Source organism: Alnus glutinosa, chromosome 3, assembly GCF_958979055.1.
Source record: "Alnus glutinosa chromosome 3, dhAlnGlut1.1, whole genome shotgun sequence".
NCBI classification, from domain to species: Eukaryota; Viridiplantae; Streptophyta; class Magnoliopsida; order Fagales; family Betulaceae; genus Alnus; species Alnus glutinosa.
The window spans coordinates 35,731,804-35,797,114 of record NC_084888.1 but is presented as its reverse complement, the minus strand read 5'-3'; the positions used below and the strand labels follow the sequence as shown (position 1 = coordinate 35,797,114).

At 34.5% G+C, this 65,311-nt stretch overlaps 2 protein-coding genes and 1 pseudogene across 3 annotated transcripts; all 3 read right to left on the bottom strand.

The window, feature by feature from the left end:
• Positions 1 to 7,705: 7,705 nt before the first annotated feature.
• On the bottom strand, positions 7,706 to 13,466 carry LOC133863906 (cucumisin-like). 2 transcript variants are annotated; one of them, XM_062300046.1, is made up of 10 exons: positions 13,268 to 13,466; positions 13,030 to 13,118; positions 10,624 to 10,718; positions 10,260 to 10,503; positions 9,614 to 10,127; positions 9,408 to 9,511; positions 9,021 to 9,239; positions 8,830 to 8,941; positions 8,541 to 8,754; positions 7,706 to 8,438 (listed from the first exon to the last, which is right to left on the bottom strand). In XM_062300046.1, the coding sequence occupies exons 1-10, from the start codon at positions 13,361 to 13,363 to the stop codon at positions 7,912 to 7,914; spliced, it is 2,214 nt and encodes a 737-aa protein (XP_062156030.1). In that variant the 5' UTR covers positions 13,364 to 13,466; the 3' UTR covers positions 7,706 to 7,911. The 2 variants fall into 2 exon arrangements, with proteins under 2 accessions (XP_062156030.1, XP_062156031.1); XM_062300047.1 differs by lacking the exon at positions 10,624 to 10,718 and having other exon boundaries at positions 13,268 to 13,402.
• Positions 13,467 to 34,120: 20,654 nt separating this feature from the next.
• On the bottom strand, positions 34,121 to 38,259 carry LOC133862351 (cucumisin-like). Its single transcript, XM_062298134.1, has 10 exons — positions 38,060 to 38,259; positions 37,759 to 37,847; positions 37,309 to 37,403; positions 36,960 to 37,203; positions 36,363 to 36,873; positions 35,947 to 36,050; positions 35,432 to 35,647; positions 35,230 to 35,341; positions 34,926 to 35,139; positions 34,121 to 34,842 (listed from the first exon to the last, which is right to left on the bottom strand). Exons 1-10 carry the CDS (start codon positions 38,150 to 38,152, stop codon positions 34,322 to 34,324), a joined length of 2,199 nt encoding a protein of 732 aa, XP_062154118.1. The 5' UTR covers positions 38,153 to 38,259; the 3' UTR covers positions 34,121 to 34,321.
• Positions 38,260 to 53,192: 14,933 nt separating this feature from the next.
• Positions 53,193 to 56,208, bottom strand: LOC133863415 (cucumisin-like; annotated as a pseudogene).
• Positions 56,209 to 65,311: the final 9,103 nt, after the last annotated feature.

Genomic DNA, 65,311 nt, shown 5'->3' with positions numbered 1-65,311 from the left:
TTGGCGAATTTTTGGTAAGTTTTTCATAGACCCTAACTTTTGGATATTTGTTTGAAGTGTTATTTTTGTGTGATTAACCCTAAGTAATGCTTATGGGTTAACAATATTGTGTTTAAGAAGTGATTAGGAATTATGGAAAAATATTTAGGAATTTTAGCATTTAATGGATAAATTAATAATGTAGCTTTTGAGTGATTCAAAATGCTACCTAGATTGGTTATTGGTTAGAGTACTAAATAATACAATGTATTGCATTTTTTGCAGAACTTTGCGGTTGATCTTAGAGTCGTTTGGAATTGGGAGTACAAGCGATCTGAGGTGAGTATTCTACTCACTGAGAAAATTATATTTTTATATATTATGGATTTGTAAAATATATATTGTTTTATGATTCCGAACTGACCATATGATGAAATATATGTTTTGGATAATTTGAATAGTTTTGTTTATGTTCAAATTATATCAATGATGTTTAAGAATTGATGTATGAGTGAAGAGTGTTGAATTGATTTAAAGTGTTTGAGTGTGCGTTGTGGTTGGGATTTAAATTATGCAAATTGTTTGAGAACATGTCATGTTGAACTGTTTATGTTTTATGAAGAAACCATTATTTGAATGATTTCAAAGTGTTTTGATGAAATGTTGGATTGTTTAGTTTTAAGAGAACATTGTTTAACAAAGGATGATTTAACAACATGATACAGTAGTGAAACATATACTGATCAAGCACAGAGCATTGAGCATGTAGTATAGAGCATACATACAACAACAGCAAAACGCAGTAAACACAGTAAAACAGCAACAAACGCAGTAAACAATAAAACGGCAGTTATCAACAACAAGGGGGACCCAAGCCCTAGTAAACCAGTTTCATGCATAGCATATACAACATTGTTTTATGAGTGTGATGTTTTTATGCTATGAGTAGTTTTACTAGACGTGTTGGTATGCATAAGAGTCCTAAATGTAAATAGCTTATTTATATTTCTATCGGATGGTTGCATGTGTTTAAGAAGCATTGAACTTGAATGTACAAGGATTCATGATTGCCCAGATGCGAGTAATGACATGTCTATGAGTAAGAAGGTTGACTGTTATTGTTCATCAGGAAAGACGTACTAGCATAATAGAGTTTCACTCTAGTGCTCATATGATCTACTGACGTTCAAGGCATGAAGCTGAAATACGATTAGAGATAGTGTTACGAGTATTTTGTTGAAGGATGATATCCTAGTATGGAAGAGTCAGATGCCATGTTTTCCTGCTTAAGACCTAAGTGTAGGTGTGATATCTGTAATGGAGTGATCATGTGCACATATGTCTGAGCCACCGTTCAAAAGTATTATTGTAGAGGGGTCTATATGTAGAAACTTTCAAGCAGTAGACTGTAACTTCTACATATGTTCACAGCTATATAGTATGTCTTAAATGTTTTCTGAATAGTCGATGTTTACTGTATTAGCTATTGGTAAATTGTGGCTGATATAGTACTCGCATGACTAAAAATAAAGGAAATGTTGGTTCTTTGTGAAAACTCAGTTAGTTTAATATCACTAAGGTCATAGTATGTTTTATATAGAGACGGTGGACTTATTCTTTCACCTATGCGGATGTGGATACTATCACAACCGTGTAGATGATGCTCTTATGATGGCAGGTACTCCTGAGGCAGATGATGATCTGGTAGCGTTTTATTTGGGTTACTACGATTGAAGCCTGTAGCGATAGTCGTAGTGGGATGGACTATGGTGTCCTTATTTTGAGTACTTTTGTTTATGGCTTGTGACATATGTGTCACATATTCTTTTGTAATAGTTATATGTTATTAAGCCTTAAACAGTTAGACTTGTGTTATGGCTCACTTATGTTTAGACAATAGGTTTATTTATCGTTATGCTTTTCCACTATGATTGAGATGGTACCATGATGAATTCCGCTGTAGATATAACTATGTTTATCAGGTGCATATTATGGGGCATGTGTCATATGTTGGCTGAGCGACACGTAGTCTTGCCACTGTGATGACTCATTTTATGTTTGTATAAAAAACATAAATAAATGGGTCGTCACATAAATAATAAAGAAATCTGAAAAAAGTATTATTTAAATGGAAAAATGATAGTGAATAGTTAAAATAGTGAGGCTGCTTGGGGAACTTTTAAAAAGTGACTCACCAGAATAGAGAAAAGTGATTTTTAGCTACTTCCTTCATTTAAATAAATAAATACAAAAAAAAAAAAAAAAAAAAAAAGTTCATGATTGAGATTCATTAGGGTGGGCCGACAGTTTTTTACGACGTTTGCAAAGTTGAGATAAATCGAAAGCAAAATGAGTGGGTTAAGATTAGGTGGCGGAACCGCCCCTAGTCAGGTCATTCTAAAATTTTAATTTCACATCTTGTTAGGGTTAAGAGGTCTAAGATATTTAATTAAATTAGTTGTTAACCCTTGAGTTTCCCACATGAAAGGCCGATTTAAGTGCCTTTTCGTCTGTTATTTTTTTCCTTGAACACTCATTTGCAAAATTTCCAAGAATTGGAAGTGTCCTAGTCCTATAAGAGTAATATTAGACCATTTCAATAGCAAGCATTTCAATAATTGGCAGGTGATTCAATAGCAGCGTTCAATAACTAGCAGGTATTTTTTTATTAATATAAATTATGCATTTAATTTTGCTGAGCACTCTAACAACTTAGTAAATCCTTAACTATTTTGACTAGCCGGATGGAGTAATGCAAAGTCCCTCTTGTATATTACTCTTGTGTTCCTCCAAAAATTATGTAACTTTTAAAATTACTATTCAATTTGTCATTTATCACTATTGAATTTTGATCAAATGATGATTTTAAAATCCACCTCTTTTTTAGAGAGACACAAAAGTGATACATGAAGGACTTCTAGAATTACTCAGTCAGATGTAAAGCCTTTTCGAGATTTTTTTTTTGCTACAAGACTAACCATAAAAGCTTCTTTTTATATTTATTTATTTATTTTAGATTGTCCAATATGAGTGAGCTGGTATTGCACTAGGGCGAGGAGCCGTTGGTTATTCCACAGCTTGTTCCCTTGCGTGGTGCTGTGCGTTAACATTAGAAGCATTGTGTTAACAAAGTGATGAATGACGTGGCTTAAAATGTATTTTTTCACATAGGTTCTGAATGACGTGGCAATCGCATGAGAGCTTGTCTCATTTATTTAAACACGTGATACACACATATATTGTAATGTTCGAGGCATTATTTAATAATTAAAGTATAAAAATTAAGTAAATAATTAGTGAAGTTAATTTAAAGTTATTAAAAATACAAGAGAATATTTTTATAGTCTAAAGAAAAAAAAAATATAAAAAAAAATTAGAAAAGGAAAAATAGAAAAGAAATAAGAAAAGCAATTTTTTTTTTTTTTTAAAAAAAAAAGAGAAAAAAAAATAAAAAAGTGTGGGGCGCACACCGGCGCCCCACATTTAGTAAAATGAAGGGCCAAGCGGCCCTTCACAAATAAAAAAAAATTTAAAAAAAAATGAAAAAAAATAAAAAGAAAGAAAGGGCGTATAGCGTCCTTTCCTTATAAGAGCACTAGCAGTAGATTCTCAACTATTTTTCTTAATTTAGGAAAAATTTAGGGAATCAAGCCACTTTTTTTTTTCCCTATACAAAAATGCCTCACAACAGCTTCCTTTTATATTTTCCTATAGATTAAAATATTATTTTTGTTACCTTTTATTTATTTATTTTTGCTTTATTCCAGAAGGATCTTTTATCTTTTATTCTCTCAATTTCTCTCTCAACGTCCCTGTTTTTGTCCCTTCAACACCCCCTTTTTCATCTTCCCGGTGCTGATAATCACGGCGATGATGAGACCATATATACCCAACACTCCTACCATGACAACCGGCACAATCGATTTCATCACCAGCTCCGGCCTCATCACGCCCATTGACGCCACTCCCACCCCGCTCTTTGCCGTCGCGTATGCAACCCCCATACCTGAACCCCAAAAAAAAAGGCAACCCGAGTTCAAAACCCCTAGATCCATTACCGCAACTCAATTATGTATTTATCTATGTACGAATTTGATTACAGGAGAAAACAAGAACAGCGGCAGCTCTGAGGAAGCCGAATAAAGGGGTTGTTTTATCGCCGCTGAATGATGAAGACATTATTTCTTCGCGAAATTGACTTTTCAGAGAAAAACAATCCGATCTAAGAAGAGAATTTCCTTCCTTTCTTCAGAGCTAGTCCACTAAAAATTCAGAGAGAGAGAAAAGAGTGAGGTGAAGAGGGAGACAGAATGTTTGAGGTTGGAGAAGAAGAACATTGGGAGACGTGACTTGTGAGCAAGAGAGAGAGCATTTTTTTTAAGATTAAACAATTCATTGGGTAGCACTGTAGCTACCCAAGGAGGTCCATGAATAATAGGGCAACTGCTGTGGTACCATTTTTTGTATTTTTTTTTTTAAAAAAATTTCATATTTTAGGGAAAGGAATTACTTATAGGGCATTTGCTACTAATGTTCTAAGGGCTCTCGAGAGCCCCCCTCTTCCCATTTTATTTCAGAAGGGGGGGGGGGGGGGGAGTTTTTCAAATCCCTTTGATTTTTCACTTTAAAACACCGATCTACGAAGATCCAACGGTCCAATCTTCAATCTGTCTTCGGAAACTTGATTCTAGCACTCGGATCTACGTTTTTACCGATCATTTTGAGGTAAATAGTTAAATTCATATTTTGAGATTTATGGTTAAATCTAGCAAAACATGAGTTTGATCTGGTGTTTTCTTTAGGTATTGTGCTACTTGAAGCTTGCTTGTAGTTCCCCAAACTTCATATATTATTTGGGTGAATTTTGGTAAGTTCCCTAAACCCTAACTTTTGGGTATTTAATTTTAATTGAATTTTTATGTAATTGACCCTTAGTAAATGCTATTGGGTTAATAATATTGTGTTTGGGGTAATGTTTTATAAATTATGGTTTAAAGTTTAGAAACCCTAATTTGATGGGTTAAATTAATTTGGGATTTTTAAGTGATTAAAAATCTAAATCGTTAAATTATGTTAATAAGTTGGTAATTATTGTAAAAAGAATAGTGAACAGAATTTTTGGGTTAATTTTATTTTAAGGGGTAATTACCTTTTCCTCCCATCAACTACCTGCCATTATCAACATGCCCCCATGAACTGACACCTCAACCAAAAGAGAGTATCCAACTATCAACTTTACATACTTTGCCCACTTCCGTCAGGGAATCCCGTTAACTTGGATGGAATATGCCATTTTTTGGCGTTAATTTTGGTTTAAAGACCAAAATGCCCTCTAACAATAATTAATAAAAAAATATTAAAATTAATATATTTAAAAAAGTTGAGGGCATTTATGTTATTTTTGAATTTGAGTTAGGGTATTTAAGTCTTTTCACGAATTAGGCTGACGGAAGGGGGCAAAATATGTAAAGTTGGTAGTTGGATACTCTCTTTTGATCGATGTATCAGTTCATGGGGGCATGTTAACAATGGCTGGTAGTTGATGGGGGGAAAATGTAATTACCCCTTATTTTAAATATGGTAGTGTTTTATGTGACTAGGTTAATGAAAATAATTTTAGGGTTAATGATACTGATAAAATGTTAATGAAAATAATTTATGGGTTAGTAGAAAATAATTATGGGTTAGTAATTAATATTATGAGTAAGTATTTAAATGGTGATTTTAATATCTAACCCTTAGTAAATACTTTAGGTTAATGTTAATTGAGTTTAGTTTGTGTCTACGATTATAGAAAATATATAGGAACCCTAGAAATTCTATGGGTTTTCAACGGTTAGCTCTTGAGCAATTTAAGAGCTAAATATCAGCCTAATGTTAGAAATGTCAAATAATGTGTAATGTGTATTATCTTTCAGTGACGCATTGCAATGTGGTATCTAGGAAACCTAGTGCTTAATATCTGCGCAGCCAAGTGAGTATTCTACTCACTAAAGAACTATTATTTTCATATATTAATAAATTGCAAAATAAATATGTTGTTTTATAAATTTGAACCAACTGTATATTGAATATATATGTTTTGGATGATTTGAGTACTTTGAGTATATTGAAATTATAATGCTGTTTTGAAGTATGAATATAATATGTGGAGTTGGAATGAATTATGTGACTATATGTATGGTTGTGAACTTTTGTAAACTGTGATTGTATTGTAAATGAATGTGACTTTTAGAGTGAGTTGTGATAATGGGAACATGATGCATTGAGTGCTTAACGGCACAAATTGGTTACTTGCGTGCTTAACGGCACAACCTCGAGTTACAGCTCCATGATATGTGAGTTTCGACTCTATGTTAATGTGAGTTACGACTCTATGTTAATGTGAGCTCCGGCTCTATGTTAATGGGAGTTTCGACTCTATGTTAAAGTGGGTTACGACTCTATGTTACTCGAGCCTCGGCTCATGATTCAGGCATGTGCATACATATATTGTGATGTGATGGAATGTGTTGTATGTCTTATATATTGTAGTTTTGCTAAACATATTATTTGCATGATTTAAATGCATTGAGTTTGAAAGTGCGTAAATGATTGCATTGCCTGGAGTTAGAGATGTCATTGTCTATGTAATACCGCACGAGTTGTCTAGCAAATGCAATAAGTGTACGGGATTAGGCATGGTGTTATGGGGTGCTAATGTCTATGTAATACCGCGCAAGTTGTCCAGCAAAGGCAATAAGTGTACGGGAGTAAGCTTAATGTTGCCTAATTCAAGGAATGTGGATGTCTTAGTACAGCTAAACTAGATGTCATGTTTTCCTGCTTGGACATACTTGTATGCTTGAGACTACTCGCGTACATGTATGACTAAGCCACCGATCAAAAGTATTATATTGTAGATGAGTCGATATGTAGAAACTTCTAAGGTGGGATGACTAGAACTCCTATATATGTTCACAACTACATAGTATACTTTAAATGTTTTCTATTAGTCGGTGTTTGCTATATTAGCTATTGGGGTTTTCCAAACAAAAGTTTATAAAATTGGTATCAGTTATAATACTCGCGAGACTAGAAAAGAAAAGTTGGTTCCTTGGGAAAACTCAGTGAATAGTATACATCTGAGGTCTTAGTGTAATTATTTATGCTAAGACGGTGGGCTCATAATTACACCTGTGTGGATGCGGAAACCCCCGCAACCGTGCAAACATTGATGCTTTGGTTGCAGGTTCTGCGGATATAGATATTGACTCGTCCACCTAATGTATGGGATGCTATGATTGGAGCACATCGCGATAGTCATAAGTCACAGACTCATGGGTAGTCTGCATTTTGGGTATTTTATTTATGGCTCGTGTCTTACGTGGCATATGTATTTATTGAGTCAATATTTTAGTATGTAGTTAGTGTAATGTGTTTATGAGCCTTAAATAGATAGACTTGTAAATGACTTTTGTTGTTGTAATTAACTGTTATGTGTTAGATGTATTTCCGCTTATGATATGTGTTCCACAACACATTGACATTTATATTTCGTTGTGTTAAATGTAACTCTGAATATCAGGTACATGTTATAGAACGTGTACAAGTAATCGTGCCATTGTGAAGATCTATTTGTGTATGTTTTCAAAAAAAAAAAAAAATGGGTCGTCACATATATTTTCATATATACATACGTATACAATACATACACATGCATATAAACGCAAACAGAACAATAAAATTAGAAGGAAAACTAAGTAGAATAGAGCATTAAATTAGAAAGGTTCAAATTACACTGTATTGCAGAACTAGAGCAAAAGCTCAAACTACAAACATTTTTAGTCCTTCGTCTTCCACCACTGCTTTTATTCCAATCTTCCATGCATATTCCTTCGAAGCTTTTGCTTCAATTATTATTTATGTAATACATATATGTTCCAGAGATTGTTATACATCAATAACAGCCACTGCAATGGGGCTCCTAACTTGGAACGTTCCATCATCCCACACTAAAGAAGCAGAGTTAATGAATTTATCTATTATTCCTTCAATCGTGAGCGCAAACGATAGCTTTTGTCCAAGAGTTGTGAATGATAGAACGCTAGGGTTCACTTTGATTTTAAGTCCAAGCGGGGATGTCAAAATAGCTTTATACGTAGATGTTGGTGATCCAACATTTGTGACTGTCCGATTATAAGCTTGACTAACAGATTTGGAGGACGAAGTGACTAGAGCAAAAGAAGGATAGTTGAGATCAAAGACTGTTCCATTAATGTCTTTAGAACAACTACTATTGTCTCCAGTAACAAGCTGTAATAACTTGGTACTATATCCTTGGCCGCACAAAAATTTGATGTAGTCAAGTGTATCAATATCATATACTAAACCAGGATTTTGAGCCTTAAGAGGATTTATATTGCCTACACCATATGCATATTCAGCCTCTGGATTCTTTGTAGCACTCATGGGGACAGCTGCAAGTAATATACCAAATGGGAGTGAGTTCGTCATGGTTTTGGCCTGCGTGCATGCAATAAATTATCAAGACTATGAACTATACATCACGTAGATATTACCAGTAGTCATAAGAGCCGACTTGATAGCAGCAGGTGACCATGTGGGGTGGAAGGATTTTATATAGGCAACTGCCCCAGTAGCATGTGGGCAAGCCATTGATGTCCCTGAGATTATATTGTATTGCAACAATCTGTTATCGCCTTTAAATCCTGAAGTTGGGGAAACTGGAGACCATGCGGCTAGAATGTGAACTCCGGGAGCAGCTAAATCCGGCTAACCAAAAAAAAAAAAAAAAAAGGTTAAATGAGATAAATAATACAAGAGCGCAAATCTAAATAAGATTATTACCTTGAGAATGTTTGGTGTAACGGGACTTGGACCCCTTGATGAGAATGAGGCTATGTAAGGGGCAAATGCATCTTTACCCTCATTACTCTTATGAATAGTCGTCGTTGCGCCCCTGTAAATTGTGTGTTCTTTAGGTTGTTATATTTTGCGAACTTCTTTCAATTAATGTCTAAAATATTTTAGATTAATACCTTGTTGAATTTATGTATGAGTACACCTTGCTACCATCTTCCAAGTGAAGGTAAGATGCAGGCAAGGGAAAAGATTTAGCAACATCTTGGCGTGCTCGGCCTTGCATCACAGTACCCACAGCACCAGCTAAGAATTCCCCTTCCCCTGTAGTCCGGACATCGCAAAGTACAATTTTACCCTTCACCAAATCTTGGTCTAGTGAATTTTTTTTGCAATACCTGCATTTTAACAATAATTAAGTTCCATTTTAATTATCACGTTGGAATGTGTCTACAATTGGTACTGCTATTCTAAAACACAAGAAATGTTTCATCTGCCAGTTTCATAGATTTATGCAAACAAAAGCAAAAGTAATAATTATTGGATACATTTCATTTTGTAGTTACCTGGAATCGGACCTATTGAAACCTCTTCTAGTGTTTGGTACATCTCCACCATAGATTATTGGATACATTTCATTCTTGAGGTCAAAAGTATTAATTGAAATTCCCTACACATGGAGTAGAAGTAAAATGAAAAAGATAGTAGTATATATCTACTGATCGATAATATAGATATTTAAAGCAGCTGATATAACGTTTTAGTTATATACCTCATAAATATTGTTGTTACCCAATTGGACCTTAGTGAAGAACTTTCTATCTATAGTGCTTGCAGCCATAGAGAGAGACCAGGGCGAATCATTTGTAATGGTTGCTAGATCTGGACCGTAGTTACCGGCAGATTTTGATGTCAATATTCCATTTCTCATAGCATGAAAGGCACCAATGGAACTTGCATCTTCAAAATACTTATGAGGAATGCGTCCACCAACGGAAAGAGTTATGATGTCAACGCCATCAGCAATGGCATCGTCAAATGCAGCAAGAATGTCAGCATCAGAACAGCCACCGAACCAACATATTTTGTAGACAGCAATACGTGCTGATGGAACTCCTCCTCGTGCTGTTCCCAAGCCATAGCCTAGTAGGCTTGCCCCGCTAACTAGGTTCCCAGCTGCTGTTGATGCAGTATGTGTTCCATGGCCATTTGTATCTCTAGGAGATTTGACTTCATTTTCGCCAAAAACTCCACTGCTACGGTAATATTGTGCTCCAATGATTTTACTGCACGAGTGTATCCAGATTTAATTTGTTAATTAGTTGTGCTTTTTGACTCTATGTATGTCTTTGTGTGTGTCTCCGCATATGTGTGGTCGTGCAGATAGGCAAAACATAGGGTTGTAAAGATGTATATACTTGTTGCAAGTGAAATTGGTCAAGGCTTGGCAGGTGCCCTTCCATTTGGTAGGTGGTGGACCAAATCCTTCGTCACTAAAGCTATCTAACTCCGGCCAAATTCCAGTGTCAAGCACTCCTATAATGATGTCGCTTTCAATAGGTCTTCGAGGAACTTGCTGCGGAAAGCCAAGAAAGTCCCATGACCTTGTTGTTTGAAGCTTTTTTTGTTCGCTAGGGAACACAGACACTACGCCATCCATTCCTACATATTCATTGTCACAACATTTTGTGATGGACATAGAAAACATGAGTTAATTTCAAGAATACCTTCCACCCATGGGTACTGGTTGGGGGGACGAGAGAATTAATTTGGTTCACCGACCAGTCATTTTTTGAGCTTCTTGCTCGGTTAGCTCCACTGCAAATCCACTGAAACTCCTCTTGTAGCTATAAAGCAGAGACTTTGGTCCAATATTGCTGAATGCAGGCATATAAATTTCACAAATTAGAGCTCTAGGCACATTTCAATCCCTTAACACATACATAACTTTGACGGGATTTATTATCGCCGTTAACAGAAATTGTTAACACAAAAAGCCTGTAAAATTACTATTTATCCTAAAAGTTAATAGGAAAAGATGAATTTAATCATTTATATTCTAACAGAGCCCATTGCAACCCCAATGGTACTGATTGGAAGATTGGGAGAGACGTTGCAAATTTTTGGGTAGATTAAGGGAATTAAATATAATTTCTCCCCTTTTTTTGTTTTTTTGTTTTTCATCTATTTTGCTTTTCAAGAGGTGCAAAAAAAAAATGAATTACTATAATAGTGTAATTTAAGGAAAAAATGGAATTAAATGAATATAAAGAGAAAATTAAAAGAGGCACGTATAATTAATAGAGTAATGATTTTTTCACAACTCTTACACAATTCTAACACAACTATAACTAATTTTTTTTATTATCAACTATTAAATTTGTTTTCCTACATGTAAGCCCTAAATATTTAATGGTTGATCTTAAAAAAAAGTTGTTAGAGTTATGTAAAAAACATTACTCTAATTGATAAACATATGATATTAAATGAACATCAACATAGTGACATCATTGCCATTTGAAAGGTATCTCTTTTAAAATAAAAAAGAAATAAAATAAAAAATAAAAACCCAAAAGAATGTGAAATATGTCTTTTCCCTTAAAAGAGAATGTTAAAAATAAGAGTAATGTTATATACCACATGAATATTCTACAAAGTTGACGTGGTTGGATCTAGTAACCCTTAGATCAGGCATTATTAACTACAAATCTAGGTTATCAAAATGTTTTCCAAGTTTCAATCACTTCCAGTCAAGTGTCATGTGCTATTGATTTAATATAAAACTTTTCAATATTTTTATATTTAACTTAACAATTTATTATATTATTATATTACAATTATAAACACCTTATTTTAATTTTTTTACCTTAGGACCCAAATTTTATTCAACCGCCCCCTGTATAAGATCCTATTCGGAATTGTATTGGGAAAAAAAAAAGATTTTATATCCAAAATAAGCTTTTAATAACAAGATTTACTTTTAAGCTTTTTTTCAAAAGTGGGTTTTAACCCCCGTTCTTTTTTTATTTTTTTTGAAAAAAAAAAAAAGCAAAATTTTAAAAAAGTATTTTTTTTGAATTTTTTACAAAGCAAACCATATTTTTGTTTGGCACAACTTTATATATGTTAGAAGTACTTTTTAAACTCATTAACACAATCTCTAATAGGCTATAAGACCATTGATATAAAACTAAAACAGGGCAATGTAGCTGGTTCAACACAAGCTTTAAATTTTGTAAAGTTCCATAAATTATGATTAGACAAAATAAGAAATTCGAGGCATATTCCAACACAAGTCAAACACTGTGATCACAATATCTATCTATAATCTATGTAAGCCTAGACTTTTTTATAATGTTTGTAAAAATTAATATATTTCCTACTGTAATTTCCAAAGGAAGGTGATAATAACAACATTATCATATATTTTTAGGAAATAGATTCGAGAGGAGGAGGGTACAGATCTGCTCTCTCCACCTCTCCCTTTCTTTTTCTACTCCCCACTCCTACCATCCCCCTTCCATCCTGATTTTTTCTTTTATTTTTAGGTGTTTTTCGACCAGATCAAAATTTTTGGCATCTCCTCTATACATCCTTCCATCTACTTCCGTGTTGTGCCGTTTATCTCCTCCTTGGCCGCTTTTGTTGTTTGCTGGTTGTGTTTTTGCTTTGAATAAGAGTTTTCTTCTCTGTAGATCTATTCTTATGGGCAATCTATGGGATGCAGGTTAATCAAGTGTGAAGGATTATCTCTCACGGCCTAGATAGTTCAGTGTGAGGAGTTATCTCTCACGGCTAGTTTAAATAAATTTTTAAGATATTTTGCTACAATTGGCTTAGATCTAGTATGCTCGGAGCAGATCTGCTCTTTAACTATTTGTGTACGTACATGAGTTAGCGGGTGATGAAAGTTATAGATAACACTTTATTGTAAAAAATTTGTTTGTATCTATAACTTTGTAACTTCATAGCATATGGCTATGATTTTGCAGAACTTCATGATTTGTGGTGTAAAAGCTTTATGCTCGTGATTTTTTATTAATGAAATGCTCAGATCTTTTGTTAAAAAATAAATAAAAAATTTATCATCATGACCAATTCGAAAAGCAAGTTGTAACAAGAAATTCAAAGATCAGATAGCAAGTTTATAATTAATGGTTCCATATTTGTGCTGCTTAATTTTATAACCTGCCAATGACTTCTTGTAGCATGCTTGTGTGAAGGGATGATGTGGAAATCTCGTCCATCTGCTTGTTGCCCATATACACAATGTAAGCCTGCGTGCACAATTATCATTGGTATTTGGTAGAAAATGGAACCTGTTAATTATCTTCTAAACACGAAAAAGATGGCCAATTTTAGAGATATTTGGCCATAAAAAATATAATTAAGAGATGATCGATCAGCCATGTATAGAGATATTTACCTTTCTGTCATTCTGAGAAGTTGAGTGACCAACAAGGAGAGTGAAGGCTAGACTGAGGAGGAGAAGCCATGAAAGACTAGAGCTTTTTCTGGCCATTGCAGGTTCAGCGATAAACTTGGTTCAGCGATAATCTTGTCATATATAAGTACTAGAAAATGTCCTTATATAAAGTTGTAAAAAAAAAAAAAATCTTATAGAAGAAAAAGCTCGTACACGAAAAATCACTAAATAGTTCCACATTCTTATCCTTTTCTCCTAGAAAAGGTTCTTACATAAAGTTGCCAAATACAAAAAATCAAAAATCAAAAAAAGGTTCTTACTTGAGAAAGCCCTAACAATTTCACATTTTCACCCTTATCTATTTATTTATGGTTCAGTTTGTGCTCGAGTTTTGAAGTTTGTTATATATTGTTAGTGGTGGTGGTTCAATCGCCTCAAGCTAGCTAAGTAATTTTTATGTGGTTAGATGGGTAAGTACTAGAAAACAATGAGAATCTTCAAGCGTGATTAGTATTAAGTACCATTTTAGATCCCACTAATGTCTTGATCGCATCTAATTAATTAAAGTAAAAATTCTGGTCGTCTGATCCCCCTCCTACGTACCTTTTTTAATAGAAAAAAAAAAAAAAAAAAGTTTTAAAGTTCATTTTCTCTTAGAAATCAAATTCCCCATAAATTATAACTCCAACAGCTAAGAGACGACCTGAGGTCAACCAAATTGAGATAAGCTTTGGAGACTTATCTCCAAGACAAGGTTGGAAAATTGGTTTTAAAGGCCGATTCCCTATGCACTTTAATAATGACACATACTGATCCTATTGCAATTATTAATTTGTTAACACATATTAGCAAATTATATAAGCCAATTATAGGTCTATCACTCCTAATGTCAGGAATTTTTTATTTTTTATTTTTCTTCTAATCACATGGACCTATTGTGTCTTTTTTTTTTTTGCTTATCCACAAAATTTTTAATCTTCTTTTTTTAAAAAAAAAATAAATAAATAAATTCAAAGAGCTATTGTTAAACGCGCGTCATTTCTTTTATTTTGAAGTCTTGCTCTGTTTTCCACATAGTATCATAATTAACTTCCTCTTCTTTTCCTTCTTTAAACAGCTAGACAACGAATGTGACGACAAAGTTTACTACAAATTAAAGGAGACCAAAGGACAAAGCTCGTGACCCTATTCGATAAAGTATGAAACCAATTGGTACCAACACTGATTCAAGTTCATGATTGTCTCGCGTGGGCCACTCAATCATGCATGTTTTTGAAATCATTTAGAAGATTCTCCATTCTCTCTTCTATTGGATCAAGAGTGAAAAATATCATTCCTTGTAATCTATTCTTTCGATCACTTACGGTCAAGTTTCAAGTTTCATTGTTCAAATATAAAACTTTTCAATGTTTTTATATTTAACTTAATAATTTATTATATTATTATACTACAATTATAAACACCTTATTTTAATTTTTTAACTTAGGACCCAAATGTTATTCAACCGCCCTCGTATAAGAGCCTGTTTGGAATCGTATTGGAAAAAAGTGCTTTTATATCCAAAATGAGCTTTTTAGAACAAAATTTATTTTTAAGCTTTTTTCAAAAGTTTATTTAAACCTTTTTTTTAAAGCAAAAATTCAAAGAAGTATTTTTTGAGATTTTTACCAAACATACCATGTTTTTGTTTGGCACAACTTTATGAGTAATTAATTCTAGTAGTACATTAAGTGTACATCAAAAAATGAGGTACTTGATCAAAATCATCATTTGATCAATTACATGCCTAATAGTGATTTTAAATGTCACCTCATTTTTTATGGACACTTGATGAATACTTAATGTAATGTAGGATTACTCCAACTTTATATGTACTAAAAGTAGTTTTTAAGTTCATTAACACAATCTCTAATAGGCTATCAGACCATTGATATAAAACTAAAGCAGAGCTTTCAAGGTATATAGCTAGTGATCAACATAAGCATTAATTTTGTTAAGTTCCATAAAATATGATTAGACAAAATAAGAAATTCGAGGCATATTCAAACACAAGTCAAACACTGTGATCACAATATCTAAATATAATCCATGTAATCCTAGACTTTTTTATAATGTTTGTAAAAATTAATATATTCCTACTGTAATTTCAAAGGAAGGTGATAATAACAACGTTATCATATATTTTTAGAAAACAGATCTGAGAAGAATAGCGAGTAGTTCTGCTCCCTCATTCTCTTCTTTTCTCTTTCTACTATCCGTTCCTACACGTACTCTCCCTCCCATTCTGGTTTTTTCTTTTGTTTGTACGTATTCTCTGACCAAATCAGTAATTTTGGCCTCTTTGCTATGCATCCATCCATCTACTTTCATGTTGTACCGTTCATCACCTCCCTCACCGCTTCTGCTTTTTGACTCTTATGTTTGTCTTTGTGCGTGACTTTGCATATGTGTGGTCGTGCAGTTAGGCAAAACATAGGGTACGCTGTAAAGATGTATATACTTGTTGCAAGTGAAATGGGCTGAGGCTTGGCAGGTGCCCTTCCATTTGGTAGGTGGTGGACCAAATCCTTCGTCACTAAAGCTATCCGACTCTGACCAAATTCCAGAGTCAAGGACTCCTATAATGATGTCGCCTTTGATGGGTCTTCTATGAACTTGCTGCGGAAAGCCAAGGAAGTCCCACGACCTTGTTGTATGAAGCTTTTTTATGTTCGCTAGGGAACACAGATACCACGCCATCCATTCCTGCATTCATTAATGTTACAACTTACAACTTTTATTGTAGATGGTGGGGAGAGAATAGGTTCACCGACCAGCTATTTTTTGAGCTTCTTGCTCGGTTAATTCTGCTGCAAATCAACTGAAACTCCTTGTGTAGCTATGGAGTAGAGATTCCGGTCCAGTATTGCTAAATGAAGGCATATACATTTGACAAGTTAAACGGCTGGGAGCATTTCGATCCCTAATAACTACGATGGGCCTTATTACTATTAAGGCACTTTTGAGAGTTTCTTTCGGGACAAATAGGCCCCTCTGCTCAATTTTTTTAATTGTGATATTGTCTATATCATACCAATTAAAACACGAAATGCATATCCAAATTTACATCAATCTGTCTCAATATATCGTGTGCAATTATATATACAATGTTTTTTTTTAAAAAGAAAAAAGAAAAAGGAATGGAAATTAATCTAGCCTATTGCCATCGCCACCACTACCTCCACCCCATAGAAAATAAAAACTGAGGCTCCGCTTGTTTTGATGTAAAATATTTTCCAGCGGATGACGGTGGATTCCAACAAACTTTGGTAACCATTGACAGATTCTTGCAAACTCCGGCACTCGGCAGCCTTTTAATTTTAATTTTAATTTTTTTTATTTCAGGTTTGAAATTTTAAAAAAATAAAAATAAAAAAATAAAATACTATGGGTCTCTTTTTTAGAAAATATAGTCTCTTTCTATAGGAATAGTCATTCCCATAAGAATTGCTATTTCAATGACGAAAAACTTACCAAACTATTTTATGGATTTAATCATTGGGCCAAACGTACCCTAAGTCTCTATGCAGGGAAGAAAAAAAATAAAATAAAGAAGGCCACAGGCCCACAAGGGATCAAGATCGAGGGTGGACTCGATCTTACGTACCGTGCGTTTGACTTGTTAGAATTTCAATGATTAGTTTATTAGACAGAGTCACTACGTTAGGTTGGATTGGCTGAGTGGTGAATGGTAGGTGTTGGAGAAATAATTAGCTCTAAAGACATGTGGGCCGAGCCCATCGGGTCGGCCCAGCAAGATTAGACCCAATTTATAAGACCATTCGTTATCTCCAAAAAGACGTATATCCCGAGTATATCAAGATAGACTTCTATCCCATCAAATATGGGATAAGATACCTAATAGAATGACATTAGCTAAAGAGAGTGTCATGTCCAGTTTGGACTCTACTACCCAATTTGAATTCTATGTGATCTAGGACTCAGACTCCTAATTAGAAAGATAAGATTCAAGACTATGTGATCTAGGACTCAGACTCCTAATTAGATTATACTCCAAGCACTCTAGTGGTTTTATAACTGTGAACTGTGAGTCTATAAATAAGACTACGGCGTCAGGTATTTAAAAGACAAGTAGATTCTCTGAGCTTTTGAGATTACAGATATTTTCCAAAAAATTAGTTTGAACTGACTTAGGCATCGGAGTGGGGGTCCGGTCGGCACCCCCATAGTCCGACGAGCCGTTTATTATTTTGCAGATTACGAGGAGAACGAAGATTAAGGAAGGCAACGAATCACAAGGCAACACGTCACCATACCGGAAACTGTACCAACAGTTTGGCGCCGTCTGTGAGAACGACGAATCGTTCTTGCGAAAAAAAAAATCCGCAACGGTGACTACGCGATCAGATCACGAGAAATGACAATTCTCGTCTTCAAAAATCACGGGTGAAACTGGCATGTGGTTTCTTCCTTCAAAGATCATCAATAGTCCAAGACAGATCTATATAGATCTACAGTCGTACACAGTAGACCACGTTCAACTATGAAGTATCAGTATTCAATTAGCACCGAATCAGTGCTCACCTCCGTCAGAAAAACGAGATAAGTTATCCTAATGCATTTTCAATCTATTTGTTGATTTGTAGCATTCGGCAATTGACTCAGCAACCTCATGTTTGACTAATATTCAAGAGATGTCATATCTGATCTCAAGAATAATAAAAATATTATGATAATTCTTAAAGCACTTCTCTCTTTCTTTGTTTTCTAACAGCAAAAGTCAATAGGAAGAGCTGTTTTTAATTTTTTTGGTAGTTGTGCACCTTTTACAAAGGCATAAAAGAGGCAGCATATGATTTTTGAAATTGATAATTGTGTTTGACAAATAACCATTTACGTTTCATAATGGGAAGCGACATGTTCGGCACCGACCCATCTTTCATTCGCAGGCAATTGAAATACGAAGTCTGCATATGCTCACTTTCCTTCGTGAGCCCTACCCGGAGATCTCCGACTTCATGGATGTACAATTACAGAATGATATTTGCACAATCTGCACGTTTCTCATCAACAAAACCGGAACCTTTCCAACATAGATCTGGGTTTCGAATGGTTAAAGGCCTCGGATTCTATTTTCAGAATCCTTGCCGCTTTGCTTAGAGGACTACGCTCAGAGTTACAAGTTCAATGATTTGCTCGGTGATGATGGATCCGGCTTATTTCTGAAACAAAAAAAAAAAAAAAAAGCCCAAAGTTACAGCTCCAGGTATAAAAATCCTAGCTGCCTTCACGGAAGCAAAATACCAAACAGAAGAACCTGCAGCTTCTTTTGCCATCATGTACGAAAAAAAAAAAAAAAAAAAAAAAAAGAAAGAAAGAAAGAAAGAAGAAGAAGAAGAAGAAGAAGAAGAAAGAAAGAAAAAAAAGTTAGATCCGAGGTGTTTTACCAAGGCAGAAAGTTAGATCCGAGGAGTTTTACCGAGACGAAAAGTTACATCCGAGGTGATATACCGAGAAGAAAGTATAATCCGAGAAGATTGATCCGAGGGTATTCTACCGAGGCGAAAAGTATGTACCGAGATGACACATACCGAGAGTATTATTCCGAGGGTACTATCCCGAGGAGACTATGCCCGAGCTCCTAGTTCCAAATGGCACACTTTGAGGACCCCTCTAGATTTGCCATCCTCCTAAGTGCACAGTCACGTGCCGAGGGACAAATCCGAGCCGAGGGTCCAGTTTGAGGAACTCTCCCAAAGAGCACCATATCGAGTGGCGTGCAGGATAAGGAGCTCCAAGTAAGACGGTCCATCTTCATTGAATTCACCAGATAAGTTCGTACTCTTCTTTTACAACTATGATTTATGTTAAAGTAAGGATAAATGTTGGTTTTTATCAACCAGGAAAAAAAAAATATATATATATATATATATATTTTGATAAAATAGACTCGTGTGTTGAGGCCTCACTCCTGCCGTGAGTGAAAGGATCACAAAATCATCCCGACGGATGAAAAGGATATATAGTGCTACTGTGCATTCTGCTATTTTGTTTTAGTATATGCAGTGCTTTGTTAACCCTTTTTGCAGAAAAGATACGAGGAGACAACCCCTACAACAAATTAAACAAGGAAAGTCTCTCGGTCAGTCCAACACCGAGAGCCAAGGAGACAACCTTGCAGAGAAAACAAGGAAAGTCTCTCGGTCAGTCCAACACCGAAAGCCAAGGAGACAACCTTGCAGAGAAAACAAGGAAAGTCTCTCGGTTAGTCCAACACCGAGAGCCGGGGAGACAACCCTGCAGAAAAAACAAGGAAAGTCTCTCAGTTAGTCCAACACCGAGAGCAAGGAAGAACAGACAGTCCCCAGGTATCAATTGATCTCTGCTAAGAATAAAGCAGCAGTCCGAGACAGAATGGAAGCACTTCTTCATCAAACTTCTCCAAAGATGATCAAGCTACATCAGCGTCCATCTGACTCCCCACCTCGAACGACTCGAAAGAGTTATGGTGGGGATGTTCGGGAAAGAAATCCGCCCGAATCCTTTTCTCAAACAACCCAAAAGGGTCAGGGAAAGGATACAAAGGGTTGAAACCTCCCGGTTGGAGGTTTCCGAAGGATGAGGACTAGAATCCGCCCGAATCCTTTCCTCGAACAGCCCGAAAGGGCCAGGGAAAGGATACAAAGGGTTGAAACCCCTCGGTTGGGGGTTTCCGAAGGATAAGGCTAAGGATATCCAAAGAAGAATCCACCCGAATCCTTTCCTCGAACAGCCCGAAAAGGCCAGGGAAAGGATACAAAGGGTTGAAACCTCCCGGTTGGAGGTTTCCGAAGGATAAGGTGATGGATATCCCGATTAGAATCCGCCCGAGTCATTTCCTCGAACAACCCGAAAGGGTCATGGAAATGATACAAAGGGTTGAAACCTCCCGGTTGGAGGTTTCCGAAGGATAAGGTTAAAGATATCCCGAATCCTTTCCTCGAACGACCCGAAAGGGTTATGGAAAGGATACGACGGCGGGATTGCAGGTTTTCGGAAGGACAAGAACATCCAAGATAGAATCAGGCCGAGTCCTTTCCTCGGACGACTCGAAATGGTTATGGAAAGGACACCAAGACAAGAAAACCTCTCGGTTGGAGGTCTCCAGACGTTAAAAGATTGGAGCATTCAGAGATAAAGAAATTAAAAGGTAAAGATTTCAAGTTATGATTTCATTTCAGTAATATATAAAGTCTTTTACAGGTCACAAAGATTTCAGAAAGGAAGGTAAAGCTCAGCGACTTGACTACCCACCTCGAACGACTTAACCTGCGGTAGCAGACTAAAGTTATGGGGGGTAGCTCATTAAGGTAAACAGGAAGGTAAAACTTCAGAATGATAAAGATTCAGGGAGAAAAAGCTCCAGTATTACAGAGCTTCAGGAAAGATTCAGTATGACAGAGCTTTAGGAAGGATCCAGGGAGATAAAGATTCAGGAAGATAAAGCTTCAGAAAGGTAAACAGGATGAAAAAGCTTCAGGATGATAGAACTTCAGGAAAGATTCAGAAAGATAAAGATTCAGAAAGATAAAGCATAAAAAAGATAAAGCTTCAGAAAGAGTTTCAGTAAAGATTCAGGAAGATAAAGCTTCAAGGATGACAAAGCTTCAGGATGACAAAGGTTCAGGATGGTAAAGGTTTAAGGAGATAAGGCTTCAGGATGATAAAGCTTCAGGAAAACAAACAGCAAGGTAAAGGTTTAGAAAGACAGATCTTCAGGAAGGAAAAGGTTCAGGGAGATAAAGTTTCAAAACGACAAAGCTTTAGGACGACAAAGCTTTAGGATGACAAAGCTGCAGAATGATAAAGTTTCAGGAAGGAAAAGCTTCAGGAAGGTATGAGGATAAAACCTCTTTAAAAAATCATCAAGTAAGACTCAACACTTTGATGCAAATAGTTTTTTTATTCTCCTCTGTAAAATTTTTCAACAAACCGATTGTTTGTTCAAAATATTTGGGATAGCTTAAATTTCAAAAAATTAGACCAGTTCTTCCCTCGGAAAAAACTGACACAAACCGATTGTTTGTTCGAGTTTTGGAGGTAACTCTAGCATAAAAAGTAAGATTTATAAGAAACCGAGATATGTCTCGGAAGAACTTTTTGAGTGAGAAACTTTAAACTTTTTTCCAGGTAAAGATGTTCAATTCAGTTTGAAAAATTATGAGGTTCTACGGCTAATAAGATAAGGAAAGTGAAAGTCAAAAAGTTCAAGACTTTCATTCATTAACATTGAAATTTTGTTCATTACAAAAAAAATTTTACATGAAAAAGAAAAGATACATTTGAAAAGGAAAGTTTAAGTATTTACAGGTTGAAGCCCTGAGACTCACTCCGAACTCCGAGATCTCTTTTACACCATCGTCCAAGATACCAAGAGGACTTGACTATCCGCCTCGAACGACTTAGCCTGCGATCGCGGACTAAAGCTATGGGGGGTAGCTCAACAAAGTTAAAGCTTCTACAAAGGGAAAATCACCGAAGCTACACCAAACTCTCAAATTAAGATCTCTCAGGAGCAACTCGAACAAAGATACGGGGAGACAACCCCTATAACAAACCATACGAGGATATTACCTCTTCAAAAAATAACCAAGTAAGTTCATCGCTTCCAAAAGATTTTTTCATATCCTCCTCGGTCATAACTTACACAAACCGATTGTTTGTTTAAGTTAAGGAGGATAACTCAAAGTAAGATTTTTCTCTCCTAGTCACGGAGTTCAAAACAAAAGATTTTTCCCTCTTCAGCTCGGAGGTTTAAACAAAAGATTTTTTCTCTCCTAGTCACGGAGTTCAAAACAAAAAGATTTTTGAAACAAAAGATTTTTCTTACCCTCCTCGGAGTTAACTTACGCAAACCGATTGTTTGTTCAAGTTATTAGAGGATAAGTGAGAATTGATTTGTTATGGAAAGTTTTTCCATAACAAAGAATAGAAAGATTACAAAGTTCGAAAATAAAGATATTCACAGGTGAGACCAAGCTAGATGGTGTTCAAATTAGAAGATTCGGTACGCCAAGCACAAAACCTCGGGCCAGCAGAAGCCCCTAGTCGTTATAAGTCTCGGACAACCAAAGCCTCAGCGCTAGTCTGGGCCTCCGAAGCCCCCAAGAGAGATTTTTGTGGAAGCGGTCTACGAAGCACTACCGATGAAGAAGCTTCGGGTATGTTAAGCCTTTTCTTCAACGGTTTACCATTTTTTGTCAGACAGAACTTTGATCTCAGGAAAGGTGTACGCAAAGTGTTCTCTCAGAGTGGCATTTCACCACAATCTTGGTGAAATCAACTACATCAGTCCGATCCATCTCCTACCGAGAGTAGGAGATCATTTTTACAACTTTGGCCCTACCGACAATATTATGTAGAGGCATTTATGAAGAAGATATCTATGAGAAGTTGCTATTAGTACTATGACAGATCACAAGTTGGATCCACTCAACCCGATCCAAGGAGGAGATAAACATTTAGCAACTATTTCAGGGAAATTAGGTATCAGTTATCCCTGGTAGAATTGGGATAGGACTTATGGTCCAATCAAATAAAAAGAATGATCAGATCAAAAGTCTAAGAAGATATCAGATTAGAAGTTTAATAAAGGATCAGAGTCCAATTAGAACTCTGACAGCAGTTCTAGATTGACAAGGAGCAGGAATTCCAATACTTCCAGAGATTCGAGGCATTATTCGTCATAATTACTTTGAAAGAGGCGGCAATTGTCAGATACAGATTATGGAAGATCCAGATTCAGAAATTGAGGTATTTAATTCTCTTACATTCTAAATTCAAATAAGAGAATTATGGGAGTAACTGTTGGAGAAATAATTAGCTCCAAAGACATGTGGGCCGAGCCCATCGGGTCGGCCCAGCAAGATTAGACCCAATTTATAAGACCATTCGTTATCTCCAAAAAGACGTATATCCCGAGTATATCAAGATAGACTTCTATCCCATCAAATATGAGATAAGGTACCTAATAGAATGACATTAGCTAAAGAGAGTGTCATGTCCAGTTTGGACTCTACTACCCAATTTGAATTCTATGTGATCTAGGACTCAGACTCCTAATTAGAAAGATAAGATTCAAGACTATGTGATCTAGGACTCAGACTCCTAATTAGATTATGCTCCAAGCACTCTAGCGGTTTTATAACTGTGAACTGTGAGTCTATAAATAAGACTACGGCGTCAGGTATTTAAAAGACAAGTAGATTCTCTGAGCTTTTGAGATTACAGATATTTTCCAAAAAATTAGTTTGAACTGACTTAGGCATCGGAGTGGGGGTCCGGTCGGCACCCCCATAGTCCGACAAGCCGTTTATTATTTTGCAGATTACAAGGAGAACAAAGATTAAGGAAGGCAACGAATCACAAGGCAACACGTCACCGTACAGAAAACTGTACCAACAGTAGGTAAGAAAAAAAAATTAGAGAAATGTTACAGTTTATCCTAATATTTTTTTTTGGGTATTTTTTTGGATGGCATGAATTTGGTTTTTTTTGCTTAAAAAATTTCATTTCGTAGGTCACCTTTTGAGGCAATGTGTGTGTATATATATATATTATTAAATTCATGTCATCTAGAAGGAAGATAGAAAAGAGCTCAAGCATTTCTAAAAAAACTAAGCTTTTAGATGTTTTTTTGCCGCATATTTCTAAAATTAAGAGGAAATTTGTACTCTTTAAATGAAAGGAATATCTACTAATATAAACAACCTACTCGATCTCTTTCTAATATTTTTGAAAATATAGCTCGTTAATGTAATTTTCAATGGCATGTGACAAGAAATTATCAGGTTAATAATTTCAAAATTGCGTTATAAAAAGAAATTCAAGAATGCCTTTATAATTAACCTGCCAATATATGATTCATAAAAATAAAAATAAAAACCTGCCAATGACTTCTTGCACTACAAAAATACAAGCATTTTGACGCGTGTCTACAGTACCCGTTACTGTAGACACGCGTCCAATTTGACACGTGTCTTTAGAGACACGTGTCTAATTGTATAGCCGTCACAAATTGACACGTGTATTTAATACACGTGTCCAATTGGACACGTGTATTAAATACACGCGTCCAATTTGACACGTGTATTTAATACACGTGTCCAATTTAATACACGTGTCAAATTGGACGGGTGTATTTAATACGCGTGTCCAATTGGACACGTGTATTAAATACACGTGTCAAACTGTTATTTTTTTTAAATATAATTTTTTTTAATTAAATAGAATTTCAACAATTGGACACGCGTATTAAATACACGTGTCAAACTGTTATTTTTTTTCAAATATAATTTTTTTTTAATTAAATAGAATTTCAACAATTGGACACGCGTATTTAATACGCGTGTCCAATTGGACACGTGTATTAAATACACGTGTCAAACTGTTATTTTTTTTCCAAATATAATTTTTTTTTAATTAAATAGAATTTCAACAATTGGACACGTGTATTTAATACGCGTGTCCAATTGCAAATATCAAATATATATTAATAAAAACATTTTTTATTAAGGTTTTGATTAAAAAAAAATATATGTATATGTACCAGAAAATTGGCCACGTGGCTTTAGGCCACGTGGCCAGATTTGGTGTAGGTAGGCGCGCGGGAATTATCCCGCGCCCACCTGATGACATTCGTAATTTAAGTTTAAAAAAGGAAAAAAAAAATCGTTATATACGTATACTCAGAGACTCTCGCCTTCTCTCTCTCTCTACGCGCTCTCACTGGTCTTTCTCTCTCTCTCACTGTATCGCTCTCTCTCACTCTCTCTGTATCAGTCTCTCTCTCCGTCAGTACTGCTTCGCCGGCCAGCTCTCTCCGTCAGCACTGCATCTCGCTCGCTCTCACTCACTCTCTCTCTCTCTCTCTCTCTCTCTCTCTCTCTCTCTCTCTCTCTCTCTCCGTCAATACTGGACCACCGGCCAGCTTCCCGACCACCGCGTGGTCGGCCTTCCCTCCGGCCTTCCCGACGTCTCTTGGTCGCTGTCTCTGTCTCTCGCTCTCTCTGTCTCTGTCTCTCGCTCTCTCTCACTCTCTCTCTCTCTCTCTCTCGCTCTCTCTCTCTCTCTCTCTCTCCGTCAATACTGGACCACCGGCCAGCTTCCCGACCACCGCGTGGTCGGCCTTCCCTCCGGCCTTCCCGACGTCTCTTGGTCGCTGTCTCTCTCTCTCTCGCTCTCTCTGTCTCGCTCTCTCTCTGTCTCGCTCTCTCTCTCTCTCTCTCTCTCTCTGCGTCAATACTGGACCACCGGCCAGTTCTAAGTGGACGACGAGTTGGTACGTTCTGCATGTGTTTCGTGTAGGTATATCGTATACGTATTAGAAAAAAAAAAAAAAAAAAAAAAAAAAAAAAAAAGAAAAAAAGAAGAAGAAAAGAACAGATCTGTTCTTTTCTTCTTCTTTTTTAAAAGCAATATTTTTGGCAACGTGTATTCTTAACCCGTATCAAGAAAAATATATAATTTTTCTTTTTTTTTTTTATACACACACATTTAGCCACGTGTATTTAAATACACGTGGCTAACAATTTGGAATTATTTTTTTAAAAACACATTTTGACACGTGTATTGAGATACACGTGTCAAAATGTGCAGTTAGTGACTTCCACATCTAACACGCGTCTCACGCGTGTCAAAATGCACGTGTCAAACTGCACGTGGCTAAATGAAGTGATTTTTGTAGTGTTGTAGCATGCTTGTGTGAAGGGGTGATGTGGAATTAAACCTCGTTCAAGTGCCTGTTGCCCGTATACACAATATAAGCCTGCATGCACAACGCACATCATATAGGTAGAAAATGAAACCTGTTAAATCATCGCACATGAAAAACAAGACCAACTTTAGAGAGATTTGGCCGTGAATAAAGTAGATAATTATAAGATCGATCTGTTCCATAGAGATATTTACCTTTCGGTCATGCTGAGAAGCTGAGTGACCAACAAGGAGAGTGCAGGCGAGAGTGATCAGGAGAAGCCATGAAAGACTGGAGGTTTTGCTTGCCATTGCCATTGGAGCGTCAGCTATAAACTTAATTGGCAAGAATGTGTGTTGTATATATAATGGAACTGGTGGGCTTTCACGAAGTTGGGGTTGGGAGTGCGGGGCCGGTGAAACCTTTCAAAGAGATGCTTCTATTGGTACAATGGAGTACGTACTCGATCTACCACTGACGGTAAATGCACAACTAGCTAGGTGACCAAGTCCAATTTGACGACAGTTCTGAATATTTCTAACCGTTTTTAAAGATGTCAAGGGAACGGTTAGAAATATTCAGAACTGTCGTCAAATTGGACTTGGTTACCTTGCAGACAATTGAGCCTGCCGGAGAGTGTTAAGATAAATATCCGATGCTGACTATGCACAATCTTCTTCTGGCACGAAAGCTTCCATGTCAGCCACTCTTGCATATAACTCTGCATCAGCAGGACTCTCATCTGTAAAGCTATCTATTGATACAGGCAAGGTGGTCTCCTACTAGGACCACCTTGTCACATAAATAAAGTAGTAAAAAATTGTATATTTAAGTGATTAAAAATCATTTTTCATTGATACATGCACAACTACTGCCAGCATGCATACATGGTCGGCCAGCTCAGCAGTCAGCCAACATCAATTCACGCGCTGATTATGGTGTATTACTTACCACTAACCTCCAAAACTATATTAACATTTTTTGTTTTGAAAACTGAAAGCCACAAACTTGAAAATGGCCTAAATAAGATACAAACAACTTGATACTAGCAATTATTTGGGTTTGATGATGAATGATGATTAGTCTTGTCAATTGCAAATTTGAATCCTGAGATTTCAATCTCATTCCTGTCTAGTCTGTTCTTTGTTTGAGGATGGTCAAGAACATGTTCTTACTCGAGTTTGACTTGCCTCTTATAATTTGAGTACAACATTTAAGAGAGTCTATATGAACATATATGCTCAAGTAAATGGTTGGATAACTCAAAATTTATTTGGGTAGATAAATTTTATATAGACTCTTTAACACTGTACTAACAAAGTTATTGGTATCAAATAGAGTTTAAAAAAAATAAATAAATTAAAATTAAAAATTAAAATTTAAAAAAATTACCCAATTTAAGTATAATCTTGAAAGAAATAGTTTAGTTACGATGAACTGATGAACAATTCGAAACAAAATTATCATGAACTGATCGATGAACAATTCGAAAAGCACGTTAAATTAAAACAAGAAATTCAAGCATCAGATATATAGTAAGTTTCTAATGGTTTCATTGTTCTGCTTTTATAACCTGCCAACGACTTCTTGTAGCATGCTTGTGTTCTGTGAAGGGAGGGATGAGGTGTAAACCTCGTCCATCTGCCCGTTGCCCATATATATACATAATATAAGCCTTCATGCGGAGTAAATCTTTTTTTTTTTTTTCTCTCTCTCTCTAAATTTTAACAATTTTATTTTTTTTTACATCAATTTTACTTCGATCAAAGGTAATATATACTTCGTTTATGGTTATATACCAAAATAGTATATGATTTGAAGGGGTAGCTCGTACCCAAAAGGTGGCCAGCCACGTCATTTTTATATTCAGTAGTAAAGTTTTGATGTTAATTTCTCATAGAAATTAAATTCCACAATCGTGACTCCAACAAACACAACGAGGACCTGAAGTCAACTAAAGATCGCCAAGTCAAGGTGCATGGGTTTATTTTTTATTTTTATAATAACGTGGTAACATCAACGTAAACCTAATGTATTGTTAATGTTAGCCCATATAGCTTTCGGTAATTCCCGCTCTCAACCTTTATTTAACTTTTCTTTTAAAGCTTTGTCGTTTTGCTTCCTGTCTCTATATATCATTCCACATATTTGCGTATATTTTGGTGCATGAACCATTCAACCTATTTTTTTTTAACCTTTCTATCTCCACTGGGCACTGACGCCAAGTCCTGATTTCTCTCTCTCTAATCAATTAAGATAAAAATGAATACATGAAATGAAAATAATTTAACTCTATCAATGCTAGCTGTGTTTCGCAAATTGATTTAACATCGTAGCAAAGTAGAAGTCATGAGTTCAAACATTTTCTCTTTCATTTACTTCCTATTTTAATTAAATATTTCACGTGTTGGGCTTCAATTATTAAAACGGAGTTTAAGCTCACACATGAGGGAGAGTGTTAAAATATGATTAAATAATTAAATTTGCATTTTCTTATTAGTTTAAGCTTTTGAAATAAGTAAAAAAAAAAATGTTGGTATCAACTTCGGGGTTTGGAGGAAGTCCGCGCGATCTCAACTTCGTCCATAAGTTCCATCTTGTTGCATATTCCCCTCTCTCTCTCTCTCCACATTGCCGCATGATTGGCATGAAGATATTAAGTCAAGGCCAGAGGCAGATTCACACATGGTGGAATAGATCATAGGCTCCAGAGACATGAAAAAAATAAAAAACATTGCCGCACTGCCCGTTGCCGCACTCAGACAATATGCATTGAGATGTTCTCAAGTGGCCTCTTCCCTTTCGTACGGTTGCTGTGGAAAAGAGAAATTTCGTTATGTTAAAAAGAAAAGAATAAAAAAAAAATCAAAAGAGGCTAAGTTGTCAATTTCAGCTTATAGTTAGCTTTTATTTTAGCTTTTGCAGTATTGTTTAAAAACTTAGACCTAGCATTTGTGGTATTGTTTAAAACTCAGGCCAATTTCAGTCCATAGTTAGGTACAATCATGTTTTAGGCCCATAGATGACCCCTTTTGGCCCAAGTTGGCCACGATTATATTTGGCCCATAATTGGCCTCATTTTCAGCCATTTGTTGGCTTTTATTTCGGTCCATAGCTGGTCATTTTTTTGACTTATAGTTATTAAAGGCCTATCTTCAATCACTATTGCTGACCGCCTCCAACCATCGCTATCAACTGCCATCTACTCCAAGTTTTCGGTCTCTATTGTCGCCTACCATCTCCCAAAAAAGAGTCAAACTCAAGGTTTCAAAATCTTCCACCTTGAGTTTGAAGGGGGTGTTAGAGAATATATTTTTCATATAATTGTGATTGGATATGATAAGAGAATATGAGATTGTATGATTAATTTGATTGTAATTTGATTATAATCAAATCAGAATTGAATTGATATTCTTTTATACATTTTTGTATTCTCCTTACATCCCTATAAACATGGATCATTTGTATTGTAAATTTATCTTGATAAATAATATCATAATTGGTAGCTGAATCGATTACGTGAATTTTAAATTTATATATTGAACCACTTCACAATAGTACGAATCAATTGTACTATAGTAAGGGTTATCGAACTACAAGGATTGGGGGGTTGTTTTGCGTAACAGGATATTCAAAGAGCATATTTAACTTTACTTAAAAATAAAAACACAGTAAAGGTTGTAGAATTGAAGCTACAACGAGAAAGTAAGAAAAGCGAAAAATGAAAGAAACTTAGGGAAATGATCGCATCTAATCTTCAACCAATGAAATGCTTCATGTCTATATGGATCTTCCTAACATGCATGATATGAGCGCATACTGGGCGTCAACCATTACGAAGACCTTGACATGAAAATACTTTCGTTAAAACGTAATCATAAAGCACTTAGTTTTACATTAAACAATCTCACGTAAAGATTAATCTATAATTGAAAGCGTTTACACTACAAAAGGTGTGGGGGTGATTAATGCTCCCTAGCTTACTACTCTATAAAACATCCTGATAAGCATACACAATACATGAAAACCCTAATTAGGTCACAATGATAAAGTATCTAGTTTCACATCGATCACATCACGTAAAAGTTACACTATAATTGAAAAACAATTTAGACTACCAAAGATGTTAAACAATCGGTGCTCCCTAGCATACCCTATAAGGTGACTCTAATAGGTAAACGCATGCACATCATGTCAAATAGAACCATTGTAAAAGATATCGTTCTCTTTCAAGAACGTTGATTTTATTCAAAAAATCTAAGAAAACTCATAGACAAGTCTAACTCTTTTTTATGAATAAGTGGATTGAAATCTTGAAGACAAAACCTTTAGCATGAGTTTTGCAATCCCCTAGCCCTTCACAATCATCAAACACATCTTAAAAATCTTAACACTCCATGGTTTTCGAAAAAGATTACGATCAAACCCTAAGATGAGATTTAGCTAGACATAATCAAACTAATTTAAGCATAAAAACAGTAAAGAAACAAGATTAAAATGAACTAAAAACAATATATTTAAAGTATGGAATTCGGATTACACAAAAGAAATGAAAAGAAAAGAAAAACCTAATCTAGAAAATGAAGAACAAGGAAGAAAATGCAAAGGGAACAAGCTTTCTGGTTTTCGGTCTAGAGAGTTGCATCAAAGGAACTTAAAAAGCAATAAAATTAACTAAGATACATTTGAGAAAATCGAAACTCCCAAAAGATGCATATCTAAACCCTAAACTCTCATCTCATATATATAGAGATTTAGATTTACAAAAGACTCATCAATAATCAATTCTAGCCGCACAAACAGAGGTGGTCGCCGTCCATTTCTGTCCATAAAACTCAACTTGTAATTTGGATCGCACAAAGATTTGAAAATATACCAAATTGCCCTTGATGTATTTTCAGGTCTAATTCAAGTGTTTTGAACTAGATTTCAACTAAGACCTAAAAATAAGACATAACACAAAACTACAACAAAACGTTATATATACAACACAAACTAGATCTAACAAATTCAAATTAAGGGGTCTTGAATCAAATAATTCAAGACTTATCAATAAGGTAGTCATATAGACTCTATCCTGTGAACGCATGTCATAGACTGAACCATGTAAAATCTCGATTCTTTCTCTTTATTTTGCTTTGTCTTTATTTTTCTATTTGATTCTCTTTTCTTTCAAGCAAGACTATGGTCATTTATACTATGGGTAATGTTATTTAGTATACTAATATACACTGCTATATAATTTGATGATGTAGCAGTGAAAGTTAGTCATTAGATTAACACCTGTAAGAAAAATAAAAAAAAAATAAATAAATAAATTACAAATTTTAACTGTGTGGCCATCTCTTAGTTGTATGAAAGTTGTATAGTAGTCTACTACATAACATTTCTATTTATATGATATCGGCACTACTAAATCACTCTAATTGCGAGGTTAAAAATGAACTGGGTCTTGCTAGCATCTGGACATAAGAAATCTATTGTTATATTATCCCCAATGCGATTGACTATCTTGGTTTGTTTTGTTCTTAGTCAGGTCACGCCTGAATTATTTTGATTTTTGTATTAATTTGTTTGAACTTTTATTTTCAATGAAATCATTTCATTGAAATTTACATAGGCTCCATTATCTTCTATTCCTATAACCTCCATTATCTTCTAGATTATTGACCATTTTTATCTTCTTCTTTTTTAATGATTTTTTTTTTTTTTTGTTATTATTAAGAAAAAAACCATAAAATCATATAAATGGGTTGAGGTATGTTTTTGTGGATTTTTTTTTTTTTAAAAAAATAAAAATAAAAGTAAAAATAATCAATAATTATATTATGAGTGACTAAATATCATTTCTCTATTTTATAACATATCTTGTTGGGTTTAATAATTGTGTCGATTGTGCTGTACGAGAGAGAACATTAACATGCAGTCCTTTCGGAGCTGAAAAGAAAAATGCATTTATGACAAAACTTTCAGTGATGCCTTTCCTTGCTAAGAACAAGCTTGATCACAAAGACTTCTTTTTGTCTATATTCTTTGCTTGTAGGATTTATTCCATCCTTTCCCTACCCTTATATTGAAGTTTGTGGTTTTAGATTTAAAATAAGAATAGTCAGTTGATTGTACACCGAGTCCCGTATTGACAATGCCTGCAAGGTAAGGAACATAGAAAGGTCAAAGTGACCTTGTTGGTGGTCTAGCATAGGGTCACTCTGATGCCTAAGTTATTGATGGGCTTTAAGAAGGAAAGTAAGAATGATTGGCAAGGAGAAAGTAAGTGCATGCCTCAACGTTCTAACTCCTTTTCTTTTATAGAGTATTGCTCGCGAATAGTCAATTGGGAGAGGGGTTCGGGACTAACATAATTTGATTATGTAGGCCCACTCCTTTGGCTCATGCTTCCGTCATTCTCTAGTTATAATGGAATGCGAGTAATTTAAGTGACAGGAGGTAGGATACTGTAGATGCAGCTCTTCTTAATGCTCCCTACACCCTCTTATTCATGATAAGTCCGATCTCGTCGAACAAATTGAGTTAGGTTTGATCAATTTAATTAAGTTCAAGCTTGGTCAGCCCAACATATATGATGTTCGCTCGGCTACTAGGTCTTGTTGCTAAGGTCTGGCTTAAGGTCACATCGAAAATGGGCTAGTTTAATAATGAGGAAAAGCCTTCTCTAATTAAAAGTGGTTTATTACATGATCCACCACACTTGATTATGTCATGTGCCTTTTTTTTTTTTTCCCTGGTTGTTACGTGATAAACATATTTAAGAAAATATTATAAATATCCAATAATTTGAGATATAAAAATATAACTTGAGATATAAACAGGATTTGTATAGGCTCCAAGTCTTAAATCTAGATTTGTAAATTTCAATAAGCCTGGAGCCCGGAGAGGACTCGCGGTCGTCGAGTGGGAGTGGGACCTTGTGTTTTTTTTTTTTTTTTAAACATTTTTGGCAGTAAAAGGGAAGGGGTAAAACGGGAAATCAAGAACTGTCTGCCATTCTCCTTACGTTTTTTTTGCATGCTCAACTCTGTTAGCAAGTTGCACCATTTGAATGTCGTTCATTTTTATCTGCTTCGTTATCCATATCACACTGGTCACAACAATAAAGACTGTTTATTCTGTTAAATTCTACAACATTCAAACTCAATAGTTAATGTTTATTTGTTTTTGTTAACAATGAATGGATATTATTTTTATTTTTTTATATATTAATCTATTCTTCAATGTTAGTACATTTTTCATTCGTACTTTAGCTGCTTCCATCAAATTTTCTCCCTCCGACCTTGAGAGATTGGCGAGAAAGGGGAGGAGGAACATGCTCTGTTTTATGGCCATAGAACAGGAGAAGAACCAAACAAGAACCCTTAATAGCTTGCTGTTGTTTTTCCTACAGCTGTAAGCAGGATCCGGCCGAGGCCCTGTTCAATGCAACTTTGATGACAAAACAATTAATCATTATCCAAATGAGTAAATTGAATTTTGGCAAATTTCTAAAAGGTGTCCCAACAAAATATATCCTTCGAAATAAATTTTACGTTTAAAAGTTCTTTCATGTTTTGTGCTGCGGCTCATTTGGAAAGTTGAGACTGTAGACTTTTGAAAGATATGCGATGAGATTGTTCGAATAACACAAAAATTTGAGAAGTCTAAGAGGATTAAGGATATATGACATAGGAGTAATGGTACGAGTTAATTTTGTGTCCCTGAAAATTTTAAATGACATGACATCATGTACAATTCTAGACGTCATACTCATATTCCTTTCGTATCCTCTAATAATGATGTGACTTTTAAAATACCATTAAACTTGTGATTTATCATTATTGAATTATGATCAAATTATGATTTTAAATGTCACATCATTATTAGAGTGACATAGGTATGACATCTAGAATTATTGTCATTTACACGATTAAATTAAACAATATAATTTTGACCATAAATTTATTCTTTCCCTCTCCTTCAAGTCTGCTTGGGTTTGTAATTTCAAAAAATGTTATTTAAAAATGGCAATTTTAAAATGAACGATTTTGGAAACTTGATTTTTAAAAATGTAGTTAAGCTTTTGGCAAAATCACAGTTTGACCAAAAAAAGTTGATTTTTAAAAAAGTTGAAAACAACTCAGAATAGAGCATTAAATTAGAAACAGAATCGTTATTTGGTACACTACAATGCAGTGAAGAACTGGAGCAAAGGCTCAAAAATTACAACCATTTTCCTACACGTTCCGCCACTGCTATATTGGGCAAATTCCTTCCAGGCTTTTGCTTCAATTATTTAAGTAATACATGTAGCATAGAATGTTCACGAATCATGGAACAGACACAACAATGGGGCTCCTCACTCGAAAGTTACCATCAGTCCACACTAAAGCAGCAGATACAACAGAACTCTCTATCTTTCCTTCAATCGTGAGTGCAAACGATAGCTGTTGTCCAAGAGATGTGAATGAAAGAATGCTAGGGTTCACTTTGATTATAAGTCCAGGTGGAGTGGTCACAACAGCTGTATATGTAGACGTTGGTGATCCAACATTTGTAACGGTCCGGTTGAAAACTTGACTGATAGATTCCAAGGGAGGCGTGGCTAGGGCAAAGGAAGGATAGTTTAGATCAAAGACGGTTCCATTAGTAGCTTCGGAACAGGTATTGTTGTTCCCAGCAAGAATTTGTAATAACTTAGTATTGTATCCTTGTCCACACAAAAATTTTACGTAGTCAAGCGTATCAATATCATATACTAAACCAGGATAAGGTGCCTGAAGAGGATTTAGATTGCCTGCACCGTATGCAAATTCAGCCTCTGGATTCTTTCCGGCACTCATGGGGATAGCTGCAAGTATTACACCAAATGGGAGTGAGTAATACAAGCATTAATTTATCAAAAATAGGGACTATATGGTATACATATATTACCAGTAGTCATAAGAGCCGACTTGATAGCGGCAGGCGACCATGTGGGGTGGAAGGATTTGATGTAGGCAGCCACCCCTGAAGCATGTGGGCAAGCCATTGATGTCCCGGATAGTATATTATATGACAGTGCTCTTTTATCCTCTTCCACTTCAGAAATTGGGGAAATCGGAGACCAGGCTGCTAGAATGTTGTTTCCGGGAGCAGCTAAATCCGGCTACAACAAAATAAAAGAAGTTTCCAATATTTAATGAGAAAAGTAATAAAAGGAAGCAAATGAAAATACGATTATTACAAGGTTAATTACCTTGAGAATGTTGGGTGTAGCAGGATTTGGACCCCTTGATGAGAAGGAGGGAATGTAGGGGGCAAATGCATCTTTACGCTCTTTGGTCCTACGAATACTCGCAGTTGGTCCCCTGCAGATCGTGTACGTTCATATTTAGGCTTAGTATATATATACATGTTTCCTGAACTTCTTCATTGTCCAAGTTATTTTAGATTTATACCTTGTCGTATTAATGTATAAGTAAACGCTGGCAGCATCCTCCGGGCGAAGGGAAGATGCGGGCAAGGGAAAAGAGTAAGCCACATCAGTGCGTCGGCCTTGATACACAGTGCCAACTGCACCGGCTAATAATGGCCCTTCCCCGTCACCCAGGCCATCGCAAAGTACAATTTTCCCTTTCACCAAATTTTTGTCCAGCGAATCTGGGAAGCAATACCTGCAATATTGTAACAAGAAGTTCCACTTTTTAACTATCATTTGGCAGTCCATAAGATCTGACTTGTTTAATTCTTTATTGAATCACACGTCAATTTGTAAGAAAACCGTAGTAAAAACTGTAATATCTCAAATATTTCGCAACGGGACTAAGGAATATTTCACCTGCTAGTTTGATAGATTTGTGCAAACACAAGCAAAAGGTTAAACTTATTCCCTTTGTCGTCTATACGTACATCAAACTTATTATTTACAAACAAGGAATTAATCATGTTGGGTTTTTGTTGATTTTGTAGTTACCTGGCTGGGAGCCCCAAGGAAAATTCTGTGGTGTTTGGCGCATCACCTCCATAAATTATGGGATACGTTTCGTTCTTGGGGTCAAATGTATTAATTGAAATTCCCTACACATGCATGGAGCAAATGATTTCTCCAAATTAGTTTGAAGTTTTAATTCTAGGCACGAGTACTATTTCCACATGATTAAAGCAAATGGTTATATATATATATATACCTGAAACTAACTAAATAGATATTAAATACTGAACAATTTGGAGTAATATGAATCATTCACTGACAGTAAGCATGTTTGTAGCACTCTTTTCTTTATTTGTCAGCATTTCATTGTTAAACTGTTTTTATTTCTTGGGATAAATTGCACACAATCTTTTTATGCATAGCAGAGGAGAAAACAGGGGGCTGGACTTTCAGATTACCTCATAGATCTTGCTGTTACCCAATTGGACCTCAGTGATGAACTTTCGATCGATAGTGCTTGCAGCCACAGTGAGAGACCATGGCGAAAAGTTTGTGATGGTTGCTAGACCTGGACCCCTGTTCCCAGCAGAAGTTGATGCCAAGATTCCATTTCTCATAGCATGAAAGGCACCAATGGATATTGAATCGGTAAAATATGACCCAGTGGATCCACCGACGGAAATAGTTATTATGTCAACACCATCAGCGATGGCATCATCAAATGCCGCAAGAATGTCAGCATCAGAACACCCAATGGTCCAACATACTTTGTAAACAGCAATACGTGCTGATGGAACCGCTCCTCGTGCTGTTCCCAAGCCAATGCCCTGCACGCTTGCCATGTTAACCACGTTCCCACCTGCTGTTGATGCAACATGTGTCCCGTGGCCATCTGTGTCTCTAGGAGATTTTATATCAGTTACTTCAAATTCTCCAGAGCTACTGTAATATTGTGCTCCAATGATTTTACTGCAGAAGTGTAACAGCATTTCTCAGTGGTGCTTTTGACTCTTTTTACATGTATGTGTGTGTGCGCATTTAGTAAACATTCATACTTGTTGCAAGTGAAATTTGTTGAGGCTCGGCAGGATCCCTTCCATTTGCTAGGTGGTGGACCAAATCCTTTGTCATTAAAGCTATCAGACTCCGGCCAAATTCCGGTGTCAAGAACTCCTATAACGATGTCACTTTCTACAGCTGATCGCTTAACTTGTTGTGGAAATCCAAGGAAGTCCCATGACCTTGTTGTATGAAGCTTTTTCTGTTCGTTAGGGAACACGGACACTACGCCGTCCATTCCTACATAGTCATTGTCACAATATGTCATTATAGATATAAAAAACATGGGTAAATTGATAAATTCCAAGAATCCCATCCATTGGGGGGGAGATTTTGTTCACCGACCAGCCATTGTTTGGGCTTCTTGCTCGGTTAGCTCCACTGCAAATCCACTGAAACTTTTTTTGTAGCTATAGAGCAGTGATTCTGGTCCAACATTGCTGAATGCAGGTACATAAATATGTTGGAGGTCAAACAGTACAAATTACAGAAAAAAAAAAAATTTGAATTTGCAAAAAGAAAAATAGGAGTGGGAAGTTTTGAAGTCGAGTGGTACTTCCTTTACGAGAGGTCTAATGGTCGACTCATTACGGGTATATATAGATCAAACAAAGTTTTAAGAAAAAATTACCCAATTTAAGTACGATCTTGAAAGATCTAGTTTAGTTATGATGAACTGATGAACAATTCGAAACAAATTAAGTGATCATGAACTGATGAACAATAATTCGAAATTCAATTAAGCATATATCAGATAGCAAGTTTCTAATGGTTTCATTGTTCTGCTTTTAGAACCTGCCAATGACGTCTTGTAGCATGCTTGTGTGAAGGGATGATGTGGAAACTTCGTCCATCTTCCTGTTGCCCATATACACAATATAAGCCTGCGTGCACAATGTTATTGGTAGAAAATGAAGTCTGTTAAATCATCCCACATGAAAAATTAATTAATTAATTAATTAATTAATAAAAGAAAAAAAAAGGGGGGGGGGGGGGGGGGGTTAATTTTTGAGAGATTCGGCCTGATCAAATTGGGTAATTAGAAGAACGCTTTCCATAAGAAGTACTGTAAGACATTAGCTATAGAAATATCTACCTTTCGGTCATCCTCAGAAACTGAATGAGCAACAAGGAGAGTGGAGGCGAGACTGAGGAGTAGCCATGAAAGACTAAAACTTTTGCTTGCCATTGGAGTGTCAGCTGTAAACTTGTGCGATCTATCTAAGTGCCAGAAATGGTTCTTATATAAATTTTTTTTTGAAAAAAAAATCGAAGGAAAGAAGTTCTAACCCGAAAAAGGCTTTAAAAATTGATTTAATTTCATTTCTTATAGAAATTAAATTCCACAATTATGACTTCCAACAAACAAGACGACGTGGACCGAGGTCGACCAAATGTGAAAAGTTTTGTAAGGCAACGATCAAAGTGGAAAATCCGACGTAAAGACTAAGCCAATGCCCGGTTACAGCTGGTTTTAAAAGCCATTTTACAATTTTTACATCAGTAATGCTATTTATTTGATAGAATGTTATTAAATTGAGATAATAGAACAGTAAAAATTAATTTTTAATTTGGATTAGCAATTACTTATAGAAAAGAAAAATCAAGGAATTATCGCATCATTTTAATTCTAAAACAGTCATATAGCTAGGACACATAACTTCCTTCTAAAATCAGCTTGTCTCTTATATATTGATTTTCTTCTTCTTCTTCCTTTTCTTCTTCTTTCTTTCTTTCTTTCTTTCTTTTTTTTTTTTTTTTTTTTTTTTTGGTGATTTGTGTAATAAATAATAATGTGTTCATATACGATAGAATTTCCTACAAACAACCACTCTTTCATTTACGCTACCAAACTTTAAAAAGTGGAATATGATTACGTTAAACTATTATCTCGTGTCAAAAAGGTCACTATGTTAGCATTAGACGTTAAAATGGATGCAAATGTAGTCACGTGCGTTGTCTGTGAAAACTATTGTCTTTCTTACAATAATATCCCCATTTTTTACTTTTGAAATAACATAATTTCTCCCATTATAATTATTAAATAATAAAAACAAATTAAACATCATAAATGACTTTGGGGATGATTAGGCCACCCTTTAATTTTTTCTTTTCTCTTTCCTTTTAGTTTTTTTAAGAGAAAATAAAATATTTTAAGAAAAAAGACAGAAAAGAGGTGGGTCAAGTGCACCACTTATCCATCCATTTTAATGTCCAATATGAACGAAGTGGCATTTTTGATAATTAATGATAGTTTGACTTATTCATATACCGGTTTTTATAGATCGGTAACGTTGTAAAAAAATAAAAAATAAAAATGTTGGAGCTCGTCTTTCTATAATCTTTTTATGCTAACATTGCAGTACTCTGTTTTTAATTTTTTTTTTAAAAAAAAATAATAATTTATAGCTTCATTTCTCTTTTCTATTTATATTTTTTTTTTTTAAAAAAAAAAAAAGGTACTATGTCAAGTATAGAAGAACTCTAAAAAACACAAAAAAAAAAAAGTTCTAACATTTCTTTTAGAAAAAAAGTTCTTACATGAAAAAACACCTACTGTTCCACATTTTTACCCCTTGTGCACAATAAATATACAAACCACATAAAATGTGACTCATGTGATGAATTTTACTCATATGAATCCTCCCCGTATATTTTGTGTCCTAAACAACTATTATGCAACAATATTTTCCCTAACACTTTATGGTTGAGTTCGTGCACAAGGTTAATTTTAAGTTTATTTTCTCTTAGAAATCAAATTCCCCATAAATTATGACTCCGACAGCTGAGAGACGACCTGAGGTCAACCAATTTGGAAGCTGATTTTCAAATGCAATTTAATAGTGACACGGACTTCTAAGTCAATTAATATAGGTCTACAACTCCTGATGTCAGGAATTTTTATTTTATTTTTTTTCTACGCAATCTAAGGCTGATTAACAGAGAAAGAATACAAAAGGACGAGGAATGAGAGCCACACACAAACATGAAACATGCAACACAGGAGAAAGCCCATTAATTGGATGTTTTCATAACAGAGGATTCCAAGGAATATCCATTCCACAAACTTGTCAAGTTTACGCCAGAAACACGGAAACAAGTTTCAAACGTATGCCAGTCAATCCGGTGTGTTTGGAAAATATTTGGGTTGTTGATTTTTTTTTTTTTTTAATAGTAATAAAAAGTTATTGATGAAATATAAAGTAGAGAGAAATTTTGATTTATTTTTTATAAAAAAAAAAATGAACAAAAAAGTATTTAGAAATAATTGATATGATATAAAAAGTAAAAAAAATTGTTAAAAGAAATTAATTTGATATAAAATGTGAAATGTTTTGGAGTTAACTTTTTGAAGAAAAAAAAAAATAGAGCGTTAAACCTTGCCCAAAAATTCAGTCCAAACAAGTTATAAGAAGTGATTGATATAATATAAAGTATAAAAAAGTTTAGAATTGTTTTATAGAAAAATAAAAAAGTTTTGTTTTGTAGTATGTTTGTTTTTTATTTGTATAGTAATAAAAAATTATTGATGTGATATATAAAGTGAAAAAAAAAAAAAAAAAGAAAAGAAAAGAAAAGAGGGAGGGGGGGGTAAAGAAAGAGAGAGAGAGAGAGAGAGAGGAAAATGGAAATGGTAAGGCATGAAGCATTTATTTATCTTGGTTTGTAATCAAAATGAACGGCATTCGTCAATGATCAAATCGTTGGACTCTGATCGACGGTCTTCTGCTACTGGGATTGAGCTTATGTTAACATCCTAATGCTTGATTGCTAGGGGGAATTTTTATTTAGGTTTGAAAGTCAAGGAAAATAAAAACAAAAAACAAAAGGAGGGTGATATCATTCTCCTTCGGTGAATAAGCTGTTGTGAATTTTTCTTTTCTTTTTAAAATCATATACCTGTAAAATGTGGATATTGTTCATAAGAATTTCTAGGAAATACTAATGAAAGATAAAGGCAATATCTTTGAATAATATGTAAGTTTATATGTTGTAAATTACTTTGTTAAAACAATTTTCAGTTTGAAGGTATGTTTGTATTTATATTGAAGAGTTGAGTTGGTTTACCCTAAAAATAAAGGAACCAGCTCTCTGATCGTGAGTCTCCATGTCCGGAACATGGGTATTCATGTCTTCCGGAACGTGGGTCTCCACATATCCGTCCTATGCATTTTCTCACATCCGGATAGTGTGCACCCACGTTATGGACCGTGGGATTGCTATCCGGAACATGGACTTTAATGTTCGAGACACCTCTAGGTACCTCGAAGTCTTAATGAGCTCCTTACAGATTACTTTCAGGTGAGCTTGGCTTTGTTGAGTGGTGGATCTCATGGCCCGGCCCATTTTGATGAATTGATGGGCTCGGGTAATGGAACCTAAATTCAGCGTTCTCTAGGACTGTGAATAATGAATGAACCGAATTGAGCTCTTGGGCCCATTTACTAACTATTGAGAATATTTTCCAACACATTTTGGAGTGTTTTTTTTAAAGAATCTTTCTCTATTATTTATTCAACAATCATATCTTTGAAAACTCATCATTTATTAATGGTCATATTTTTCAAAAATTTGTCTTTTTCTAAAGGTAAAATTTATTAAAATTTGTCTTTTTGTAACTGTAATATTGGTTTTAATTTTGTCTATTTTAAAAGTGTATATATATATATATATATTTTTATTTTTTATTTTTTAAAAAAAAAAATGAAGTATTCAATACCAAGTTTCTACCGATCATATTTTTCTGAAGATAAAGCAAGTTCAAGTTTCAATTTCAGAATCGCAAGCATTCAATAACGGTCATATTAGACTATTTCAATAGCAAGCATTTCAATAATTGGCAGGTGATTCAATAGCAGCGTTCAATAACTGGCAGGTGATTTTTTTATTAATATAAATTATGCATTTAATTTTGCTGAGCACTCTAACCGGAGTAATTCTACTAGTACACCAAGTGTCTATCAAAAAATGAGGTAGCTTTTAAAATTAGCATTTGATCAATCACACGCCCAATTGTAATTTTAAAAGCCACCCCATTTTTTGATAAATACTTTATGGACATTTATGCTCCGTTTGTTTCGACGTAAAATGGTTTTCGTCGTAAAATGATTTCAGGGAAGTCATTTTTCAGGAAGCTATTTTCCGTCGAAAGCATTTTCCGGTGTTTGGCGCGTACGGAAAATCGCAAATATTTTTTTATATTTTTATTCAATCATATTAACTTATAAAAATCAATTTTTATTCGCAACATAAAAATATTAATGTAAAATAATATAAAAATCATCGATGACGAGATTCCGTTACTGACCGACTAGATTCTGACTATTTTCACCTGATTCCGGCTAATATAACTAGAATTCGAGATAAAGGCTGGAATCCGGACAGTTTCGTCGGAATCTGGGATAGCCGGATTCCGGCGAAAGTGGCCGAAATCCGACGGTTTCGCCGGATTCCGGCCATCTGGCCGGATCTGGCCAGAGAGGCCGGATCCCGTCAGGATGGCCGGATCTGGCCAGATCCGTCCGGCCAGCCGGCCTCCCTGGCCAGGGCCGGCCGGGATCCGGCCTCTCTGGCCAGATCCGGCCTCTCTGGCCAGATCCGGCCAGATGGCCGGATTCCGGTCAGTTCGTCGCCGGAATCTGGCTGACCGGATTCCGGCGAAGGTGGCCGGATTCCGTCGCCAGATTCCGGCGACATTAACGGATGTTGGATTCCGATACCGACAATATTTCGATGGTGGTCGGCTGCTTGAACGTGAAGGTCGACTGTGCCGTTTAAAATAGATCGACTGTGTCTGGCGTCTTCGGAAAATGATTTACGCTTTTAAAAAGCGTAAATCATTTTCCGAAATTTACTAAGCATTTTTGGTCAAACAGAAATCATTTTCCGGTTGACTATTATTTTCGCCCCTACCAAACACCGGAAAATGCAGAAATCATTTTCCAGAAATCATTTTACGCCGAAACAAACGGAGCATTAATGTACTAATAGAATTACTTCTCTAACAACTTAGTAAATCCTTAACTACATTGACTAGTCGGATGGAGTTATATTAAAAGTTTCTCTTGTGTCTCTCCAAAAATAATGTGACTTTAAATTTATCATTGGATTTATAATTGATTACTATTGCATTTTGATCAAGAGTAATGATTCACTACCACCTAAATATACAACTTTTCACCACCTTGTCTATGTGGTAAGGTGGTCCCTCGCCTTAATTTATTTTTAAAAGAATAATGATTCAATGCCATCCAAATATACAACTTTTCACCACCTTGCCTATGTGGCAAGGTGGTCCCCCACTATTCGATCGCTTCAAGATAATTTTCATGTGATTAGATAGGCAAGTACTAGGATGAGAATTCGACTTCCATAATGAAAATCTTCAAACTTGATTAATATAGATCTTACTAATGTCTTGGTCGCACCTAATTAAAGTAGAAATTCTAGTCGTCCAATCCCCTCTTACCTTGTAACCCTACTTTTGTGAAATAAAGTTGCATTAAATTTTTTTAAAAGAATAAAAAATAAATAAAAATCCCCATAAATTATAACTCCAACGGCTAAGAGACGACCTGAGGTCAACCAATTTGAGATAAGTTTTGGAGACTTATCTCCAAGTCAAGGTTGGAAAATTGGTTTTAAAAACGCTGATTTCCAAATGCACTTTAATGGTGGCACAGACTCCTAAGTCAGGAATTTTTTTCTACGCAATCTAAGGCTTCATTAACAGCAAAAGAATAGAAAGGGGCGAGGAATGAGAGCCACACACAAACATGAAACATGCAACACTGGAGAAAGCGCCATTAATTGGATGTTTTCATAACAGAGGATTCCGAGGAATATCCATTCCACAAACTTGTCAAGTTTACGCCATTAATTGTATGCAAGTCAATCGGTTGTGTTTGGTAAATATTTGGATTGTTGATTTTTTTTTTTTGAAAAAAAAAGATAGTAATAAAAAGTTATTGGTCTAATATAAAGTAGAGAGAAATTTTGATTTATTTTTTTTATAAAAAAGAGAACAAAAAAGTATTTAAAAATAATTAATGTAATATAAAAAGTAAAAAAAAATTATTAAAATATAATTAAAAAAAAAATCCAATAGAAAAAAAAGCTCCTACACGAAAAATCACTAAATAGTTCGCATATATTATCCTTTTCATTTTTTTATTTATTTTTTTTTAAAATGCACACTCTTATCCTTTTTCAGGGGAAAAGGTTCTTACATAAATTGTCAAATACAAAAACCAAAAGAAAAAATCAAAAGAAAACAAGTTCTTACACGAAAGAGCGCTGAGAGTACTTCCACACTTTTACCCTTATCTCTTTCTTTATGGTTTAATGTTTGCTCGAGTTTTTAAGCTCTTTGTTGTCGGTGACGATGGTTCCATTGCCTCAAGGTAATTTTCATGTGGTTGGTTGGGTACGTACGTTCTAGAGCGAAGGCTCAACTCCAACAATGGAAATCTTCAAACTTAATTAGTATTAATTGTCTTAGATTTCACTAATATTTTAGTCACGCTTAATTAAAATAACAACTCTAATTGTTCTCTCTACTTTTTTAATAATAAAAAAAATAAGTTCTAAAGTTCATTTTCTCATGGAAATCAAATTCCACATAAATTATGACTTCAACAGCTAAGAGATCGACGACCTGAGGTCAACCAAATTGAGATGAGTTTTGGAGACATGTCTGTGTCAGCAGATTTCCAAATGCACTTCAATAATGTTCTATTACAATGATATATAGCATCTCTTTATGTGATCAAATTACAATAATCAGAACAAGTGTCCATATTTCGAATAAGTGGTTTTTTTAAAAAATAAAAATAAACAAAAATAGATCTTTTACTACTTTTTTACAATTTCCTGAGCATATAAATTAGAGGGTGTTAAATTTTTTTAGTGACTAGCGTAATTTTCAGACATACGTCAACACGTGACAACAAGAGGCCAGGTAAAAAAATTATAAACAAATTTATCATTACTAATGTTTTTTTACTTCACATTTCAGCATGAGATTAATATATTTTTATCACCAAGTTTGAAAACAGGAAATTAAATATGGTAAAGCTTATAACAAACTTCTTAGTTGGACGACTTCAATTTTCTCAGACGATTTGGTTGGCTTTTATTGGTTTAGGCTCTTAACTCTTGTAATTATAGGTGGCATATATTTTTTCAAGATAGTTTTGGATTTTATTTTATTTTATTTTTTTCCATTTGACCCAAAAAAAACAGCCTTTTGGTTAGGGTTAAGGAGCAACAATCTGTCTCTCCTTGTTAAATAGTATAAATGCAAAATTGGTTTACGTGGTTTAGGAGTTTGACAAGTACTTCATTGAGGTTTCAAAAAGTGATTAACAAAAACGATTAGGTTCATGCAGACTGCTGTTAGAAATGTTAACAGAATTTTTTAATATGTCATATCAGTACCAATATTACAGTATAAGTGATTAATATTAATAATTTAATTTTTTATTTTTTTATTATAAGTGATTGGTGATAATATAACACATTAACAGATTCTGTTAATTTTTCTAATGATAAAGACTTTTTTTTTTCTTTTTAATTTTCTTATCCATAAAATTTTTAATATTTTTTTAAAACTCAAAGAGCTATTTTATCAAAACCTCTAACCTCTTAAGCCAATTTTACATTTATCCCTTGTTAAACTTCATTTCTTTTATTTTGAAGTTGCTCTGTTTTCCAACCTATAGGAAAACTTCCTCTCCTTTTCCTTCTTTAAACAGCTAGACAACGAATGTGACGACAAAGTTTGCTACAAATTAATTTAATTAAAGGAGACCAAAGGACAAAGGTCGTGACCCCATTCGATCAAGTACAAAACCAATTGGTACGAACGCTGCTGCTTCAATTTCATGATTGTGTCTGTTTCAAAAAAAAAAAAAAAACCAGTTCATGATTGTGACAATTTTTGCGCACGTGTTTTAATTAAGGGCCACTTTTAATCTTGTTTTTTTAAAACCATCTCTATAAAATCTTTCATTCTCTCTTCTATAAGTATCAAGAGCAGAAAATATCTTACCCTATAATTCCTTTCCATCACTCAAATAAATAAATAAATAAATAAATAAAAGTTCATTATTGAGATTTATTAGGGAGGGCTGGCAATTTTTTGCGGTGCCTTGCAAAGTTGAGACGAATCCAAAGCAAAATGAGTGGGTTAAGACTAAGTGGCAGAATCATCCCTAGTCGGGTTATTCTAAAAATTTTAATTTCACATCTCAATAGTTTTAAGAGTTATACCATGTTTAATTAAATTATTCGAATTATTAATATATATATAGTCTTATACTCATATTTCGACACAAGTCAAACATGACACACCATATTTAAGAATGATATATATATAGAGAGACAAAAATTTCCTACAAACTAATTTGTAGGAAATTTCATACAACCTATATATAAGATTGACATTTGTCCCTTCACATATAAGAAACACTTGTTTTTTATTAATGCTATTAAAAAAAGCATTTGAGAAACATGAGCTATTAAAGCAACGTATATGTGTTTCTCACATGTGAAAGAAAGTACATGTCAATCTTATATGTGGATTGTATAAATTTTCCTACAAACTAATTTGTAGGAAATTTCTGTCATATATATATAACGACGTCTTTTCATAATGAGTTTTAAATGACACCATACATTTGGAAAAACAAAAAAAGACCCAAAAAAGAGGTCTAAAGAACAGTCAACACCTTAAAATAGGCTCAAAATGTCTTAAATTTAAAAGCGATTATGCAATGCGGTTATAGCTTTAAATAACTGGCATACAATGGTTATTTTATAACTGCTAACTGCTTAAGGTAGAGCGGTTGCAGTTATAAAAAAAATAGAATAACCGCATTTTCACCCTTAAGTTTCCCACATAAAATGCTGATTTAAGTGCCTTTTCGTCCGTTATTCTTTCTCCTGAACACTCGTTGCAAAATTTCCAAGAATTGAAAGTAACCTAGTTCTATAAGAGTAATACTAGAAGGAAGACCCCGTGTCTCTTTTATTTATTTACAAAGTTGATTTGACTTTTAAATTTTCATTAGAAAAACATGAATCTTTTTTCTTTCATTACTCGTCCTATATATACAGTCACTCTTGTAATCAAACCAGTTCACCCTATATATTTTTATGGTTGGAATTAATCCTCTCTTTTTTTTTTCTTTTTCTTTTGTTGTCGCACGTTTGTTTTACAAACAAACATTGAGAAAAATTGAAAAGAAGCTTCTCATTTTGCAGTATTTTTTTTTTTTTTTTTTTTTTGGTTCGCTTGGAATCATTTCATTGAGAACTGTAATGGCCCGACTAAGATATTAAGCCGTTAAATGGAATACTCGAATAATATTTTATGCGGTGCTACTATAGACTTACGTAGTATATATTATACCAAAAAAAAAAAAAATCAAAGAAAAATGTTCTTACATAAAGTTGTCAAAAACATAATAATAAAGAGAAAATCAAAGAAAAAAAGTTCTTACATGAAAAAGAACTAACAGTTGGGAGTTGCACATTTTTAACCTTTTCTTTACGGTTCAGTTTGTGCTCAAGTTTTTAATCAGTTCATTTTTCCATAAAAATCAAATTTTGGATCAAGTCAAGTCAAGGTTGGAAAATTGGTTTTAAAAGCTGATTTAATTTCCAACTTCCAAGTGCACTTTAATAATGACACATTGACAGAGACTCCTATTCCTAAGACAGCTTCTCTTATCTGATCAATTAAATTCCAATAATCAGGGATACCACTGCTTCTAATTTTTATTTTTATTTTTCTATCAGCTCACAAATATTAAAAAAAATGTCCATATTTCTAATAATATTTTATTGAAAAATGTTAGATCTATAACTGATTTACAATTTTCTTATAACTTGTCCGGCATATAAATTGGAGGAGTAATTCTATAAGTTTTGTATTCTCCTAAATGTAATGTGATGTTTAAAATCAAAATTGAATCAACATGTTATGTGACACAATTGTCAACAAAAGCGGTAAAAGAATTTTAAACGAATTATTAGTAGTGATGTTTTTATACTTCACATTGCAGCATGAGATAAATATATTTTTACGTACCACCGAGTTTGAATCCAGGGAAAAGATGGTAAAGCGTAAAACAAACTTCTTAGTTGGACGACTCCAATTTGCTCACATGATCTGGTTAGCTTTTATTGGTTTAGTAGGCTCTCAACTTTTATAAGGTGGCATGCATAGATTTTTTTCAAGATGGCTTTGGATTTTTGTAAGGAAAAAAAAACAAATTCTCTTCGCTACAAAAAAATTTGGAATTTTAGACGGTTTGAAACCGACCAGAAATTACAAAAAACCGTCTGGAAAAAAGTCCAGATAATTTCAAACCGTTTAGAAAAATGGGTCTTTAATCCGAGTTATGGACAATTTAGGCAAACCGTCCATAATTAATTCTAGACGGTTTGAGAAAACAGTCCATAATTAGTTCTAGACAGTTTGGGACCAAACCGTTCAGATTTTTTTTTTTGTTTCGATTTATTTCTTTATATATATATATATTAATTAGTATTTCTTTCTTTTTTTAATTATTTATTTCTTTTCCAGAATTTCTTTTTTTTTTCCTGTCTCGTTTCATTTTCGTCAACAGTGCCGCCGGGTCGACAACGGAGATAGCGTTCCCACACTGAGCCTAGCTTCTGCACAAATCCGGCCTTCATAAACCCACTGCACAAATCCAGCCTTCACAAATCAAAAAATTTTCACAAATCCTTCACAAATTAAACCAAAAATTTTCACAACCCCACTCTCTACAGTCATGAGATCCTATCGTCCCGATCCCGCCAACCCTTCAGATCCTGTCGCCCGTCTTCAATCGCCGGCCAGAGAAAGGAAGAAGAACGAGAGAGAGAGAGAGAGATCGATGGCTTTTGTTTTAAAAAGAAAGAAACAGGAAAAAAAAAAAACAGAAATATAAATAAATAAAATGTTACAGACAGTTTTTTTGAAACCATCTCTAAAAATTTAAAGGCAATTTTATTAAACCGACTGTAAAACTATAATTCTAGACGGTTTTTGAAACCATCTAGAAAAAAAGGGACTAGAATTAGCCATTTTTTTGTAGTGCTTGTGCTTTCCCGTGTCACACGTTAGTCACTAGAGTTACATCAACTTTGAGATGATTGTCAGAGTGAGCTAGCATTGCACCTAAAACTAATTGATGTTAAGAGAGACAAACTCAAATTTTTTTTATGGATGAGCAATAGCCTCGGAGAGTACGGTAAAAGAGTTTTTTAATGCAACAAGAACAGCAAAGTAGGATTACTTTTTCCGTTTATACATACTGCAATTATATAACGAGAATTACAGTCATGCATATTGTAAAAATTAGGCTTCTCAACAAAATTAAATATGAATTTCTGACTGATTCTTTAATGTTGTATGTCGAAAAATGAATTGCTACGAAATTTAATATAGATTCAATCATAGATGATTTTTAATATCAATCTAAAAGAATGTCGAGTTCTTTTTTATAAGTGTTTGAGTTGAAAATTAAAATATATTAAGAAATAATTCATATCTATTTGTTTTTGTTAACAATGAATGGTAGAATACAAAAGTGAGATGAATATAGGGTAGGATGAAAAATGAAGAGTGAAATGATATTTTCCATTTGTTTAATTGGCCGGTAATGGAAGAAATGGAGAAAGTAAAAGGAAGAAGGAATACAAAAATATTCAATTTACCCTTAATTGGTGTTTTTCCCTACTCATTTTCCATGTTCGAGATAGTGACTCATATTTAGAACGAAAAATTTACACTAATTCTTAGTTCAAGGTGTCATGGATGGAGTGAGTGAAGAGTAAGGAAGGAGCCAAGTTAATTGCGCCATTGGAGGTCATTCCTTTGTGCTATTAATTATCTCTGTCTCACACAAATTCTATGTGTGCTATTGTCTCTATTTTTCTCTTTATTTTGCACCTAAATGAATAGTTTTACCATTCCACCATTTCTTACTCCAATGACTCGTCCGGCCTCCCAAATCGGTCTTCAAGATTATGGTGTATTACTTACAACTAACCCTCCAAAATATGAAGGCAGTGAAAGCCACAATTAAACATCAAAATGGCCTAAATAAGATACAAACAACTTGATACTAGGAATTATTTGGGTTTGATGATGATTAGTCTTGTCAATTGCAAATTTGAATCTCATGCCAGTCTGGTCTGTTCTCTGTTTGGAGATGGCCGCGAACAGGTTTTTACTTGAGTTTAGCTTGCCTCCAGTGAAAAGATCATTGAAAATCTGTTACGCAGAAATAAATTATAAAGATTAGAAGATTGGAAGTCAAAACTTTTTTTGCTCGATCTGGCCTGGCCCGGCCCAGTCGAAAAACGAGTACTCCTTCAAGATGGCGACTATGTTTTGAAAAGCCCACCCGAAAGTCGCCCAAAGACCCGAATATATGTATCCCGGCTCATCATAGCAATCTGGGTTAGATGGGCCATGTTACGTGTGCCCAACTGATCCTAGGCCAGTGCACAAGACCCATCATAGCATGAGACTTTTCCTTGGGCGGCCCAATATCGCTGAGGAATAGTAAAATGAACACCTTCCGAAAGTCTACGATCTCAGCATCAAATTGAGGGATCTATTAAAAAAGAAAAGAAAAAATGCAAATTCAATTTGTGTGTGTGTGTGTGGAATTTTTATTTTTATTTTTTATTTTTTTTTAATTTACAATTAGCTCCATGTGTTATTATTAAATAAACTTAGAGGTTTCTGTCTGAGGTATGCCAAAAAAACAATTTATTCCATGCAATCAAATTCTGTCAAAACCCTTGATAGATTATGTTAATATGCCACGTCCACGCCAATAAAATAACGACACGTGTCACTTCTAATAAAAACTAAAAAAATTAAAACCTTAAAATTATTTAAATTTTTAATAAAAAAAAAAAAAGGGTGGCCCCTAAGCCACCCAAAGGTGGCTAGGGGTGGCTCGCAGCCAACCCCATCCAAATTTGGGGCAGGCTCGGAGGACACTCCTTGCTAGCCACCTTTTTTATTTTTTTTATTTTAAATCAGGGTATCCAGTTTTATCTTTTGGCATAGCAGTACTTTGGGCTAGCCCCATAGAAATAGGGTGTGCTGAGTGTAGAGGCCCAACCTAAGATCCACAGACTAATCTCCAGCCAAATGCAACACACCACTTCCCACGTTGGGCATTGAATCACAACCTTCATCTCCTTCTCATCTTCTAGATCATATCCATTTTTTAATTTCCTTTTGGGTCGGCCAAGAAAACTATCGTGTTATGGGAATGAATTAAGGCTGGCAATTTGTTACATAATAAGTGAATTCGAATCGAATTCAACATGAAATTAGCTTATTAAAATTGATTGATATTATCCATTTAATTCATTAAATGAGTCGAGTTAAATTTGAATAATTTGATCTATATAATCTTCTATTCATACTTCGACACGATCCGAGCTCGACACGTGATATCCAAGGTTTGCAATTTTCAACATGACCTTCGAACCTGATACAAAATTAGCAAGTTAGGGTTGAGGAATCTGACAAATTTAATTAAATGAGTCAGGTTAGAGTTAACTTATATAGTCTTATATCCATAACTCGAAACAATTCGAACTCAACACGCGAATACAAATTATCACTCATATTTAAAATATTTATTATTAAATTGCCGAAATAATACATAAATTCAAGCAATTTAAGAAACAAGTGATGAGGGATACGTACAGTTGTTTCAAACAGGTAGGTCTATATGAAGATACCTACATAAAACGCGAGCGATAGCCAAGTTTTATAAATAACCCTCCAATGGCAAGCAAAATTTCTAGTCTTTCATGGCTTCTCCCCCTCGGTCTAGCCTTCTCTCTTCTTGTTGGCCAGTCAACTTCTCATAATGACCAAAAGGCAAATTCCTTCCACTTTATTCACGGCCAAATGTCTCATACGATTTAACAGGTTTTATATTCTACCAATGATATTGTGCATGTAGGCTTAGAGAAATTATTATTATTCATTTTTTGTACATCACTTTAAATTAATCATTAGATTTGTAGGACCCACAATGACTTACATGTAAGTCCCGACCTACAGATCCAATTAATGATTGATTTAGAAAAGAGATGTACAAAAAATGTACATATAACATGTCTCGCAAACTAATATAGTTATATATTTGTGTATATGGGCAAGGCAATAAGCAGTTGGACGAGGTTCCATTCACACAAAAATGCTACAAGAAGTCTCATTTGCATGGTATAAAAGCATAACAACGGTATTATAGTATTGATTAAATGATTAAATTTATTTTTTTTAATTACATCCTGTCTCATTCAATCATAATTTGTTGGTATGTCAGGATGTAATTGGAGTCATGCCGGTCGCAATTTATTGTTTATATATACCCCCAATATTTTTAAAATTAACAAAAAAGTGGACATTCACGCCGTGGGTATAGTGACCGACAGCTAAGTAGTGGGTCCGCTTTTTTCTTTTTTAAGCTCATGTTGTTTTACCTTTTTTTATTTTTTATTTTTTTTTTAAAAAAAAAAAACAAACTTTTTTAATTAAAGGTAAATTTCCAAATTTGTATTTTATAAATTTTACAGGGTATAAAAGTCATTTTACATTTTAGTGGTTTGAGTTAATACAAAATTTATCGATAAAAGTGAGGTTAAAAATAGCTGAAAAATTAAATATCTATATTGCAATTTTTGATAATTCAATGTCAACATTACAACATCCATGGCACATCAAAGGTGCAAGACTGCAAGTAAAGTTTCCCCTTGAATTTACTAGCTTTACTTGATGCGTACATACATCTCTGGATATTCTGATTCATCAAACTTCATTATATTTTCTTAATACTTTGCTTTTATTTTGTGTAAACTTTTATCCTCCACTTTGTTTCTTAGTGATGGATCATATGATATTGAAAAAACTTTTGAATTGAATTTTGTTGATCGAAGATATAATTTTCTAAGATATATATATTACAAACATATATAGCCGCTTGTGAGGTATGGAATATTGAGATCAAATTGAATTCCCAGCTGTGATTCTGTGAATACTAGTAATCCCGTGTAATATATAAAAGATTAAATTATAAAATATATATAAAAAAATTATTATAACAAAAAATTAGGATGAAAAAAAAAATGTGCATAATGCGGGTAATATGCTATTTAAATTAAAAGTAGAATCTTTATTTGGTAAACTACAATACAGTGCAGAATTGAAGCAAATTAAAGGCATAAATTACAACCACTTTAAATCCCTTGCCTTCCACCACTGCTTTCATTCTAACCTTTCATGCATATTCCTTCAAAGCTTTTTCTTAGAATTATTTATGTAATACATGTACCATAGATTATAGAATGTCATGCATCATGCAACATACACAACAATAGGGCTCCTCACTTGGAAGGTATCATTATCCCACACTAAAGAAGTAGAGACAATGGATTTATTTATTGTTCCTTCAATAGTGAGTGCAAACGATAATTTTTGTCCAAAAGATGTGAATGATAGAACACAAGGGTTCACTTTGATTGTAAGTCCAAGTGGGGTGGTCACAATAGCTTTATACGTAGACGATGGTGATCCAACATTGGTGACGGTCCGGTTGAAAACTTGACTGATAGATTCCGAGGGTGACGTGGATAGAGCAAAAGAAGGATAATTTAGATCAAAGACGGTACCGTGAGTGGTTTCAGAACAGGTACTGTTGTCCCCAGTAACCATTTGTAATAACGTGGTATTATATTGATCTTCACTACACAAAAATTTTATGTAGTCAAGTTCATCCACATCATATATTAAACCAGGATATAGAGCTTTAAGAGGATTTATATTGCCTGCACCATACGCAAATTCAGCTTCAGAGTTCTTTTTTAGCACTCATGGGAACAGCTGCAAGTAATACACCAAATGGGAGTTAGCTGGCCATGGTTATGGTTATCAAGATGAGATTATACATTATATAGATATTACCAGTGGTCATAAGAGCCGACTTGATTGCAGCAGGTGACCATGTGGGTTGAAAAGATTTGATGTAGGCAGCTGCTGCTGTAGCATGTGGGCAAGACATTGATGTCCCGGAGATTATATTGTATGGCAACAATCTATTATCACCTTTAACTTCGGAAATTGGAGAAATTGGAGACCATGCAGCTAGAATGTGAACTCCGGGAGCAGCTAAATCCGGCTACAACATCACAAAAAAAGGGTTCAATGAGATAATTAGTAATACAAGAGCACAAATGTAAATAAGTTTAGTACTAGGTTACCTTGAGAATGTTAGGTGTAACTGGATTCGGACCCCTGGATGAGAAGGAGACTATGTAAGGAGCAAATGTATCATTAACCTCCTTACTCTTATGAATAGTCGCAGTTGCACCCCTGTAAATTGTGTGTTCGTTAGGATTAATGTTACATTTTGCGAACTTCTTTCAATTAATGTCTAAAATATTTTAGATTAATACCTTGTTGAATTTATGTATAAGTACACCTTGCTACCATCTTCCAAGTGAATGTAAGATGCGGGCAAGGGAAAAGATTTAGCAACATCTTGGCGTGCTCGGCCTTGCATCACAGTACCCACAACACCAGCTAAGAATTCCCCTTACCCTGTAGTTTGGACATCGCAAAGTACAATTTTACCCTTCACCAAATCTTGGTCTAGTGAATTTTTTTTGCAATACCTGCATTTTAACAATAATTAAGTCCCATTTTAATTATCACGTTGGAATGTGTCTACAATTGGTACTGCTATTCTAAAACACAAGAAATATTTCATCTGCCAGTTTCATAGATTTATGCAAACAAAAGCAAAAGTAATAATTATTGGATACATTTCATTTTGTAGTTACCTGGAATCGGACCTATTGAAACCTCTTCTAGTGTTTGGTACATCTCCACCATAGAATATTGAATACATTTCATTCTTGAGGTCAAAAGTATTAATTGAAATTCCCTACACATGGAGTAAAGAAATTCTCCAAATTAAAATTTAGGTATTAATAAATTGGAGTAAAATGAAGAAGATAGTAGCTCGCATTGCACTGATAATATAGATATTCAAAGCAGCTTATATAACACAAGGCCGGACTTTTTGGTTACCTCATAGATCTTCTTGTTACCTAATTGGACCTTAGTGGAGAACTTTCGGTCTATAGTGCTCGCAGCCACAAAGAGAGACCATGGAGAAAAGTTTTTGACGGATTTTGGAGCTGGACCTTCGTTACCCGCAGCCATTGATGTCAATATTCCCTTTCTCATAGCATGAAAGGCGCCAATGGCAATTGGATCATTAAAATAGTCCTGAGGAGTTTCGCCACCGACGGAAATAGATATTATGTCAACGCCATCAGCAATGACATCATCAAATGCTTTCATATTGTTAGCATCTTCACAGGACCCCTCATCGGCCGTCCAACATATTTTGTAGACGGCAATACGTGCTGATGGAACTCCTCCTCGTGCTGTTCCGAAGCCATAGTGCAGTAGGCTTGCCCCGCTAACTAGGTTCCCAGCTGCTGTTGATGCAGTATGTGTCCCATGGCCTTCTGTATCTCTAGGAGATTTCACATCATTTTCGCCAAAAGTCCACTGCAACGGTAATATTGTGGTCCAATGATTTTACTGCATAAGTGTAGCCACATTTGTTAATTTGTTGTGCTTTTTGACTCTATGTATGTCTTTGCATATGTGCGGTCGTGCAGATAGGCAAAACATAGGGTTGTAAAGATGTATATACTTGTTGCAAGTGAAATTGGTCGAGGCTTGGCAGGTGCCCTTCCATTTGGTAGGTGGTGGACCAAATCCTTCGTAACTAAAGCTATCTGACTCCGGCCAAATTCCACTGTCAAGCACTCCTATAATGATGTCGCTTTCAATAGGCCTTCGAGGAACTTGCTTCGGAAAGCCAAGGAAGGCCCATGACCTTGCTGTTTGAAGCTTTTTTTGTTCGCTAGGGAACACAGACACTACGCCATTCATTCCTACATATTCATTGTCACAACATTTTGTGATGGACATAGAAAACATGAGTTAATTCCAAGAATACCCTATACCCACGGGTGGTTAGGGGGAGGAGAGAATTTGGTTCACCGACCAGTCATTTTTTGAGCTTCTTGCTCGGTTAGCTTCGCTGCAAATCCACTGAAACTCCTCTTGTAGCTATAGAGCAGAGACTCTGATCCAATATTGCTGAATGCAAGCATATAAATTTCACAAATTAGAGGTCTAAGAACATTTCAATCCCCAACACATAACTTTGACAGGATTTATTATCTCCTTTAACGGAAATTCGTTCACACAAAAAGCTTGTTAAATTATCATTTATTCTAAAAGTTGATATGAATGGATGAATTTAATCCACTACAAGAAAAATGATCTTTAGCGACCAATTTTTTAACGACGACCCACAAGTCGTCGCTAATAGTCGCTCATCAGCAACGACATTTTAGGGTCGTCGCTAATGTCATAAAAAGTTTCAACATCAATGACGACAATTTTGTCGTCGCTAATATGTCGTCATTAATGTTGTGGCGGGAATTTTTTCCTTAGATAAAAACTATTAACGACAATATTTAACTTATTAGCGACGACTTAGTGGTCGCTAATAACAAACATTATTAGCAACCACAACAGTGGTCGCTAGTACTTGACTATTAGCGACGACTAGAATAGTGGTCGCTAATAGTCAAGTACTAGCGACTAATATTGTGGTCGCTAATAACGTTTGTTATTAGTGACAACATAGTCATCGCTAACACTTGACTATTAGCGACGACTAGAATAATCGTTGCTAAAATGATCCATAAATAATATACTTGACTCAAATTAACGATAACCGTTGCTAATGTTTGATCATGTATTTAACTTACATTCCCCCCCCCCCCCCAAGTTTAATCTAATATGCAATTTTGCCTCCAAAGTGAAAAAAAAAAAAAAAAAAAAAAAAAAAAAAAAAAAAAAAGTTGCAATGGACTCCAACTAAGTTTTATAATTTTTTGTTTTTTTTTTTTAAACCAAAAAAAATTGTTTTTTTGTTTTTGTTTTTTTTTTTTTAATTTAATAGGAAACTAGTCTTTCCGTTTGTTTTGTATTTTTTTAATTCTTTTAATAATTTTCAGTTTTTTTTTTTGTTTTGTTTTAAAAAAATAAAATCTTTTTGTTTTTAATTTTTAAATTTTTTTTTCGCTTTTATTTAATTTTTTTGATTTGTTTTTAAAAAAATAACTTTTTTAGTTTTTTTTTAAAAAAAAAAATTGTTTTTTTTTTTTTTTTTTTTTTTTTTTTTTTTTTTTTAAATTTTCAGTTATTTTTTTAATTTTAAAAAAAGGACTTAACTTGAAGGTGTTTTTTTAAACGTTTTACATTTGACATGTCACAGTCACTAGAATCGATCGGACATTCAGTCGAACCTTCACTATGTCAAGTCTGATCGATCGAACTCTATCACGATCTATCCGACTAATTAATGCACTATGATCGATTAGATAGTCTATCAATCTTTTATTGTTTTATCATAATCTATCGATCCTATCGATCTATCATGATGGATCGGATGATCTATCGATCATATTGATCTATCATGATCTATCGATCATATTAATTAATATATCATGATCAATCGGATGATCTACCATGATTAATTAGATGATCTATCGATCATATTGATCTATCATGATCGATCGGATAGATTATCCGATCGATCATGATAAATCATCTGATCGATCATTATAAATCAATAGGATCAATAAATCTTCCGATCAATCATGGTAAATCATGATCGATCATGATAGATCATTATTATTTAGTGAGGTGTTAAATTTGACACGTCATTAATAATTTAAAATTTAAAATTATTATTTTTTATACCAATTTAGTAACGTGGAAGAATTTTGCATGTTACTATTTTTGTAATGTGCAAGAATTTGCACGTTACTAATTTTGCACGTTACCAATTCAATAACGTGCGAACAATTTGCGTATTACTAAATTTAGTAACGTGCAAAATTAATCGTGATACAATCAAATGATTAATTGATCACAAACTTATATATTTTTCAGGAAAAAATACACATACCTCCTCAAATTGATCTATTGTCAATGTTCCATTTAAACTACAAAACAATGTTAATATTGGCCCCTCAATGACAAAAATATGCTTCATAAAATTAAAAAAAAAAATAAGAAATTATAATTATAACAAAATTAAAAAAGAAAAAAGAAAAAAAGAAGAAGAAGTTTGAAAAACCAAGGGGTTCATTGTAATTTTTTAAATTTTTGTAAACAATTAATTTTATTTTATTTGTTTTGGAATTTATAAGAATACTTTAGTCCTTTTTTTAAAAAAAAAATATTAATAAATATATATATATATATATATATATATATATATATATATATATATATATATAAAAGAAAAAAAAAAAAAAAAAAGAGGCCAAAGTTAGCCAACCGCCCAACCCATAAGGCCATAAGCAATTAATGCTAATTAATTGAATCTGGCGCTACTCCATTCACAAAAAGTATCGACTAGCTAGGCTTTTTACCCCCAAAAAAAAAAAAAATAAAAAAAAAATCAACTTCCACTAGTTGCACGCGGGACTCTTTCCCGCACAAACCAAAAGGTCCAAAACTAGGTTTTTATAGTTTAAGAAGCAAAATAAAAAAAAAAAACAAAAAACAAAGAAAACAAAGAAAGCAAAGAAAAGGGGCATTATCTCATCATCAAACTGTTTCTCTCTCTCAGGTCTCTCTCACTCTCTATCTCGTTTTGATCTGTACGTTTTACTCCCAAAAAAAATTGTGAACCTTTGAATTGGGATTTGGATCTTTTATTGTTTAGAGGTTAATTTTATGTTTATTTTATTTTAGTGCTAATAGTAAAAAAAAGTGATGCCTTTAAATTGGGATTTGGATCTTTTATTGTTGGACAATTTTAGACGAAAGTATGCTATGTTTTGAAAATAGTGACACCTAAAACCTATAGATTGATAGCAATATGTGACCTAAAACTTTTCCCTTTTCCACAAAATAGTTTATGAGCAATTTGGATTAATTGTAGTTTTATTTCATCCGGAGTTGTTATCGTTTTAGGCTTGCAATCAAGACTGATTTGATTTTTTTTTTTTTTTTTTAACTTTTTTTTTTTGAGACTAGGAAATTATTAAATTGCCTGCACCAACTCAATTATCACACAAAATCCACGTCTTTGTTGTCATGTACGTCTAAGAGTACTGCATATATGTCTGTGTTTTTAATTTTTAATTAAGCTTAATATGTTTTTGTTTTTTTATGATTACATTTTGCTAAGGATTACTAGATTATTTTTTAAATATGTACCCTGGCTCGATCTCCTTTTTACATTTAGCTTCTATTGGTCATTTAATTTATTGGATGTGTCAATCAGGTAGAACAATTAAGCTTAATTTATTGGATGTGTCATTTAATTTATTGGATATGTCAATCAGGTAGAACAATTAAGCTTAATATCTCTCTTAATTATCACAAGAAAACTACTCTGTTTTGATGTACTTCTAATTTAGATTCACATGCATATGTGTAGAATAAGAGTACGTCTATGTGTATTTTAGTTTTAATTAAGCCTAAATGTTTTTGTCTTTTCTTTCTTTCTTGAATTCAAGAAGAGAAATTATGTTACTATTGAACCATTTTTATTTTTTTTTCCAATGGTGAGTAAGATTTGGTGAGGCTTTTAGGAATGCTCGAAGTCATGCCTTTTTTTTAATTTATTTGTTTTAGAATTTTGATAAAAATATGTTAATCAATCGAAAAGTGTTTTAGAAAGCTAGAGTTATATATTTTTGTATTGTTTAATAAATGTGTATTATTTGCAATCATCATTCTTCTTTTTTTTTTTCTTTTCTTTTTTTTGTTCTTTTTTTTTTAATATAAGAATATATATTTACTTTGTGAGTAATCGCTCGATTTCAATTCCTTTAGTTTTTAATCGGGATGCACTTTTCTTTAGAAAGTTTTATAGTTTATCAATAGGCACTTAAGTGGTTCATAAATAATTGTTTTGATTATAGATTCTAGGCAATATAGATTTTTTTTTTAGGTGACTTCCCCTGTTTTGGTTTTTTTATTTTTATTTTTTTTTTATTTTTTATCATGAGCTGTTGTTTTCCATTTTTGGATATCTTTTTAGCCTTTGTATAATAAAAACATTGTATATATTCAAACTATAACATTCCCATTTCTCATGTAAGACAAACCTTCCTTCCTATGTAGAGAGGAGATTCAGAGGATCAAGGCCAATAATTCGGATATTAGCCACAAGGAAGCATTTATTACTGTTGCCAAAAATGTAAGTACACAATATTCATTGCACGATCACAAACACTGCATATTCTTGAGGCTGGAATTTCAACCAAAAAAAAAACCCTTGCTACCCCACAAATTTGAATAGAAGAAAGATGAAAATATGTGAAATAATGGATCCTAATCCATTATTTCCACCTGCCAACTCATATATGATACTACTGTCTGCATGGTTATGTTGTCAATGACCCAAATACCTATGCGATCCGAGGGTTTTTTCTAAGAATTTTACATCCAATGTCATGCTGTTTGAATATTAGATTTTTCTTTAGGATATCTTGATTGTCCCTTGATACACTCTTGTTGGTGGCTTGTTGCCTATCCATTATTCTGATTCGTATATGATCTTATTTGAATTGTTTCTTTAGAATAGTTTGCGAGTTTCAAAATTTTGCTTTCTGGTTTCTTATCAGTATATTGAATCTCTTCAAATTTGAATCTAATGTGCTAGACTGCGCTTACTTAATTATAGTTTTGAAGTTGCCTTGGACTGTTATTGAAGAAGAAAGATATTTGATAACTTCATATTGTCATATTGTTGATTTTGTGCAATTCATCTTTTTATCCTTTGCGTAATAAAAGCACTGTATATATTCATAGCTTTATTTAAAACTAATATTAATTTTACCTTTATTGACCCAGTCCCATTGTAGCTTGTTTTATAAACTGGTACGAAGACTTTAGTTAAATAGACATCGAGATGGATAAGACTTGGATGAAGGAAACTCGTAGATTTGGTGAGAAATATTCCAAAGGTGTTGAACAATTCATTAGAATGGCACGTGGTCACGTGGATGAGCTTAATAGGATCAAGTGTCCATGTCGCAAGTGTGAGAATCGTTATTATAAGCCTATAGACATGGTGGAAGATGATTTATTCATTAACGGAATTGATATGAACTACACCTAGTGGGTATTTCATGGGGAAGAAGACCTGTTTCGTATAAATGAGCATGTCAATCATAATGATGATAATGCAAGTTCGGAGGATATTGATGAGGTTGAATAAATGTTAAATGACATCGGTATGGGGACATTTCCAAGTGCTAATGCAGGTGAATCCTCGACTACACCAGGTCCAACAACCAATGATTACGAATCGAGAACTTTTGACCAAGTGTTGCAAGATGCTCGACGTGAACTTTATCCAAGCTGTAAGAAGTTTTCAAAGCTCTCTTTCACTGTAAATCTACTTCATATAAAGACACTTTGCAATATGAGTAACAAGGCGTTTGATATGGTGATTGACTTGATAAAGAGAGCTCTTCCAAATGGAGAGACATTACCAAGATCATATTATGAAGCAAACCGGTTGAGGCGAGACTTGGGTTTTAGTTATGAGAGGATACATGCATGTAAGAATGATTGCGTACTTTTTTGGAAGAATCACGCTGATAAAGAAGAATGTCCAACATGCAAAACTTCAAGATGGGCAACGGTCAAAGGTAAAGGTAAGAAAATTCCACATAAGGTCTTACGGTATTTCCCAATTAAACCAAGATTGCAACGATTGTTTATGTCGAAAGATATTGCCAAAGATATGAGGTGGCACAAAGATGGGCGTCAAGATGATGGAAATCTAAGACATCCAGCTGATTCAATATTGTGGAAAGAGTTTGATAAAGAACATGTTCAGTTTGCTCAGGATTCCCGCAACTTGCGACTTGGTTTAGCAAGTGATGGTTTCAATCCATTTGGTAATATGAGTACATCTTATAGCATATGGCTAGTAGTACTTGTGCCGTATAATTTACCTCCGTGGAGGTGTATGAAAGATCTGTATATGATAATGTCCTTACTTATCCTTGGGCCTAAGGCACCTGGAAATGATATTGATGTGTATTTGCAACCGTTAGTGGATGATTTGCAAGAATTATGGACTGAAGGCGTTCCTACGTATGATGTGTCGACGCATGAGAATTTTAAAGGTTATATTGTGAATGGGGTTAGGTTTCACATAAAAGACTATGAACGGACTCTACATACCCAAAATAGTGGTATAATTGTTCCAGGTGAGCATCGCATGAAGACTATTGACTTCTATGGTGAGTTGAAGAACATTCTAGTGTTACGTTATGGTCGAAATCGTGTGTATTTATTTGAGTACGATTGGTGGGACATTGAGCATAGAACAAGAATACAAATAGATGAGCATTTTACGAGTGTGAATACATCGCGTACATGGTATGCATCTGACCCATTTGTCCTAGCATGCCAAGCTTCACAAGCATTTTACTTAAAAGATGCCAAATTGGGTAGTAGTTGGCAAGTAGTACAAAAGGTGACCCATAGAAATATATATGATGTTCCAACTGTACTAGAGGGAGAGATTGAAGAAGAAGACGAAGGCTTTGGTGATGAGGACGAAGAAGATGAATGTGTTGGGGATCATGCACTAGTGCAACAAGGAAACGATGAAGACTTAACTCCGTTACATAGAGATGATGTAGAACCAATAGTTATTGATAGAAGCATGTTAATCAACGATGAGGCCAATAATGAGAATGAAACGACCTATGATGATGATGAAGAGTTATCTAACAATGATGATGAAGAAGAGTTATCGAACTGACATTCGATCGAGCGAGTTTCTGCAGAAAGCAGCAGCCCGAAACCAGGTAAGTATTTCTGTTCCAGTACTGTTTCTAGTTTTTTGTTTCTGTTTTACATTATTTTACTGTTTGTTTTATTTCTTTTATTTTATTTTAGTTTTGTTAAAGATTTGTGTATGTTTGGTGCATGCTTGGTAGAAGATCATTGAATCTAGACTTGACATCTTTAGATCCCGAGATTGAAAGAACTCTTAGGCGAAGGCTTAGAAATTCTGTTGAGATGGGAGATAACATGCATGGGGGTGAGAATGAGCGGAATAGGGGAGAAAATGTTGATCATACTAGGTCACTTAGAGATTTGTTTGCACCTGTTGCGACTAACTCTCCTTCGTGTATAGTGTTACCCCCAACCAATGCCACATACTTTGACCTCAAGCCTCATGTCATCCAACTCCTACCTGCATTCCATGGCTTGGACCTCGAAAATCCTTATAGCCATGTGAAGAAATTCAAAGACATTTGTGCCACATTCAAATTTCAAAATTTTTTTGAAGAGTCTGTGCACCTTAGGCTATTTCCTTTCTCACTCCATGATAGAGCTAAGGCATGGTTGGATTCAAACATGTCTGGATCAATCACATCTTGGGAAAACTTTCTAAACAAGTTTTACAATAAATTTTTCCACATGTCCAAAGTCAATGAGTGTAGGAAGGAAATAAGTTCATTTACTCAATAGGAGGATGAGAAATTTTCCGAGAGTTCAGAGAGATTTCAAGATATGTTGATTCAGTGTCCTCCACATGGATATGAGAAGTGGAGACTCATGCAATTTTTCTACCAAGGATTGAAAAATTCCTTATAAAACCAGTTCACCATATTTTTAAGGTTGGTATAAATTCTCTCTCTTTTTTTTTCTTTTTTTTTTTTGTCACACGTTAGTTTTTCAAAGAAACATTAAGAAAAATTGAAAAGAAGCTTCTCATTTTGCAGTTTTTTTTTTTTTTTTTTTGGGTTCCCTTGGAATCATTTCATTGAGAACTGTAATGGCCCGACTATATTAAGTCGTTATATAAATTGAATACTCGAATATTTTATGCGGTGCTACTATAACCTTTTTTTTTTTTTCTTTTTTTTTTTTTTTCTTTTTGAAGGGGGTGCTACTATAGACTTGTGTAGTCTTATAAAAAAACAAAAAACAAAAGCATAAGAAAAAAAAATCAAAGAAAGAGCTCCTACACGAAAAATCACTAAATAATTCCATATTTTTTTTATCCTTTTCTCCTAGCTAGAAAAGGTTCTTACGTAAAGTTGTCAAAAAGATAATAATAATAATAATAATAATAATAAATCAAAGAAAAAAAGTTCTTACAGGAAAAAACACTAACATTTCCACATTTTTAGCCTTTTCTATTTTTTTATGGTTGAGTTTGTACTTAATGTTCCGTTTGTTTCGGCGTAAAATGATTTCGGTATTTTACGATGTTTGGTAAGAGTGAAAATAATAGTCAACGAAAATCATTTTCGGTTTAACCGTAAAACCTTCTTTAAATTCTTCGTCCTTGTATGCACGTTTGATATCAGATTGCTGGAATCCGACAATGGTCAATCGTCAGAATCCAGCGGCACCGAAATCTGGCCACCGGAAAACTGTCAGCGCCGGAATCCGGCGACATCTGGCCACCGCCGCCGGCGTACCAGATTTCGGCCGAATCTGGCTGGAATCTGACCATGGTCAAAAGCCGGCCGGATCTGGCCAAACTGGCCAGAATCCGACTGGATCTAATCAGATCGATCCGGCTGGATTTGGCCAAAATGGCCGGGATCCAGCCAAACGTGCTCGCCGAAATCCGACAATGGCGATTAGACATTGCCGGATTTCGGCGACAGTTGCATTTTCTCCTTTTGTAATTTTTTCGTGCAAACCAAACGCCGGAAAATATTTTTGAAAAAAAATATATTTTTTTAAAATGATTTCGTCAAAAATATTTTACGACGAAAATCATTTTACGTTGAAACAAACGAAGCATAAGTTTTTAAGTTCCTTTTCCCATATAAATCAAATTTTGGATCAAGTAAAGTCAAGGTTGGAAAATTGGTTTTAAAAGCTGATTTCCAAATGCGCTTTAATAATGACACAAACTCCTATTACTAAGACAGCTTCTCTTATCTGATCAATTAAATTCCAATAATCAGGATACCACTTGTTTGGAAATATTCTTAATAGCTAGTAAATGGCTCAACAATCCAAATTCCCCCATTTACTATTTACAGCCCAAATGAAAACCAACTACTTGGTCCATTAACCAAGCCCATCAATTCACCGAGCGGGCCGGACCAAGTGATCCACCTCATGGCAAAGTCAAGCCCACCCGAAAATAATATGCAAAGAACCCCTAAAGAGGTCAAGATTCCAAGA

Coding starts and splice junctions, on each gene's coding strand:
- LOC133862351 (XM_062298134.1), bottom strand. CDS start 38,152: ATGGCAAGCAAAAGTTTTAGTCTTTCATGGCTACTCCTCAGTCTCGCC. Junction 36,874..36,959: donor ACAAATTTCACTTGCAACAA/GTATGAATGTTT, acceptor ACACTTCTGCAG/TAAAATCATTGGAGCACAAT. Junction 35,342..35,431: donor TTATACATTAATACGACAAG/GTATAAATCTAA, acceptor CACGATCTGCAG/GGGACCAACTGCGAGTATTC.
- LOC133863906 (XM_062300046.1), bottom strand. CDS start 13,363: ATGGCCAGAAAAAGCTCTAGTCTTTCATGGCTTCTCCTCCTCAGTCTA. Junction 13,119..13,267: donor CTTCTCAGAATGACAGAAAG/GTAAATATCTCT, acceptor TTGTGCACGCAG/GCTTACATTGTGTATATGGG. Junction 8,755..8,829: donor TTACACCAAACATTCTCAAG/GTAATAATCTTA, acceptor TTTTTTGGTTAG/CCGGATTTAGCTGCTCCCGG.